A 72,089-nucleotide genomic window follows, 5' to 3' on the forward strand; every position below is an offset into this window, starting at 1 on the left:
GATAAGTCCATCATCCTGTACTTTAAGAGTAATATCGAGAAATGAAATTTCCTTATGATGGTACACATACGTAAGGTGGATGTTGGAGTCGTTGCGGTTCAGTCCCGACAAAATCATGCAGTTCAGTAACGGGACCTTGCCAAAGGAAGAGCACATCATCGATGTACCTGAACCATCCTATGATGTGGGGAGCGGCAGGTGCGCCATCCAGCAAAATATCCCACTCCCAATATCCCAAAAACAAGTTAGCATAGGATGGTGCACATGCCGCTCCCATGGTGGTCCCCCGCTTCTGCAGAAAAAAAAATCTATCCTTAAAAGTGAAAAAATTATGTGTCAGGACGAACCACAACAACTCCAACACCAGCTCACGGATGTCAGAATCAAGGTTACTACTTTCCAGGAAAAATCTGGATGCCCTCACGCCATCCTCATGGCGGATGTTCGCATACAAGGACTCTACGTCCGCAGTAACAATAACCACATCCACATGTAAACCATCAAGTCTCCTCAACATATCATTTGTGTCCCGGACATAAGAGGGAAGTGTTTCGACCTGCGGATGTAGATAATATTCAATGAATTTACAGGTCGAGTCACACAACCCCCCTATGCTGGACACAATGGGATGACTTGGAGGAGAGACAGGATCCTTGTGGATCTTGGGGAGAAGATAAAAAGTAGGAATCACAGGGTTTTGAACCACCAGCCCCCCCAATACTTTTTTTTATATAATCCCCCTCTCACATGCCAAATCTAGAATTGTACCCAATTTTTTCTGAAACTCAGAGAGGGGACTCTGGGGTAATTGGACATACGTGTCTATCTCGCAGATGTCTCATAGCCTCCCTCTCATATTTGTCAATGGGCCAAAGCACCACGTTGCTGCCCTTGTCGGACAGTTTCACCACAATATCGTCCCAGGTTTTGATCTCACTCAAAGCCCGTTTCTGCTGAAAAGTTAAATTATTCTTTTTGTGGTTATTAATGGACTTAAAATCCTGTGTAACCAGGTGAGTGAAAATCTCAACCTGAGGACAAATCGACAATGGCGGGAACGTGGTGCACTTGGCCGAGATGGGGGCGGTGGAACCCTACCTGAATCAGATTCATCTTCCAATTCTTCAAGGATGTGTAGAGTCTCGATCTCAATATTTGAGAGTTCCTCATTGTCAGGACAGCGAGAGTGTAGTCTCCTAAGGATGATCTTGGGGGCAAACAGGTGGAGATCTTTTAATGCTGTGAAAAAAATCAAAGTTATTAACCGGAGAGAAGGATAATCCTAACTCAAGGACCTGTCTCTGGGGTTCAGAGAGAACATGCGAAGAGAGGTTTATTACCTTGAGGGCATTAGTACGAGCTTTTTTGTAGTTTCTTGGTGGAGTGGCATTTTTCCTTTTATAGTGCATACGTCCACTTCTCCAGCGACCCTCCCTTCCATAGTCCCTCATCTCCCAGAGTGTTTTAGCAGTCTCAGGTCCAGGAGCTGGATCTTCAAATGAAGAGACTGATTTAGATCTATCCCTGGCAGGAGTCCTATTGATGTTATTTTGACGTCCCCGCCACTTATAAACACGATCCTGTTGTCGATCAGCAACATCGCGCTGATATTTCTTAGTCTTCCTTTGTACAATTTCAGTTTCCCACTTAAGAGAAATGTTCAATTCAATTTTAAACTTGGATACCTGATCCATGGTGAGAAGTTTATTAATTTCATCCTGTATTGTGCCAATTTCAATATCTAGGTCAATGAGTAGTTTTTCTCATTAGACCTAGATAATAGCTCCATGAACTTTGTGGAATATTGTGGCTGCATCTTCCCATTGGCTGACAAAATCCTTATCATTAATAGTAAAAGAGGGAAAAACTTGAACCGGTAGCCCTCTGGGTATGAGACGACAGGCCAAGTATCTCTCTAAAAAAGCCTTGTTCCACCACAGGCGCGTGCGCTTATTGAGTAAAGGTACCGTCACACATAACGATATCGCGCGCCGCTCACAGTCAGTGCGGGAAGCTGAAGGCGAGGGACGTGACCAGACACCAGAATGTAAGTATGTAGTGGTTTTTTTTTTTTACATTTACAATGGTAACCAGGGTAAACATCGGATTACTAAGTGCGACCCTGCGCTTAGTAACCCGATGTTTACCCTGGTTACCCGGGGACTTCGGCATCGTTAGTCGCTGGAGAGCTGTCTGTGTGACAGCTCTCCAGCGACCAAACAGCGACGCTGCAGCGATCGGCATCGTTGTCTATATCGCTGCAGCGTCGCTTAATGTGACGGTACCTTTAGGCTATGTGCACACGTTCAGGATTTCTCGCAGAAAATTCCTGAGAAAAACCAGACATTTTCTGCAAGAAATCCGCAAAAAAACCGCATGCGTTTTTGCTGCGGTTTTTCCAAACATTTCCCAATGCATTTTGTAGTGGAAAATCCGCAAAAAAAAAAACCGCAAAATTAATGAACATGCTGCGTTTTTTACCGCGATGCGTTTTTTTTGCGGAAAAAAACGCATCATGTGCACAAAACATGCGGAATTCATTCTAAATGATGGGATGCTTATTGTATGCGTTTTTTTTGCGGTTTTATAGCGTTTTTATCGTGAAAAACCGCAAAAAAAACGCAACGTGTGCACACAGCCTTAGTCCTTATATTTGTTGGTCAACGTGCTAATATCCCCAGTTTTGCATTCCAAAATACTACCAGATCCTTCATTGAAAACTTTATCAAGCTCTGTGAGCAAAGTTTTTTCCCTTTCTCAAAAATCCATCTGTTCCTTAATGGTAACTGTGAAAACACAGAAAATATATACCGTATATACTCGAGTATAAGCCGAGATTTTCAGCCCAAATTTTAGGGCTGAAAGTGCCCCCCTCGGCTTATACTCGAGTCACGGTAGCGGTGGGGTCGGCAGGTGAGGGGCTGAGGGCGCTGGGGTATACTTACCTAGTCCCAGCGATCCTCGCGCTGTCCCTGCCGTCCCACGGGCTTCGGCGCTGCAGCTTCTTCCTCTCTTCAGCGGTCACGTGGGACCGCTCATTACAGAAATGAATAAGCGGCTCCACCTCCCATAGGGGCGGAGCCGCTTATTCATTTCTCTAATCAGCGGTGCCGGTGACCGCTGATAGAGAAAGAAGCTGCGGCACCGAAGACAGGAGGGGACAGCGCGAGGATCGCCAGGACTAGGTGAGTATGTTATATTCACCTGTCCTCGTTCCAGCCGCCGCTCCATCTTCCCGGCCGGCGCCTCCATCTTCCCGGCGTCTGCGCTCTGACTGATCAGGCAGAGGGCGCGATGACGCATATAGTGTGCGCGGCGCCCTCTGCCTGATCAGTCAGAGCAGAGACGCCGGGAAGATGGAGGCGCCGGAACGAGACGCCGGGAGCTGCAATCAAGGGAGGTGAGTATGTGGTTTTTTTTTTTTATTGCAGCAGTAGCAGCGGCAGCACAGATTAATGTGGAGCATCTATGGGGCACAGTGAACGGTGCAGAGCACCGTATAAGGCACAGCTAGGGGGCACAATGAACGGTGCAGAGCACCGTATAAGGCACAGCTAGGGGGCACAATGAACGGTGCAGAGCACCGTATAAGGCACAGCTAGGGGGCACAATGAACGGTGCAGAGCACCGTATAAGGCACAGCTAGGGGGCACAATGAACGGTGCAGAGCACCGTATAAGGCACAGCTAGGGGGCACAATGAACGGTGCAGAGCACCGTATAAGGCACAGCTAGGGGGCACAATGAACGGTGCAGAGCACCGTATAAGGCACAGCTAGGGGGCACAGTGAACGGTGCAGAGCACCGTATATGGCACAGCTATGGGGCACAATGAACGGTGCAGAGCACCGTATATGGCACATCTATGGGGCACAGTGAACGGTGCAGAGCACTGTATATGGCACAGCAATGGGGCACAGTGAACGATGCAGAGCACTGTATATGGCACAGCTAGGGGGCACAGTGAACGGTGCAGAGCACTATACGGGGCACAGCTATGGGGAAATATGAATGGTGTAGAGCACTATATGGCACAGCTATGGGGAAATAATGATCTATTTTTATTTTTGAAATTCACCGGTAGTTGCTGCATTTCCACCCTAGGCTTATACTCGAGTCAATAAGTTTTCCCAGTTTTTTGTGGCAAAATTAGGGGGGTCGGCTTATACTCGGGTCGGCTTATACTCGAGTATATACGGTAATTAAACATATACCATACGGGACAACATATATGAAGGGGTCCACAGAGACCAAAACCCATGTGGATGTCTCAAAGATACACCACGCGGACACTCCCAAACATGATATAAAACATGAAAAAAAAGGGAGTAAAAAAGTCCAAAAGTAATCCAAATATCAATTACAAAAATAATAATATACAACATGTAAACCAGACTAGGATCAGGTAATAAGGACACATATCCTGACCAAAGATATTAAATATAAAGCATGGGTAAAAATGCTCAAGTGCCACAAAGAGAGAGACCAAGAAGTCCAAAATAACCAGATGACCAAGTAAGGCTACTTTCACACTAGCGTTGTTTTCAATGCGTCGCAATGCGTCGTTTAAAGGAAAAAACGCATCCTGCAAAGTTGTTTGCAGGATGCGTTTTTGCCCCATAGAGTAACATTACCGACGCATTGCGACGTATTGACACATTGCAAACCGTCGTGCGACGGTTGCGCCGTGTTTTGGCGGACCGCCGGGAGCAAAAAATGTTAAATGTAACGTTTTTCGCTGCCGACGGACCGCTTTTTCCGACCGCGCATGCGCGGCCGGAACTCCGCCCCCACCTCACCGCACCTCACAATGGGGCAGCGGATGCGCCGGAGAAATGCATCCGCTGCCTCCGTTGTGCAGCGCATCAAACGCTAGCGTCGGAATCTCGGCCCGACGCATTGCGACGGGCCCAATCCGACGCTAGTGTGAAAGTAGCCTAAGTCTGCACGCTATACCATTCCCAGGACTGGGTCCCAAACTAAATTAGTTGCTTACCCATGAGTCAGTGTGTCAGGATCAGTTTCCACGCTGCCACCGACGTGCGTTTCGCCTCTTTCTCAAGGTGCGGTGGTGTGCAGTGTGCCAAGCCGCCGTTAACCCCTTTCTGACCTCGGACGGGATAGTATGTCCAAGGTCAGAAGCCCCGCTTTGATGAGGGCTCCGGCGGTGAGCCCGCATCAAAGCCGGGACATGTTAGCTGTTTTGAACAACTGACATGTGCCCGCAATAGGCGCGGGCAGAATCGCGATCTGCCCGCGCCTATTAACTAGTTAAATGCCGCTGTCAAACGCAGACAGCGGCATTTAACTACCGCTTCCGGCCGGGCGGCCGGAAATGACGGCATCGCCGACCCCGTCACATGATCAGAGGTCGGCGCTGCTTCAGAATGGTAACCATAGAGGTCCTCGAGACCTCTATGGTTACTGATCCCCGGCAGCTTTGAGCGCCACCCTGTGGTCGGCGCTCACAGCACACCTGATTTTCTGCTACGTAGCAGCGAACAGCAGCTCGCTGCTATGTAGCAGAGCCAATCGTGCTGTGCCTGCTTCTAGCCTCCCATGGAGGCTATTGAAGCATGGCAAAAGGAAAAAAAAAAGTAAAAAAAGTGAAAAAAATATAAAAGTTTAAATCACCCCCCTTTCGCCCTCAAAATAAATAAAAAAAAAAAAAATCAAATCTACACATATTTGGTATCACCGCTTTCAGAATCGCCCGATCAATTAAAAAAAAAAAAAAGCATTAACCTGATCGCTAAACGGCGTAGCGAGAAAAAAATTCGAAATGCCAGAATTACGTTTTTTTGGTCGCCACGACATTGCATTACAATGCAATAACGGGCGATCAAAAGAACGTATCTGCACCAAAATGCTATTAAAAACGTCATCTAGGCTCGCAAAAAAAATAAGCCCTCGACCGACCCAAGATCATGAAAAATGGAGACACTACGAGTATCGGAAAATGGCGCAAAATTTTTTTTTTTTTTTTAGCAAAGTTTGGAATTTTTTTTTCACTACTTAGGTAAAAATATAACCTGGTCATGTTAGGCATCTATGAACTCGCAATGACCTGGAGAATCATAATGTCAGGTCAGTTTTAGCATTTAGTGAACCTAGCAAAAAAGCCAAACAAAAAACAAGTGTGGGACTGCACTTTTTTTGCAATTTCACCGCACTTGGAAATATTTTCCTGTTTTCTAGTAAACGACATGCTAAAACCAATGATGTCGTTCAAAAGTACAACTCGTCCCGCAAAAAATAAGCCCTCACATGGCCAAATTGACGGAAAAGTAAAAAAGTTATGGCTCTGGGAAGTAGGGGAGTGAAAAACGAACACGGAAAAACGAAAAATCCCAAGGTCAAGAAGGGGTTAAATACCCTCACCTCCATGTGTTCATAATCATGGCACATGTCACTTGAGCATTTTTACCCATGCTTTATATTTAACCCCTTTCTGCCATCGGACGTACTATTCCGTTCATGTGGGGTGGGCCTTAATTCCCACAGACGGAATAGTACGTCCAGCGCGATCGGCCGCGCTCACGGGGATAGCGCGGCCGGGTGTCAGCTGCCTATCGCAGCTGACATCCGGCGCTATGTGCCAGGAGCGGTCACGGACCTCCCCTGGCACAGTAACCTCCGGCACACCACGATCAAACATGATCGCGGTGTGCCGGCGGTATAGGGAAGCATCGCGCAGGGAGGGGGCTCCCTGCGTGCTTCCCTGAGCCCCCCGCAGCAACGCGATGTGATCGCGTTGCTGCGAGGGTCTCCTTACCTCCCTCCCTGTAGAAGGCCCAGATCCAAGATGGCTGCAGCATCCGGGTCCTGCAGGGAGGGAGGTGGCTTACCAAGTGCCTGCTCAGAGCAGGCGCTTGGTAAGCCTGCAGTGCTCTCAGACAGATCGGTGATCTGACAGAGTGCTGTGCAAACTGTCAGATCAACGATCTGTGATGTCCCCCCCCTGGGGCAAAGTAAAAAAATATATATATATTAATTTCCATAAATACATTTCTTTATCTAAATAAATTAAAAAAAAAAAAAAAAAAAAAAAAAAAAAGTACACATATTTAGTATCGCCGCGTCCGTAACGACCCAACCTATAAAACTGTCCCACTAGTTAACCCCTTCAGTAAACACCGTAAAAAAAAAAAAAAAAGGCACAAAAACCAAGGCTTTATTATCATACTGCTGAACAAAAAGTGGAATAACACGCGATCAAAAAGACAGATATAAATAACCATGGTACCTCTGAAAGCGTTAAACAAAAAAAAACAAAAAAAAAAAAAAAAAATGAGCCACCATACAGCATCATCAGCAAAAAAATAAAAAAGTTATAGTCCTCAGAATAAAGCGATGCAAAAGTAATTATTTTTTCTATAAAATAGTTTTTATCGTATAACAGTGCCAAAACAAAAAAAAAAAAAATGATAAATGAGGTATCGCTGTAATCGTACTGACCCAAAGAATTAAACTGCTTTATCCATTTTACTAAACACGGAACGGTATAAACGCCTCCCCCAAAAGAAATTCATGAATAGCTGTTTTTTGGTCATTCTGCCTCACAAAAATCGGAATAAAAAGCGATCAAAAAATGTCACGTGCCCAAAAAGGTTACCAATAAAAACATCAACTCGTCCCGCAAAAAACAAGACCTCACATGACTGGACCAAAATACGGAAAAATTATAGCCCTCAAAATGTGGCAACGCAAAAAATATTTTTTGCAATAAAAAGCGTCTTTCAGTGTGTGACGGCTGCCAATCAAAAATACGCTAAAAACCCGCTATAAAAGTAAATCAAACCCCCCCTTCATAACCCCATTAGTTACGGAAAAATTAAAAAAGTGTAGTTACTCACCGATAACGGTGTTTCTCAGAGCCCATGACAGCACTACCAGAGAGAGGGGATCCGCCCTTCAGGTTAGTCACAACAACATAAAAAATATGCAATTTAAGCATAATGCTTAACAAGTGAACACCGTGTCTACATGGAAAACCACTTCACACAAAATAATGTGCTCACCGCACACGTGATGAGGGGGGGAATAAGCAGGTGCTGTCATGGGCTCTGAGAAACACCATTATCGGTGAGTAACTACACTTTTCTCAGTCGCCCATGACAGCACTACCAGAGAGAATTACAGAGATCATTGCTTAGGGAGGGACCACAGAACCCTTCTTCCGAAGGTTAGGTCAGATGAAGAGGCTAGGTCTAAGCGGTAGTGTCTGAAGAAGGTTGAAGGTGATGACCAGGTGGCCGCCTTACAAATTTGATCTAATGGTACCTCTGACCTTTCGGCCCAGGAGGTCGCCATAGCCCTTGTAGAGTGGGCCTTCAGTCCCTGCGGAACGGCGTTCCCGGTGGATGAGTACGCCAAGGCTATTGCGTCTGTGACCCATCGAGATATAGTGCCCTAGGAAGCTTTGAGTCCTTTCCTGGGCCCCTGGAAGCAGATAAAAAGAGACCCTTCCTTCCTATACTGCTGGGTGATTTTAATGTATTGGACTAGACACCTTTTTACATCTAGTGTATGGAATCTTTCTTTCTTATTTTTAGGGTCTGGACAGAAGAAAGGATTATTTCCTGAGATCTATGGAATGTGGACGCAACTTTCGGTAGAAAGGCAGGGTCCAGGATTTGCGTAAAGGGAGGGTTTGCAGACAGGACTTGGAGGTCACTTATCCTACGGGCCGATGTCAGGGCTATTAGGAGGGCCGTTTTAAGAGAAAGAATCCTAAGGGGTACTGATTCTATAGGCTCAAACGGGGATTCTGTTAGGGCTGACAATACTAAATTCAAATCCCAGGTTGGTAATCTATGTATAGTTACAGGTTTAGACCTTGCAGCTGCTCTGACAAACCGTATTACCCAGGGGTTGGCCGCTATGTTTTCACAGTATAATGCTCCTAGAGCTGCTATCTGTACCTTTAAGGTACTTAACTGAAAGGCCTAGGTCTAACCCCCTTTGTAGAAATTCTAATATTTCAGCCACTGGAACCATGTCTTGCAACCTTACCCCGGAGGACAAAAATTTTTCCCAGGTTTTGCCGTATATTTTTGTGGTCACAGGTTTTCTACTTTTCATTAGTGTGGATACTAGTTTGTCAGAAAAACCTCTTTCCCTCAATAGTGACCTCTCAAATTCCACGCTGTCAGATGGAGATTCGCCGACTGAGGGTGGAACACCGGTCCCTGAGACAGGAGGTCCGGAAGATCCGGAATAACCCAGGGATCAGGGTGGATAAAAATCTTGATTTTTTAAAAAAAAAAATAAAAAAAAAAAAAATCAGATTTTTTTGATTTAAATCATTTGATTTAAATCAGATTTTTTAATCAAGTTGTACACAAGCAAAACTTTGTCTTTTTGCAAATCTAATTGTTTTACACAAATAAAAATATTAAAACAGTTGATTATGAAACCTAATAATTTTTATTTGCACTATTAAACACTCAGAATTGAACTACAGAGAGTAAGTACTTTTTAAACAATAGCCTATCTCTAACGTTTGAAGTAAGCAAACATCTTCAGTGAATACATCAGTCCTTTAAGGGTACCGTCACACTATAACATTTCGATCGCTACGACGGTACGATTCGTGACGTTCCAGCGATATCATTACGATATCGCTGTGTCTGACACGCAGCAGCGATCAGGGATCCTGCTGAGAATCGTACGTCGTAGCAGATCGTATGGAACTTTCTTTCATCGCTGGATCTCCCGCTGTCATTGCTAGATCGGTGTGTGTGACACCGATCTAGCGAAGCGATGCGTTCGCTTGTAACCAGGGTAAACATCGGGTAACTAAGCGCAGGACCGCGCTTAGTTACCCGATGTTTACCCTGGTTACAAGCGTTAAACTAAAAAAAACAAACAGCACATACTTACATTCTGGTGTCCGTCAGGTCCCTTGCAGTCTGCTTCCCGCACTCAGTGACTGCCGGCCGTAAAGTGAAAGCAGAGCACAGCGGCTGTGCTTTCACTTTCACTTTACGGCCGGCAGTCACTGAGTGCGGGAAGCAGACTGCAAGGGACCTGACGGACACCAGAATGTAAGTATGTGCTGTTTGTTTTTTTTAGTTTAACGCTTGTAACCAGGGTAAACATCGGGTAACTAAGCGCGGTCCTGCGCTTAGTTACCCGATGTTTACCCTGGTTACCCAGGGACCTCGGCATCGTTGGTCGCTGGAGAGCTGTCTGTGTGACAGCTCCCCAGCGACCACACTACGATTTACCTACGATCACGGCCAGGTCATATCGCTGATCGTGATCGTAGGTAAATCGTATAGTGTGACGGTACCCTAAGCCTACTGTTTATTTAGGACTTTTAATAGGAAAACCAGTTGTCCTGCTTTAGCAGTTCCTAAGCGGTTTCGGACTGTTGTGTGCACAAAACCAAATGAAGAAAACAATCTCTCTACTCCTGCGGATGAAGCCGATGCAGTCAGTAGCTGAGTAGCTAATTTATTATCTTTGCTGGAAGAACAAGTGATTGCGACTTCCACCAGTCCAGTGGTTTTAGTTCATTAACGACGTTATCTGCAAACATGTATTTTTGAAATGGTGCCGATTCACACTTCAATTTCAGCACAGTTGCCACAATGTCATGGTTAGTATTGGCGAGCCACTCCATTGCAGAGTTGATTTCCGCCTCAGATAATTTTTTCCCTCTGTAGATGGGATGCAAGATATTGGCTAAATAGTGTTCTTCTTTTAATGCTTGGTCCTTGCGGTGCTGTATTGCAACCTTTACATTGTTTGAGAGGTTCAAGCGATCTAGAGAACCTTCTAAATCTTTCCAAACTTCTGTGGCATCAGCTATGGTTGCAGTATCTTTCTGCATTTTATCCAACGCAATCGATATTGGCTTTAACCTTTCCAAAAGGTCCTCGGCATTTCTCTTCACACCAAGATTTAATACTTTGCTTCGTATATTAGCATCAATTTTATCCCGATGTGTTTCGCAAATGGACAGTAATTTTGACCAGTTGTTAATAAACATTTCCAAGCAGTCAGCCAAGGTATTCCATCTAACATCTTGTGGTAGAACCAACTTCAGTCCTCCCATTTCCTTGTAGGTTGCATGTGCAAAATTATTATTGCGGAAATATTTAACAATTTCTACAACATGTTCCTTGACACCCGAAATATGCAGGTCTTTTGCCAAAAGATGCAACAAATGGGCAGAACAACCGTATGTAATGACATTTGTGTCATCCTCATGTGCCAGTTCCGCTCGCATTTTTGCCACATTGCTTGCGTTATCAGTAACTAAGCTCCTTACTTTACATCCAAACTGTTCTTGGCATTGGTGAATTGAGTTCTTAGCAATTTCAAGTAAATATTCAGCAGTATGTGAATTTCCAGATGTGTCGATTGTGTCTGTAAGGTAAGTTTCACCATCTTCTGTTGTGACACAAGTGCAAATTATGGGGTCGTTGTGGATGTTGCTCCAACCATCCAAGCTCATGTTAACAACCTTGTCTTTCAAATATTTTGTACAAGCCGCTCTTTCTATGTCGTATACAGCCTGAAGATGTTTTCCTGAGATATCAAATCTACTTGGTGGTTTGTAGCCTGGTCTAATTCCTTCGATCAGTTGTACAAACAATGGGTGCTCAACTAGTCGGAAAGAAGAATTGGTTGCAAATATGAATTTAGCAATTAATTCATCAAAATGTTCTTTCTGGCTCGTCGTAGTCTTTAAAGGGAACCTGTCACCCCGTTTTTTGAGATTGAGCTATAAATACTGTTAAATAGGGCCTGCGCTGTGTGTTCCTATAGTGTATGTAGTGTACCCCGATTCCCCATGTATGCTGAGAAATAACTTACCAAAGTCGCCGTTTTCGCCTGTCAATCAGGCTGGTCAGGTCGGGAGGGCGTGGTGACATCGGTGGTTCTTCCTCAGCTTTACGTTGGTGGCGTAGTGGCGTAGTGGTGAAGACACAGCGCGCGATCTGCGCTGTAATCCCTTGCATCGGTGGGGGCGGCCATCTTCCTGGGGCCGCGCGTGCGCAGATCGAGTGCTCTGCTGCACGGGGCTTCAGGAAAATGGCCGCGGGATGCCGCGCGTGCGCATTAGAGATCGCGGCGGCCATTTTCCCAAAGCCGAGTTTGCATCTCGGCTTTGGGAAAATGGCCGCCGCGATCTCTAATGCGCACGCGCGGCATCCCGCGGCCATTTTCCTGAAGCCCCGTGCAGCAGAGCACTCGATCTGCGCACGCGCGGCCCCAGGAAGATGGCCGCCCCCACCTATGCAAGGGATTACAGCGCAGATCGCGCGCTGTGTCTTCACCACTACGCCACTACGCCACCAACGTAAAGCTGAGGAAGAACCACCGATGTCACCACGCCCTCCCGACCTGACCAGCCTGATTGACAGGCGAAAACGGCGACTTTGGTAAGTTATTTCTCAGCATACATGGGGAATCGGGGTACACTACATACACTATAGGAACACACAGCGCAGGCCCTATTTAACAGTATTTATAGCTCAATCTCAAAAAACGGGGTGACAGGTTCCCTTTAAGATGAATTTTTCTACACTTTGCACGCAAAGTTTTTTTTTGGGCTGCTTTGTTGAAGTTGTACCCAGATATTGATTGTCACGTGCAGCACAAGCCATATTTGACCCTGAAAGCACAGAAATTAAAAATATAAATCGACTGCGTATTTGAAGAAATATAACGAAAATATTTTGAAACAAACTTTTTGAACAATGTAATGGTCCTCGTCCTATAAGGGCTGTCTCAAAAGTTATGCTACTCAAGTTTTCCGGTGAAGTTGCTGTAATACTGGTAACTAATATCAGAGCAACTGAAAAAAATTATGTCACAAAAGTTTTAAAAATGTTTTTTTTTTTTTAAAATGGTCAATTTGGTAGACTTCAAAAGTGAATTGCAGCCTACAATAAAAAAAAAAAAAAAAAAGCGTATACACACTTTATTTTTACTTAAAGGACATGTGCACCTTTATTTTTTAAGGTGCAGTGTGCACATGTCCTCCCCCCGCAGCTCTCTTACCTCCGATGTCAGCGCTGCGGGGATCCGTGGCTTCGTTCTGCCCGTCCGCGAGCGCGCCTCCATTCATTTCAATGGAACGTGTGGCCCGCTGACGTCACGCCGCTGGATCACTGCGAGTAGGCCGCAACCGGAGGACAGGAGGCGGACGGTCAAAACAAAGCCACGGATCTCAGCGCTGCGGGGGGGGGGAGGACATGTGCACCTTAAAAAAAAATAAAGGTGCACATGTCCTTTAGCGTTAATTTTCTGTGAAATATTGCCTTAACATAAATTTAAATTCTATACTCCAGAACTACTAGTGCTAGAAATTTCTCTTTTCATAGACTTTAACCATCCCAGTAAAATGTCTGTTAAAAAAATAGGTTGTAATTGCCAGACTTACTAGTACTAGGCTCCTGGTGCATAAGAAGCTGTGGGGGTTCATTGACATTAGTTGTATCACTATCAACATCTTCATTTCCCTTCTGGTTGCAGTTTTCATAATGTGATTTCAAACAAGTCCTTGGATATCCTTTTGACAGTATTTGCACTTTGCTCTTGCACCTTTCTTTCCAAGATCTGCTGCTGGCATCTCAACAAAATGAACCCAAATAGGGTCTCTCTTACGACCTGCCATGGCTCACACAGATCACTTATGAAGTTTGATTGTTACTACAGCCAAGTACTGCTGACTATCCAACAAGTTTGGGCATGTCAACTGAATGGAAAAAGAAACTAAACCAAAAGTGAAACCAAGCTAGAAGTGTGGAATTAAAGGGGCAGTATGAACAAAGTGTGGAGGCTATTAATAGTTTATACAATTAAGACATGCTGCTTTTAAACACCTACCTATTGCCATATAGTAAAACAAAAAAGATTTTTACTTACTTTGGGGTCCCCCCCCCCTCACCCTGGCGTTAGATCGTTGCCCCTAGTTTCGTCCGTGTAACTATGGGCGCACATGCGCACTGCTCTCACTTCTCATTTTAATCGTGATTTATATTAAAAAAAAACCTTTTGATTTAAATCGTGATTTAAATCAATCCACCCTGCCAGGGATCGGTGATCGATAGCATCCTCAGCCATGAGAACCAGGCTCTTTGGGCCAGAAGGGGGCTATTAGGAGGAGTCTGGATTTGTCCTGTCTGATTTTCCGCAGGACTGCTGGAATGAGAATAGTAGGGGGAAATGCATACGCCAGGGACTGAGTCCAGGGAATTGTGAACGCATCCACAGCCTGAGGGTTCCCCCTGGAATCTAGGGAGCAGAAAGTTCCCACTTTCCTGTTGTGCACGTTTGCAAAGAGGTCTATTACAGGGATTAACCACAGATCTGTAATTTTGTTGAAGATGCCCTGATTCAGAGTCCACTCCCCCTGCTTTAGTTGGGTACAACTTAGGAAGTCCGCTTTCTGGTTTTCTACACCCTTTATATGTAGGGCCGATAGGGACAGGAAGTTGTTTTGAACCAAGCTGAAAACTTCGGAGGTGGTTTTCATTAATGATTGAGACCTGGTTCCCCCCTGGTGGTTTAATTAAGCTACTACTACTTTGTTGTCCGAGAATACTCGGACATGATGGCCTTGTAGCTGGTCTAGGAAGTACAGTAGTGCATGATTTACGGCCCTCAGCTCTTTTTGATTTGAGGAAGACCTGAGCTCTTGAATTGTCCATATCCCTTGAGAGACTTTGTTGTCCAGGTGAGCCCCCCCACCCTGTGGGACTTGCGTCTGTGGTGACTATCTGAGACGCCTTTATCACCCAGGGAATCCCTTTTGATAAGTTGCTGGGATTTAACCACCAGACTAGGGAATGAATAGTAGGTAAACTTAGAGTCATTCGACTTTCTAACCGCCCTCCCAGTAGTTTTTGGTTTCTTAAAATATCCCACTGGAGAGTTCATGTGTGGAGCTGCACCCACTGAACTGCTGGGAGACAGGCAGAGAGGGTCCCCAGTAATGACATTGCCTTCCTTAGAGTCATGGTAGGGTTTGCACGTGCTTCTGATACTAGGTGGATTATCTTTTGTTTTTTCTTGTCTGGAAGGTGACACACCTGAGAACTTGAGTCCAGGGTGAGACCCAAGAATTCTTGAACCCTGGTTGTTTCCAGTTTTGATTTTTGGAGGTTCACCAGCCAGCCCAATTTTTAAAAAAAAAATTTTTTTCACAAATAAACGCAGGTAATATCAAAGAAATTTCACCATTATCATGAAGTACAATATGTCACGAGAAAAAAATGTCATAATCACCGGGATCCATTGAAGCGTTCCAGAGTTATAACCTCATAAAGGGACAGTGGTCAGAATTGTAAAAATTGGCCTGGTCCATAATGTGCAAACCACCCTTGGGAGGGGGGGGGGGGGGGTAAAGGGGTTAATATCTTTGGTCAGGATATGTGTGTGTTATTACCTCATCCTAGTCTGGTTTACATGTTGTATATTATTTTTGTAATAAATTAATATTTGGATTACTTTTGGGACTTTTTTTTACTCTTTTTTCCATATGTTTTACATCTCTTCATTACAGCGCTCCCAGAAGTATACCCATCTACTTACGGGGTGCACTCCATACTACACGTGCATGCGCGACCCTGCTGGATTTTGGCACTATGCAGTGGCCCTCTTACCGGACTTCTGCACTCCATAGCCAGGTACCTCACGTGCTGATCCACCACATCGCTTTGTGAGAGAGGCAGCTTCTGGCCATAAGCTTGTGGTGCTCACTCACCGCCGGCCTCCCAAACAGGCGCAACATCCTCTGTCACATACCAGCACTGCAATTATATATTGCGTTGACACTAGAGTCCCAGCAGGGGAGACTGTTGAAAGCACAAGGGAAAGCCTGCTCCTCATGCGTCACAGAAGGGGAGGGGGTAGCCCGCAGGAACATTCCCCCAACCCCGTTACCTACACTGGAGCCCCTGCCGCTCAACCATAACTGCACAGGTGGCAATCCAGGCGGCTTTTCATCTTCAATCTTCTCTATAGGTTCCCTTCTAGGAACAGGAAACCAACTGAAGAGCAAGGGTGGGCTGCCTTTTTTTTTTTTTAATCTCTGTAGGTTTCCTGTTCCTAGGGGGCAGAACCCCTCTCCGTGGGTGCTGTCATGGCAAATAGAAAAAAAAGTTATTATACTCATCCTGGGGCGGTCCGATGGGCATTGCAATCCAGTGCCTCCCATCTTCAAGAGATGACTTTGTCTTCCTGCTGCAGCTCTGGTGCAGGCGTACTTTGTCTGCTCTGTTGAGGGCAGAGCAAAGTACTGCAGTGTGCAGGAAAGGTCAAAGAGGCCCAGTGCTTTGCCCTTCACTGGGCAGACAGTACTGCTGTGCCAGAGCAAGAAGACAAGAAGAGGATGTCATCGCATGAAGATAGGAGGCGCTGGACTTGGATTGCGATGCCCGCAGGACTGCCCCGGGGTGAGTATAATTTATTTTTTTTACCTTTCAGGTTACATCAGAGGCATATCTACAGTATTACATAATGCTGTAGATCATGCCCTGATACTGGTGGCCTTAGCTCATGATTTTTTGGGTGACATTCTCTTTAAGAAGTTGTTGCCCTAGTAGTGGGCAACCCATTTTTAGAACATTTAGGTGTGCACTGATATCAAAAGCCAAGATCACACCCACCCCCAGGGTGGTGCCACCCAAGTACTGGCTGCACTAATGGGGCAGTGTGAGACATTACATCTCTGTACACTGTGAGCAAGCTGTGGCTAAGGCCGGCTTCACACTTGCGAGTTTTACGGACGTAAGAGCGCAGAAACTACGTCCGTAAAACTTGCAAAAAATACGGCACAATTATTCTCTATGCCCCTGCTCCTATCTGCTGTATTTTACGGCCGTACAAAATCGCAGCATGCTGCGTTTGTCACCGTACTGCGCAAGAAATACGCCAATGAAAGTCTATGGAAGCGTGAAAAATACGGATTTCACACGGACAAGCAGTGTGACTTGCGAGAAATACGCAGCGCTGTTAGAGAGAAAAGCCGGTAATTCAGTGCGGTGTACAGTAAAATCACACTGACAGCTTACAGTAGAATAAATGTGTATACATAGAATAGGTATATATGTCAGTGAGACACGTATGTGTATATATATATATATACAATTTTTTTTTTCCAGCGCTATACAGCTTGAAAGCCGGTAATTCAATTACCGGCTTTTTCTTTCTCCTTCCTAAAACCCGACATGATTTGAGACATGGTTTACATACAGTAAACCATGTCTTCTCTCCATTTTTTTTTTTTGCAGATTCCACACTACTAATGTCAGTAGTGTGTATCTGCAAAATTTGGCCGTTCTAGCTCTTAAAATAAAGGGTTAAATGGCGGAAAAAATTGGCGTGGGCTCCCGCGCAATTTTCTCCGCCAGTGTAGTAAAGCCAGTGACCGAGGGCAGATATTAATAGCCTGGAGAGAGTCCATGCTTATTGGCCCCCCCTGGCTAAAAATATCTGCCCCCAGCCACCCCAGAACAGGCACATCTGGAAGATGCGCTTATTCTGGCACTTGGCCACTCTCTTCCCATTCCCGTGTAGCGGTGGGATATGGGGTAATGAAGGGTTAATGCCACCTTGCTATTGTAAGGTGACATTAAGCCTAATTAATAATGGAGAGGCGTCAGTTGACACCTATCCATTATTAATCCAATTGTAGTAAAGGGTTAAATAAAACACAAACACATTATTTAAAATTATTTTAATGAAATAAAAACAATGGTTGTTGAGTATTTTATTCTATGCCCAATCCAGTCACTGAAGACCCTCGTTCTGTGAAAGAAAAAAACATGGTTTATTATGTTTTTTTCTTTCACAGAACGAGGGTCTTCAGTGACTGGATTGGGCGTAGAATAAAATACTCCAACAACCATTGTTTTTATTTCATTAAAATAATTTTAAATAATGTGTTTGTGTTTTATTTAACCCTTTCATTCAATTGGATTAATAATGGATAGGTGTCAACTGACGCCTCTCCATTATTAATTAGGCTTAATGTCACCTTACAATAGCAAGGTGGCATTAACCCTTCATTACCCCATATCCCACCGCTACACGGGAATGGGAAGAGAGTGGCCAAGTGCCAGAATAGGCGCATCTTCCAGATGTGCCTGTTCTGGGGTGGCTGGGGGCAGATATTTTTAGCCAGGGGGGAGGCCAATAACCATGGACACTCTCCAGGCTATTAATATCTGCCCTCAGTCACTGGCTTTACTACTCTGGCGGAGAAAATTGCGCGGGAGCCCACGCCAATTTTTTCCGCCATTTAACCCTTTATTTTAAGAGCTAGAACGGCCAAATTTTGCAGATACACTACTGACATTAGTAGTGTGGAATCTGCAAAAAAAAAAAAAAAAAAAAAAAAAAAATGGAGAGAAGACATGGTTTACTGTATGTAAACCATGTCTCAAATCATGTCGGGTTTTAGGAAGGAGAAAGAAAAAGCCGGTAATTGAATTACCGGCTTTCAAGCTGTATAGCGCTGGAAAAAATATTAATATATACATATATGTGTCTAATGAGATATATATAGATATATATATATATATATATATATATTTTTTTTTTTTTTTCTATTTGGGACACATGGATCATTTCTATAGCGGTATGTTGGTTTTGCAAGCCTGCGAGAAAACCACGCAGTACAGATGCCATACGGATTACATACGGAAGATGCCATGCGCAAAAAACGCTGACACCCTGCCTACGGAGGAGCTACGGACCACTATTTTCGGGACATTTCAGCGTATTACGGCGGTAATATACGGACCGTATTTTCATACGCTGAGTGTGAAGCCGGCCTTAGACTTACAGCTTTCAATGGACGCTAGTGTATTTATGACCACTTTCTATGGATGCCACTTATGGTCTCCTCTTTCCAGATCAGTGAAGGCACATTACATCGATAAAGCCAGTGTATATCAGAGCCAGCACAAAGAACTTGTGCCATATTTGATAAGTAGACCTAGTCAGCCAGCACTGACCCAAAAGGAGGGAGGTAGTGGCAGAAGGGAGCAGGTGACATCTTTTAATCAGAACAGATGCAGCCAGTATTCAGCATAGGGAACAGCCGATCTTGGACTATTCATCTCTGGCACAGCGCTCATCCCCTACAACTGAACGCTTAGAGCCAGTCATGCATTGCATAGATGTCTGAATGAGACATCACAGGGCTGCTTATAACTGTAAAGGCAAACCTGCTGATGTGGCCCTCTGACAAGGAGTGACACCCCTACTTCAGAACATCAGTTCAGACACCCAAGTGTTGCATTTAGGCACTCCAGCAACATAATGTTGTATTACAGATTAAATGAAAGTGTAAATATCCAAGGACAAAGCCTTCATAAGTGAATTAAGCCCAAACGAGCTCAACCATCAAGATATCTTTTTTTCTCTTCCCTCTCTCCCCCCCACTTATAGCCACTAAACTTTCCAGAGGCCCTTGGATCATACAAAGCTACTACTGGCCACAGACTAAAGGTACCTTCACACACACACACACAGCAACGCTGCAGCGATACCGACAACGATGTCGATCGCTGCAGCGTTGCTGTTTGGTATCTGGAGAGCTGTCACACAGACTGCTCTCTAGTGACCAACAATGCCGGTAACCAGGGTAAACATCGGGTTACTAAGCGCAGGGCCGCGCTTAGTAACCCGATGTTTACCATTGTAAAGTTAAAAAAACAAACACTACATACCGCCGTCTGTCCCCGGCGCTCTGCTTCTCTACACTGGCTGTGAGCGCTGGGCAGCCGGAAAGCAGAGAGGTGATGTCACCGCTCTGCTTTCCGGCCGCTGTGCTCACAGCCAGAGCAGAGAAGCAGAGCGCCGGGAACAGACAGCGGTAGGTAAGTATGTAGTGTTTGTTTTTTTAACTTTTACAATGGTAACCATCGGATAACTAAGCGCAGCCCTGCACTTAGTAACCCGATTGTCTTCGCTGGTAACCAGGGTAAACATTGCTGAATCGGCGTCACACACGCCGATTCAGCGGGAGAGCCAGCGACCAAATAAAGTTCTGGCCTTCTAGCTCCGACCAACGACATCACAGCAGGATCCTGATCGCTGCTGCGTGTCACACTGAACGATATCGCTAGCCAGGACGCTGCAATGTCACGGATCGCTAGCGATATCATTTAGTGTGAAGGTACCTTAAGGCCAGCCATCTCCTTATATGAGTACAGAGGAAATCCTGAAGTCACAACACAATGACTACAAGTCAAAACCAGATAATACATGTCTCAGCATTTTATTATTACTAAAGTGCCCAAAATAGTGGACAGTGTGGGGAAGGGGGCCCATACATTAGTGATACCAGATTTGTGAATAGCAGCAGAGATATCCAGGCGTTAGACCAAGTCCAATGTTAAAGAGATCTGCCACATGGTCTAATGCCAGTTACTGGCCCTCAGATCAAGATTGCGTTTATCCATTAAAGTGATCATGCATCTCATCAGAAGCTTGGATTTTACTCCTCTTTAATGGAATCTCCACATCTGCTTCTTGCTCCTCATGGTGGCTACTAGCCAGTTGGGGATAAAAAGCACCAGCCAATTTAGTGTTTAGGACGTAGTTCAGCATATCATCCATACTAGCCTTTATTCTTGTGAACTTGTCATTTGTTGCGATTAAAAGGCTTGCAGACATTTCTCTGAAGGAAGAGGCAGAGTGGAAGTTTTGGTAAACATCTGCACCCATGGCACCAACACTATGAACCTTGGTTTGAATGTTCTGTGGAAGACCTCGTACGCTGGAGACCAGAGACAAACATGTAGTCTGCAGGTGCTGAGTGAGATTTCGGGCAATAGTCAGTATGTGGGATTCAATTTGCTGTAATTGGAAATTGACAGGTTATATTTTAATATACAAGTGATGTCGAGGATAAGCCTTCTGGAGGAATATCATTACCTCTGCACCCTCAGTGTTTCCACCAGCATCTGCTCCTGTGCCTTTTCTCCACTCCACCCATTTGTTGTATATGTTCTCCTGGGCATCATGGATCTTCAGACTTACATCATTCAGGTTTTTTCTTGCGTAATCAAGCTTAAAGAAAGGAATACATTTACTTGGGTTTGTAGAAGACTGGTTGGATGGGGAAGGTGCAAGTATATGCAATACATCTGTGTTATTAATCCCCCTATAACCGTTACTACCTAAAACAGTCATGTTTGAATGGTACTCCCACATGTCAAACATTAAAGAGAAGCTGCATTCATGAGACTCATGAAGGTTATGACAGATGTTTAAGGTTACAAGTACATTTACTAACCAGGCTGACAGTGCTCTTGAGATGAGCAATGGCCTTTTGACTCCTGCATTTTGCATCCTTGATCCTGGTCAAAGCCTGTTGATAAGAACGCTTGCGGACCTTAGTAGAGAGCAACCCCAGGCGCACATAGTAACCAGGCTCATCTTGGGACACCTCAAAGCCTTCTGTCTTAGTTGCTTCTTTAGCTATAAAAGAGAAGTTATGCCCATATAGTCAACATAAGGAGCAACAGGGAAGGTTCTTAAAGAAGCACTCCCAGCAAGGTTCAGCTTTACTATATTGCAATCCTACTTTACCGTGCGCTAACAATTGCTCATTTTGCCATCTACCCAGCTAATTCTTCCATTAGGACATAGTCTATATAAAAAAAAAAAAAAAAAAAACAAAGTAGAAGGCTTCAGCTAGTCTGTAGAAACAGGAAGTCACTTCCCTGTTACCGAGTCCCTGGTGGGAGAAGGAGTGAAGCAGCTGGGTCAGGAGTTACAGGGAGGACTGTGCAGGGAAAGAAAGACTGGTGTTACTACAAAGAAAAAGGAGAATTAGCTGGGTAGAAAGTCAAGATGAGCAATTCATTACACAGTGCTATATAAAATATGATGACCAATATATGATGGATAAAACCTTGGATGGGAGAGCTTCTGTAGAGAAACCAGACAAGCTAGTATTTGGACTGCCTCAGCAAGTCAATATCCCTTGTGCACACAAGTTGGCAGGCCTGGTAGGTTTTGGCTTACCCAGCTCCTCATGTGTTGCTGGCAGGTAGTGTTCCATTAGAGATTCAGACCTGGTTAGTGCAGAATCCACATGGTTGCTCAGGATCTTCACAACACGGCTTCCCAGGACAGTGTTAATGCTGCCATGTACAACAGCCCTAGTCATCTCCACACCATCCTGCACAGCTCCCTTTGTTTTATCCACTACTCCTGTGATACTATGGACTACAGCATCTCTGGCACCAACAACGGCTTCTGAGGCATTAGCCACAACCTAAGAAATACAAGATGGCACTTGTGTAATGTAACCTGAAGTGAAATGTAAGGGCCGCCATCATTTTAGCAGCTTACCTTCCCAGGAGGCTGATGCAGAATAGGCAACTTCTCCTCAATCTTGTCCAGCCCAACACAGGCCATATTGTTTGCCACAGAAACTGAGGGGAAGAAGGGGACATTGATGCAATAGTCATCTGTGTACAGAAGGCAGCAGAGACCTGAGTAATACTAGGACTGGTGATATAGGAAGTAGGCAATTACCTAAAAGCCTGGGTGTCATGGCCATTGTGGAGAAGTTATATTTAAGAGGTCTTGGATTTTTGGTTAGAAAGGAAAGCCATTTAAAGCTTATTTTCTACACTATTGAGGGCATTTGATAGCCTTCTTTAGCTTGGGTTGCACTATACATCAGGCTGCAGAATGAAAGGAATGGAATTGTCAGCAGGCTTTTAATGTGCAATTTGAGGGCAGCATGAGGTAGTGGCAGACACAGATTTCATCAGTGTGTCACAACAGGTATGTTATCAGCAGATCACTACAGACATAGCAGCCTGGATGTCTTCTGGTCCAACCTCACCCCCAGCACAGATTAGTAGCTACTGGCAATATATACTGAGAGGTAAACTAGCAAACACTGATCACAACTGCTGCACCCAGAAAACGAGCGATACATTGCTAGAATTAGGTTGCTTGCCCACAATCAGGATTAGCAGCGTTTGGATGAAGGGCCCTTGAGCTGCATTCAAAAATGCTGTGTTTTACAGTAAGAGCAGTTGATAGAAATTCCTTGCCCAGTGTTGCCATTTGATGCGGTAGAAACTGACATGCAGTGCGGGTTTACGAGACACAGCATATCAATTTCTGTTGGAGACACTATAGATATTGGATGTGGTAAATCTGCATTGTTCAGTGGACACATGAGGATTTACCGGCGTGATTAGAACACAACAGAAATACACTACTTCTGGTTCATGGGAATCTAGCCTTAGGGTGGTACCTCAGAGGAGGTAACAAAAAGCTGGTGACAGATTCACTATTCTGAGGAGTCAGTTAGCCCCCTGTGCATATAAGACATCATTTACATAAACGGAATGAGTACTACTGGTGTCAGCTTTGCATCAGGTTTTTTTTCTTCTTACAGGTCCGCCATCATGGCATTACTGCCCTTACTGGCATATGGGGCCCAGAGTGGGCCCCCTCTGCTCACCAAGCCCCTGAGGATCCTGCTGGCTCAGTAACTGAATGTGTTCTCAGACACGTTCAGTTAAGATCTATTGCCGTACGGGACAAACCTTATGCAACGCAACAGTTGACAGCCGCCAGCCAGTCAGAGGCCGGCAGCTGACCGCACGCATGTCACCATACGTCAGAACGATGGTCCACGTCTCAGTGGTATCAAGCAGAGGACACCGCTGGACCTCGACCAGGTAAGGAGAAACTGTCGAGCTGCACCATGGGTTCCAGAATGGGGATATTTGAGGATTACAGTTCAGTCTGGGGAGGAGAGGCCCAGTTACTGTGCAGGGCGACACGGTTGGTTTAACCCCCCTTCATCTGACAGTTTAGACAAATCCACAGAACACAAAGGGTACTATTTGTATATCCACAATGCCACCATGGGCAATAATCTATATAGTATTCTATACAAGTAACCAGTGCGCTGTGGAAAGCCCACTAACCAGGGATAGGGACAACCATAGCCAGAATGTGGATAAAAGCAAGATAAAACACCAAGCAAAAATAAAAGCAATTCATATAAATATATTAAAAGAGTTTTATATATAAAAGGTCGGCCTGTACTAAACTTTCCTTTTATATATAAAACTCTTTTAATATATTTATATGAATTGCTTTTATTTTTGGTACACATACTCTTTGTCCTTGTGTGTATAAATCATGAGTTAGTAGAATATACATTTTTTGTTGCCACTTGTATCTAAATAAAGGCGTTATTTATATATCTTTGCTTGGTGTTTCATCTTGCTTTTATCCACATACTGGCTATGGTTGTCCCCTTCATCTGACAGTGTAGAGGTTAGGGAAAAATTGGGGAATGTGTCCCAGATAACTTGTTTTCTGTAGAGACTAGTCCTGACTGGAAGAAGTAATCGCCGTGTGCACTGGAGGAAGATGAAGGACTTCAACTAGAGAAGTCACTGGCAAGTCAGTTACTTATACACTATATACAGAGCTCCTATGTATAATGACACTAGTGATTACCATTACCTCTACACTGACACTAAACACAAAGCTCGTGTATAATCACATTTATGGTAAAGCTAGGATTTTTTTTTCCTATTTTAATTGCGTTCAATGTGGTCCCTGTCATGGTGACAGCTTTAATTAAAAAAAAACACACCTTTTAGCAAAGACAAGAACTGCTGGTTATGTCGGCAATCTGTTAGATGGGAACTGATTATGTGAGATAGGCAAGGACATGGTACAGATGGAGTTTGTTTTTTTCTTTTTGAGTGGGCAGTGGAAGTGTGGAAAGTTTGAGGGTTGGAGGTGGAGTCTCAAGGAGGCCCAAAAAAATGGCCAGTATGGTGCACTGAAACACCTGGTGGCAGCCCTGCATCTTTAAATCACAAGTAAGCCCTTTATATCCGTGCCAAAAAACACCACACATGTTATGTTTTGCATGGACGTGTGAACTTCAGAGTAAAATTGATACAAGTTTTGATTTCTACATTGAGTATGGTTAACAGTTTTGTAACCATCTGTCCTTTCCTGATCTCTGCCGATTTAGGACAGACATCATTAATGTTCAATGTGCAGGAAATCAGCCTAGAGAACTAGACAAGAAACTAATCAGCAGAGATTTAGCCCAATACAGTAAGATCCCCACAAATACAGACGAGAGTGTTCCACACAAGAAGATAAACCTACTTTGAGGCTCTAGTTTCTGCAGGATTGGCATGGCCCCGGTGATGGCCACAGACGTGATGCTCCTCACACTCTTCTCTGCAGCGTCACATACAGACTTCAGGTAGGGATGGTGGTCTTTAGTGGTCACGTAGGCAGAGGACACCAGGTCATAGGTGGAGCTCACCAGTGGGAGGTTTATCAGCCTTACCACCACATTCTAAGGAAGAGACAGACATGGAAGAGTTGGACAAACAGCAATGTACTAATTATGTGAGAAATAGACCTCCATAAAGAGCATACAAGGACCACCAGCTACATACAGAGATAGTGGACGGCTCACTTACCCCTATAGAGCCCCATTACAGATCCAACACTGAGCTACAGATCAGTCATGGGCAGAATCCGCACTGAGGACACAGGAAAGTGCTGAGAACTGGACCAGGCCCAGCCTGAAGCCACAGCAGATCCTGGGACCATGCACCCTCATATGGGAGAGCACCACCCCTGGGTGCCAGTATCCTGCATGAGTGGGCATCTCCCACAGGACAAGGGGGCACACGGGTCATGTACACAATGGGGGCTCATGGTGATACCATAGTAGTGACCCTACAGCACAACCCTGGAATTAGACATCTAACTGCAGGACTAATAGTGATGGGATCAGAAAATACAGAGATCTCACTAGGAAGTCAGGGGTCTCCCTCCATGACCAGTAACACCCACATGGCAGCAGGGGAGGGTGCATTCCCACCACACTCACACAGGTAGCAGCAGGGGAGGATTGCATCTCCCTCCACACCTATATACACCGTAATGACAGCGGCTCCCCAGCATCACTGCACATTACTATCCCCCACTACATAACACAAGGAGTTGTTACCTGTTGCTGCTGCACCGTCTCAGACATGTTGCTAAGTGGAACCCTACAAAAACCAAAGCACAGTCACCACCAAAGGGAAGACCCCGCCCCCTGCTGCCAAAATGTGCGCTCTGCACGGAGGAGAAAGGGAGGACTGTCTGCTGCTCGGGCGCCTCCGCTCTTATAGGCGGTAACCACGCCCACCTGTCTCCGGGGAGGCTCCTGCTCTCAGCTGACTGGTGACGTCACGCAGTGTGCTCTCCTGACTGGTCGCGCCGTGCAGCGGTCACACGCGGTATTGCAGCTGTGTGATGAGAGCGGTGAGCAGGGCCGTGTATGGGCTGAGGTCACGTGTACATATGGCGGTTATTGCTCCGCACAGTGGCTGCCGGTGTAATCTCTCCCTTCTCCCCACACAGGGTCCATGGCTGTCGGCCGCACTGGGGTGGTCGCTCCTTTCTCTCCTGACACACACAGGAGTGCGCACTGTGCCGAGCTCCTGGCTTCTCTAGGAAAGCAGATGTGCCTGAGGCGTCTTAAGAGAGCGTGTCCATGGTCCGGATTGCCGGCGCTTTTGACGGAGCGGAAAACCTGCTGCGCCCAAAGCTCCGCCCCCTTCTGTACTTGCGGTGATTCCGGATGTGTTCATTGCACACATCCGGAATCACCGCACCCCATACATAGGGCTGTGTTATTTACCAAGGTAAACAGACATGCTGCGTTCTAGAAAGATGCGCCGCATGTCCGGAAACGCAGGGCCGCCGGATGCAGGTTCGCACGCATAGTGGAGACTTGATTTTATAAAATCTCTATGCCATAACATCAGGATGCTGCGAGTTGAACGCTGTGGCTGTACGCAGTGTTCAATCCGCAGCTAATCCGGATGTAATCCAGCCCGTAGACACATACCCTTAGGGTCTGTGCACACGTTGCGGATTTGGCTGCAGCAAATATGACGCTGCGGATCCGCAGCAGTTTGCCATGCGTTGTACAATACCATGTAAACGTATGTAAAACAAAAACCGCAGTGCACACGCTGTGGAAAAACACACGTGGAAACGCAGCAGTTTATTTTCCTCAGCATGTCAATTCTTTGTGCGGATTCCGCAGCGTTTTACACCTGCTCCATAATTGGAATCCATAGGTGTAAAAACCGCACAAAAACCGCAGTAAATCCGCAGGTAAAACGCAGGGCGTTTTACCTGCGGATTTTTCAGAATCTGAGCGGAAAAATCTGCACATGAATCCGCAACGTGTGTACATACCCTTATGTGCCGGAGTCCAGAGGCATCTGCAGGCCCAAAGCAGATGTGCACTGTCCTTAAAGGGAAACCTGTCGCCCCCCAAAATCGAAGATGAGCTAAGCCCACTGGCATCAGGGGCTTATCTACAGCATTCTGTAATGCTGTAGATAAGCCCCCGATGTATCCTGAAAGATGAGAAAAAGAGGTTAGATTATACTCACCCAGGGGCGGTCTGGGTCCGATGGGCGTCGTGGTCTGGTCTGGGGCCTCCCATCTTCATAGGATGACATCCTCATCTTGTATTCACGCTGCGGCTCCAGCGCAGGTGTACTTTGTCTGCCCTGTTGAGGGCAGAGCAAAGTACTGCAATGCGCAGGCGCTGGGCCTCTCTGACCTTTCCAGGCACCTGCGCACTGCAGTACTTTGCTCTGCCCTCAACAGGGCAGACAAAGTACGCCTGCGCTGGAGCCGCAGCGTGAATACAAGAGGACGTTATCTTTTTTTTTTAATCAATTAGTGTTTATTGAAGATTTCCAAAACAATACAGTGCAGTTAAACAGTAATAACAGTAACAGAGGTCAACTAAAAATGACCAGAAATAAGTAAGGAGAAAAACCAAACCAATCAGAAAGGAAGAAGTAGGGGAGAGCGGCGGGGGGAGGGATAGGTACATTTGGGGGAATGGGGGGGGAGGGGAGGAAAGGAGTATAGGCATTCACAAGACATCTAGCAATTCAGTTATAGATAAGGGGTCCTGGCAAACTATGGTAGAATAAGAATATTACAAACACAAAAACAGACATGTCAATTATGCTTACTTATTCCCACTCAAGTAAACGATCAAGGTGGTGCGGGTCAATAGAGGAATGACCACTATGTAACCAAGGGTGCCAAATATTTTGTCTTTTGGTTTTGGCAGTCATGGAGTGAGCCAAAGCGAGTTCATATTGGCAGTGGACATTAAGTTTATTAATTAATTCACTAATATTGGGAGGATTAGTGTCTTTCCATCTTGAGGCGACTAATAACCTGGCAGCTATTAGAATATGTGATAGTGTACCTCGAAGTATGTGTGGAATGTCCTCCAGGCCGATGTGAAGAATGGCCTGCCTAGGTGACAGAGTCAGCTGGATCCCCAAGACCTGTGCAATTAAAAGGTCCATATCTCTCCACCAGGGCTGAAGAATTGGACACGACCACCAGGTGTGTTCCAGAGTTCCCCTGTGACCGCACCCCCTCCAGCATTTGTCCGACCCGGCAGGGTCATAGTGAGCCACCTGAACCGGATATTGATACCATCTAAGGTGTACTTTTTTCAATTGTTCGAGATGATTGACGCAGGCAGATACCCGTAATACTTCACCCAGTCCCTCCTCCCAATCTATCGGGTCCGATAGGAAGTCCAGATCCTGTTCCCACTTGATCATATATGGCAGTTTAACATCTGCTGGGTCGTTTAAGGCTTTATATAATATTGAAATTCCCTTCGGGCCAGAGTCAGGCAACAAGAAATAACCATTAACCCTGTTATTTAAATGGGAGTTGAAGAAAGGCGAGTTTGGGGAATTATGAAGTAGATGACGTATCTGCAAATATTGATAGAAATATCTCCGGACATTCGGGAAGTTGGAGGCCAAGCGGTCAAAGGGGACAAGGCCAGCAGCATCCAATATCTGCCGTAATGTTACGATTCCAGCATCAACCCAAGGCTGGAGATTAATAAATGGGATGTGTGTCTCAAGGGCTTTTAAGGATAGGGAGTCATGAGATAATTTAATCAAGGAAGGGACCAGTGTCCTCCAATAGTGGAGCGCGATTTTCATGGTTGGTAAGGGAGGGGAATAATCAGTGATTGCAGTAGATTCAGCCTCAAGAATTGTACAGGTAGATCTAGTTTTGGCATAATAGTTTTCTATTTGGAGCCATCTATGGTCTTTGTCCGCCTGCCATCAGTCTCTAAGTCCAGTTAGTATGGCCGCTCTATGGTACAGCATGAGGTTCGGCATTCCCAGCCCTCCCAGTTTGTACGGATAGTACATCAAGGTCCTAGAGATTCTAGATTTTTTGTGTGACCAAATATAATCGTATGTCATAGTTTGTAATTTCAAAATCAAACGTTTGGGGATTTTTAATGGGATACACCTAAGGAGATACAGTATTTTAGGCAGGATCATCATTTTGAAAACATTAATCCTGGCAATCCAGGATGTCATAACTTTGTGAAAATGGTCAAGTTGTGCCCTAACCTGTGTGATCAATTTAGAGAAATTCTTCTCGACAATCTGTTCAGAGCCCGTCAATATAACTCCCAAGTACGGGATACCCTCTGTCATCCATTTAAATGGAAACTCAGCCTCCATTTTCGACTTGGCCGCGCACGGAACCGCCACCGGAAACAACAAGGACTTCGTGGGATTCAACCTGTAGTATGACACATTACTGAATTCCCTGAGTTCCAAGGTAATAGCTGTCAAGGATGTCTCCAAGTTGACACAGGATAGAATAACATCATCAGCATACAAGCCAATTCTGTGCTCCATCTGTCCAACCCTGATGCCAGTGATATTAATAGAGGTTCTTATGCGTTCAGCGAGCGGCTCAATGCACAGTGCGAAAATAATAGGAGAGAGTGGGCAACCCTGACGAGTGCCATTCGTGATCTGAAACGGACCAGATAAAAAACCGGACGTCAAGACCCTGGCACAAGGAGTCGAGTACATAGCACAGATTGCTGAGAATATTGGGCCCGACAGTCCAAACCTTTCCAATACTGCCCGAAGATACCTCCAGTGCACCCTGTCAAAAGCCTTCTCAGCATCAAGCGACAGGAATGCACTGGGTAGACCAGACAGCTCGGCTATTTTAATCAGATTCAGCATGCGCCGCACCCCATCTTTCGTCTCACGTCCGGCCACAAAACCCACTTGGTCCGGTGAAATTATAGTTGGGATACTAAGCTTTAGTCTGGACGCTATAATTTTAGTGAATATTTTGACATCCGAATTGAGCAGAGCAATGGGTCTAAAGTCACCAGGGTGTGTGAGGGGTTTCCCAGGCTTGGGTATGGTAGATATGGTAGCTTCCAAACCAGGAGCCGTCACAGTACCCGAGTCTCTCCACACCGAGAATAATCTCTGCAAATATGGAGTCAGCAACAGATAAAAGGATTTATAATAGTCATTCGTCAACCCTTCTGGGCCTGGGGCCTTATGAGATTTAGTTTGTTTAATCGTCGAGTTAATTTTTACATCTGTGAAGGGAGAATTAAGGTAGTTTAGCTGCTCAGATGTAATACGGGGTAATTTTATAGAGTCTAGATATTTATAAATAGATTGGGGATCCGGCTGGGCAGTAGAAGGGTCATATTTTAAATTATACAAGCCGGTATAATATTCTGCAAAAGCTTGGACTATGTCCTGAGCGTTCATGAGGACCTTCCCATTTTTATCTAAGATATGGTCCACTCTTGATTTAGCTTCCCTCTTACGTACTCTGCGCGCCAGGAGTGCACCTGCCCTATCACCTGCGGCATATAGATTAGTCTTGAATTTCTTCATGTTATGTGCATATCTGGCCAAGAGATTTTCTCTCAATTTAAACCTAATCTGATAGATCTCCTCAGAGATAGAAGGCATGGGAGCAGACTTGTTGATATTGTCTAAATATTGCAGGTGGAAAAATAAAGCCTTTCTGCCACTCTCCCTCTTCCTTTTCAGGTAGGAAGCTTGTTGGAGAAGCACACCTCTAATCACTACTTTATGCGCCAACCATAAGGACTCATCAGAAACCTCTCCATTATCATTTATCTGAAAGTAGTGTTCCAACTCCGAAGAGATTCTATCTAACACCTCCCCATTCAACAGCAATGCGTCGTTTAATCGCCACCTAAAGGCTGGGTTAGCTTGGTGTGCTAAAATAAGAGTTAGAGTGATGGGAGCGTGATCAGACCACGTTATTAAGCCTATAGTTGCGGATCTACATCTGGACAAGGTTGCACTGTCTGTTAGAAAATAATCAATACGGGAGTATGTGGAATGCCTGGAAGAGTAAAAGGTATAATCCCTCTCAGATGCATGCGAATATCTCCAATAATTATGCAGGTGAAAGTCGCCTGTGAGGAGAGTCAAGTCCCCTCTAGGTCGTCTGCTACCAGAAGAGCAATCAAGGTCCACATGCATGGGGAGATTAAAGTCACCACATATTATATTGCTGCCCTTCACATTGTCAGAGACCTCATGAAGGGTTGTTCTCAGGAATTTATGTTGTCCCTCATTGGGAGCATAAAGATTTGTCAACGTGTGTAACTCACCATTCAATAAGCACGTGATAGTTAAGCACCTACCCGTGGGGTCATTACTTTGCGCTATCAATTTAAAAGCGATTGTATTTTTCACCATGATGCACACACCAGCCTTTTTGGTTGGGCCATTAGCAAATAGAATGTGTGGGAAGAGGGGATGACGAAGCCTAAAATTATCCTCGACCAACAAATGGGTCTCCTGCAAGCAGATAATATCTGCCCTCGACCGCTTCACCTCCCTCCACATCATAGATCTCTTCTCAGGGGAGTTTAAACCCCTGAGATTCAAAGAAAGAATTTGTAAAGTCATGGTACCATTATACTAAAGTCTATACTGCTGGTATTACCCAGTGACCCCACTGGCGGTGTACCAAAGCTTATATACAAATAACTGCCAGTTCCATAATAACAATCAAAAATCAATATAGACAGAGAATGCCCGGGGATTTGGAGAGAAAAAACCTGGAGGGAAGAAAGGGGAAGGGCAAGTATGTAGTAAAAAGAACCAGCAAATAAAAAGAAGTAAAAAAAAAGGCAAAAAGAAAACAAAACAAAACATAGGTCAATGTAACGAGGAATCCTCGTAGGAACGTCTGGAACAGTCCAGACAGTCCGCAGAACAGAATCTGCGTGGAGGGGTGGAAGTGAGAGGTTCACAATCCAAAGGCCCACTGAGGGGTGCAGTAGGAGAGCTCAGCAATCCAGACACCGTCCGTGTGGCACTGTCAAACCGTAGACCTGTCTGAGGCTATTTTCTTTCCTGTATCCGCAGGTCTGGGAGCAAAGGGTATTTTCCAGGCCGTAAGCCTCTCCTCTGCCTGTTTAGGCGAGGGGCAGGCGACCGTGCGTCCTTCATAAGTGATAATCAAATGAACAGGATTAAACCCCCATCGGTAACGTATGTTGATGTCCCTCAATGCTTTACAGACATGGGCGTATTCTCTCCTTTTGGCCAGGGTAGCAGCTGACAAATCCGGGAAGACCTGGAGATCCCGGAATTCAGGGGGAAGGTCAGGGGGGCTCCTTATCTGCCGCAGGAATGTCTCTTTAGTAGTGTACAAATGAATCCGTGCAAGGATGTCTCTAGGAAGAGATGGGTCTAGATGCTTGGGCTTGGGTGTTCGATGTACCCTGTCCGCCAGGAGATCTCTCGAGGAAAGTGAGGGCAGGGCAGCCTGCATAAAATTCTGGAGGAAAGCAGCTAAATCTTTATCTGCAACATTCTCAGGGATTCCTCTCACACGAATATTGTTCCTCCTGGATCTGTCCTCTAAGTCGTGCAATTTATTAAATGCCCCTGCTAACTTGCCTTTTATAACTTGGTTTTCATCCACCAGAGCGTTAATTACAGAGACATATTCGGACATTTTGTTTTCCAAATGATCCATGCGGGCCCGTAAGGAGTTAATGTCTCCTCTTATCTCCTTCAACATGTCCTGCATATCCTCTTTTAATGAGGCGCGTATAGATGTGAGGAATTCTTTCATATCCCCCCTGGTCATAGGTGCAGAGCTGCTATATTGTGCTCCCGCTGAGGTCTCACCTCTTTCTGAATCCTGGGAGCCGCGGGAGGAGTGTGATGATCTGGAGGGAGAAGCCCGCGCCATTTTCCCTGCGGCATGTGCGGTTTGAGACCGCGGAAAGAAATCTGGCAGGCGAGGAGAGGCCTTCTTATTAGATCTGCCTCGGGTCATCATGTGCCCAGTCGTGCTGCGGTTCTAGTGGTAAGCACCTCAGCGGTCAGGAGAGTCAGTGAAAGCCGGTATGAGCCGCGTTATGTCTGGTGATGCCAAAGCTCGTCACCTCATTTTAGGTCCAGCATGACAAGGTTAGGTGTGGGACAGGCCCAGGACAGTGTACTTGAGGGTACAACTCAGTGATGATGTTGTAGAAGCAGAGAAAACACATACAGGAAGCCCACTGTCTCTGATATATGTCTTATTTTTCTCCTGGGTGCTGCTGCAGGAAAAGGGATGGGATTCCAAAGAAATAGTTTATCTTCTCTTATGTAATAGAGTGACAGTGGTAGACGATCAGCTTCTGTTGACTAGAAGGGATATTGTCAGCCTCCCTTATCTCTCACACTGGAGTCGTGTTTGCTCAGCAGAGGAGGATCTGTCCTGGCCCCCCCACTATGAGAACAGGGCTATTGCAAGCGTGTGCAGGCTGTAATCACCTCTCTGCTCAGGGGGAATCTCCTAATAGATCTGACTGTGGGCAGAGAAGGATTAAGGAAACCTCTGGAAGATGATAAAAGTGCTGGTGTTTCTGCTGTTAGATGTTTGGGAAGCGAGAGGTGCAGAGAGCAAATCACAAGCCCTCCCCCACAGGAGAAGCACTGGCCTGTTACACTCACCAGGCCTCGAGGCTCAAAGTACCGTCACACTAAGCGACGCTGCAGCGATACCGACAACGATCCGGATCGCTGCAGCGTCGCTGTTTGGTCGCTGGAGAGCTGTCACACAGACAGCTCTCCAGCGACCAACGATGCCGGTAAGCAGGGTAAACATCGGGTTACTAAGCGCAGGGCCGCGCTTAGTAACCCGATGTTTACCCTGGTTACCAGCGTAAAAGTAAAAAAACCAAACACTACATACTTACCTACCGCTGTCTGTCCTCGGCGCTCTGCTTCTCTGTACTGGCTGTGAGCACAGCGGTGACGTCACCGCTCTGGTTTCCGGCTGCCCGACGCTCACAGCCAGAGCAGAGAAGCACAGCGCCGGGGACAGACAGCGGTAGGTAAGTATGTAGTGTTTGTTTTTTTTACTTTTACGCTGGTAACCAGGGTAAACATCGGGTTACTAAGCGCGGCGCTGCGCTTAGTAACCTGATGTTTACCCTGGTTACCAGCGAAGACATTGCTGAATCGGTGTCACACACACCGATTCAGCGATGTCAGCGGGAGTCCAGCGACGAAATAAAGTTCTGGACTTTCTTCCCCGACCAACGACATCACAGCAGGGGCCTGATCGCTGCTGCCTGTCACACTGGACGATATCGCTAGCCAGGACGCTGCAACGTCACGGATCGCTAGCGATATCGTCTAGTGTGACGGTACCTTTAGGCTCCAGAGATCCCTTCACACTCTGTAAAAGCTATTTTCTTGTGGTCAACCAGATGCAGCACACTCTCATGCAGGCTTAGATGGTAAGACAAGATGATTTACAGCAGCAATGTGGCCGATGGATGTTGATTTCCAGGCTGAAGATCAGGAGCTCCTGGAAGAAGCTTCCTCTCTTGATGGTGCCTAAGCCACACCCCCAAGAGGACGTTATCTTAAGATGGGAGGCCCCGGACCGCAGCGCCCATCGAACGGGACCGCCCCTGGGTGAGTATAATCTAACCTCTTTTTCTCATCTTTCAGGATACATCGGGGGCTTATCTACAGCATTACAGAATACTGTAGATAAGCCCCTGATGCCAGTGGGCTTAGCTCTTCTTTGATTTTGGGGGTGACAGGTTCCCTTTAACCCCTTAGGGTATGTTTCCATGGTCAGGATTGCTTCAGGATTTGACACAGGTCAGATCTGCACCAAATCTGCACCTGAGGTCACTGTCAGGTCACCTGCATTTTTCATGCGTTTTTTAATGCGGATTTATGTGTGTTTTTTAAGCTAAATAAAGATATACAAAAAAAAAGAGTTGTGATGTAATTTCTTGTCCAACCTCTTCTTTTACATACTCTATTTATTATTATTATTATTATTTATTTATAGAGCACCATTGATTCCATGGTGCTGTACATGAGAAGGGGTTACATACAAGTTACAGATATCACTTACAGTAAGCAAACTAACAATTACAGACTGATACAGAGGGGCGAGGACCCTGCCCTTGCGGGCTTACATTCTACATGATTATGGGGAAGGAGACAGTAGGTTGAGGGTTGCAGGAGCTCTGGTGTTGGTGAGGCGGTAGCTTTGGTAGTGATGAGGCGGCAGCGGGGTCAGTGCAGGCTGTAGGCTTTCCTGAAGAGATGGGTTTTCAGGTTCCGTCTGAAGGATCCGAATGTGGTTGATAGTCGGACGTGTTGGGGCAAAGAATTCCAGAGGATTGGGGATATTCGGGAGAAGTCTTGGAGGCGGTTGGATGAGGAGCGAATAAGTGTCACTTTTCAACTGGCATTGAATGAGGGATAAGGCCAGACTAATATAGCCGAGCCAGAAAGACGATCAGTGAAAACAGCTGCTGAAGCTAAATCCAAGAAGCAGCCATACCACTCAAAACCACAGGAGGGAGCCAAAGAGCAGAACTCACAAAAATGCTACTTACAACCACCGGAGGGAGCCCAAGAGCGGAATTCACAACAGTGGCCACTTTAAGTAGCTTTTCTCATGATTGCATACACCTGGCTATGAAGTTCAAAGCTCAATGAGGTTAGAAAACCAAAAAAGTGCTTTAGTAAGTCAGTAAAAAGTAGGTAGGAGTATTTAAAACAAGAAAATGATAAGGGTGCCCTTACTTATGCACCTGTCAAATTTTGTTTGAATGCAGATTACACATTTTCTGTTAGTACAATAAACCTCATTTCAAGGCAGAAACATTACTGTGTCCAACAGTTATTAGATATATGAAACTGAAATAGCTGTTGCAAAAAAAAATATTTTTATAAAACATTAAGCTTAAGATTTATAGGGGTGCCCAAACTTTTTCATATAACTGTATATACAAAAAAAAAAAAAGAATTGTGATGTAATTTCCTTGTCCTGCCTCTTCTTTAGCTAATGCAAGTAGGGATCTACTACGTTACTGTGCGCAAGGGGAAGGCTACTGATTTCCACCTGGACAAGGAGACTCTGGAATTGCCATCAGACCGGCCAGACGCTACCTACCCTGTCATCCAGCACTCTGGACTGTGGAAGCCTTCAGTAAAGAGACTGCACCCATTGTGTCCTCGTTATTCACCGCGCCTTGCACCATCCAACATCACCATCTACACTTCTGGGAAGCCCTGGGGATATACTTCACCTGTGGGAAGGTATACCATCTAGCTGCCATTCCATCACCCCAGCGGAACCCTAAGCAGCGTCGGTCACCCTGACCGAATACCACAGGTGGCGTCACGAACACTACCGTTATCTACGAACTCTGCCTTTTAATGGGCGCCCCTCATAGGGCCACGGTCCGGGTTGGGCCACCGTGACATCCTCGCTGAGGGAACTGAAGGACCCGGTACCGAGTACCCCATTGCCCTTACATGGGGGCGATGCAAATCTTGGCATCACGAACAGGATCTACTTATGCCTGAAAAATCGGGTCATGTGTGCCTTAGGATTGTGCCAGAATCGTATTTGTACTGTTTGCGATTTAAGACTGTGTATCGCCATTTACCACCAAAAATTCCCGCCAAAATTGCCGCCATTACAGCGCCACGAGGAGCGCTGGAGAAGAAGAAGGGCGTGGAGTTGAGGGTGTTAAGGGGAGAATGTATGGCATATGAAGATATACTTAAATCAAACCAATATGGACGCTTTGCTTAACATTAGACTCGTGTAGCTTTAAGGTTTTCTGATTCACGGTCACAAGACTAAATTCTGTTGATTACTCTGTACCAGGATGTACCAAGATCCGTGTAAATCCCCTAGTATTATCGAGAGTAAATGTATCTGCACGAAGGTGAATCGATCGCCAATAAACCAAAGATAAGTAGAATACGTGCAGAGACAGATGTCAACTTGACCCAAGAGGCGCCATTAGGGCGATAATGGTACAGGAATAGATTAAAAGTAATAATCATTAGACTAATGGTACTATAGTAATAAAGATAATAACATAGAACATGTAAGATCAAAAGAGTTTTCTGATAAGTGTTAAGTTGGAAAAACCCATGATGTAATGTGCTGAGACTGCCCAATTTTTCCATAAAAAGAGCGGCCAACGAATAAAGAACCAGAAGTCTTTGAGAGACAATTGCTTGCATTTGTGTCCTGATTTTTCCGGCCGTAATACCTCACATCCAATTTGGCAGCAGACAACTAAGATGAGAACACACGCATCCCGTGTGCCCTAACATTTTGGCGCCCAATGTGGGGCTAGGATGAGAGTTCGAACCTGACCAGCCGCGAAGAAGACCTCCAATCTTGGACCGGACCACTCGAGGGTGGAGAAGTGCATCTCCTACTAGGTAATAAAATCATTCATCTTACCTATAACCCTCCAGTGTTTCCGTGCCGAGATAAAGGTCAGTCGGCTGTCAGACTCGGACATAGTGACCGTTCTGACAAGTCCTAGCACCAAAAACCCACCCTGGTCACGATTTCCTTAATTGTCTGCCTTATCTGTTTTGCCTCTCTGCTTTGCAGTTTTGTTTGTTTGCATATGTGGTACTACCTCAGCCAGCAGAAAAAGGGAGAAGTACTGAGCAATTTCACTGTCACTCTGGTTCCGGTCCTGCTCTCAGCTTGACCGATGGTCGCAGAAGTCTGAACTGTGTCTCTCCCAGTGGGCAAGTGGGAGTAGCGGATTGATTACTCTGAGTGATTTTACAACCTCTAAGTGGTTGGTGACTTCTTGCGGATGCCCACCGGAGATCACCTGGCTATGGTGATGATGTTTTGGCTGCAGCGTAAGTTCATAGGTTTTATTCTATAAGGGTGGAAGGGTAATTACAATTACCGTATTGATGTGACTGAGTGATTGCTCTCTCCCTGTCTACCTAAAGTGTGTTCTGCCCAGGTATAGACTTTTTTATCTCTACAGATCAGGCTGGCATATAGATTGATAAATTGTGAAGTGTTTTGTTGTCAGGGATTCACAGTATCTGACATCAGTGTTAGTTTTGGCTGTCTTTTGTCTGTTTGTATGGTATATGGTTTGCCGGCAGGAGGCGTACTAACATATGGTTAAAGTTTTGAATTCATTCTGTATATGTATATGTTGTGAGATTAGAGAATTAGTTAACCGGTTTTGTTTTGCATACTTTAGAATTGTAAAGCTAGTTGTTAAATGTGTTCATGAAGGAAGAGAATTCCTTGAATGGTAATTGCTTTTACTTGTACAGATATCTCTGGTAGTGTGAGATCCAAAGTCCATTGTTACTCTTTAGTTAATGTTTGACTAACGTCACTGCATTTTTCTGTGAGATGGTTTTTGAAATGATTTTTGTTAAAGTGAAAGTGTTGTGGAAGCGGATATTCTAGCAATTTATCTGGCATTTTTAGACTACGCATTTTCTAGGTATAGAAGAATTGTTAAATACCCTGGTGGTAATTGTTAGCTAACTTCCTATATCACTGTGTTCAAAATACTAGACATCACAATATCACTGAAGACTCCTCTCCTTTGACATAAGGAGTACATACAGCTTTCACAGTCACATAGCCAACTGTTCAAAACCCCGTGGGAACTTGTCTCAAGAGATAGACACACATGTCCCTCAGACGCACTAAAAATTCAGATGATAGAATGGGTGGGAGTAGTCAGTCAATACTCATAAGACAGACTCGACCCATAGGGGAGCAAGGAAAGAAAACGCATGTTAAGAAGAACCCTCCGACCCCAAAGGGGGGAGGATTAGATAAGAAGGTATGGAAGAATGTGTTAATGAGTAGAGAGCAGGGTCCTAGGCTTAGATATTATGAAATCCTACAGGGCCCTGAAGAATTTTATAAGATGGTAAAGAAAGTCAGAAGACAGGCATGGAGAGGGGAATATGACAAGGATACTGAATTTTATGCCAAACAGGCGCCTACAGAAAATGTGTCAGTTGCAACATCTGCATTGCAGTCACTGATACCGCCCATATACATTCCCGACGACTGGACATGTACCAGCTGTCAAACGCAGAATGCAGAATATCGTGAGACTTGTTCTGACTTGTCAGATGACCAACCCAAATAGCCCTACTTTCTATCCAACTATATATGTAGACGGAATCCCTTATGCTACATCCTGTCCAGCATCCACTATAGCTCCATTAATTAATGCAGTCTATAAAAAGAATAATGAAGGAGAAGATGAACATGACATGGAGGTACATGATCAAGCAGAAGAGGGAAGACAGGAATCAACAGCTCAGACTGATAATCCACAGCATCCACCACTATATGGTGGGAGTACATCATCATCATCATCTTCTAAACCTCAAAGCTTACACTCTCGCACACAACCTACTCCACACAAGGACCCCTGGAAATACCAGGATACAGACACCCTAGTGAGCAGCTTGCCAGACCCAGTGCAACATCCCATGCCATTTTATAAAAGGATGCATCAAATACAAAAGGCTCACTCTGCCTCATGGACATATTTAGAAAGGCTCACTCAAATTGCAGCAGGATATTCCCTTTAGTCAAGGATGTTACTAGCCCTTGAGCCTGACAACCTCCATGTAAAATGGCTTGAGTCACCTATATCTGGAGAATATTTTCTCCATAAGCTTTACGTCTGGGCTAAGAACCGCCTGCCAGCCCAGACCCCCACTCTCCAGGATGTCATGCAGGGGAAAGGAGAGCCTGTGGATAGTTTCTTCCATCGATGTAATCAAAAGTTGCAGGATCTCAGATTTGAAATGCAAGTTAATCAATTAGAAGGAACTGTGATACCCACCACTACCAAGCTCCAGACCCTGATAGGGCATTGGCATACTGAATCCGCAATCTATGAAAGTACGTATACCCTTACAGTCCACAAAAATACCCGAGAAAAGCATAATCAACATTGACTTACCAGACCCAGACTTTCTCACAAATGCAGTAGTGCCTTTTGTGGGGGGGTGGATGGTAACACACGGTACACTCCAAGGATCAGACCCCTACACAAAGGCCTACAACCTGCAGAGTATGCTGTCTCAATTGGTTGTCTCATCCACCTACCCTGTCAGTTTTACTAGGATCAGATCTACTACCAAAAATCCAAGCCAGCATTCTGTTTCATAAGGACGAACTGTCACTTTCACAGGAGCAGTCTGCAGAAGTGTATGGTCTCTTCTCTTTACAGGACACACCTGTAGATCATGTGGACATTGAACTGATGGCATTGATCCCAGACTCACTGCGGACACGAGGCCTGGAAGAAATTGGCAGGCTCAAAGTCCAGCCTATGAAGATGGAACTGGAGTCAGGAGCCTTGCTGCCATGGAAACTGCAATGGCCACCTTCCATTTCGTAATCTGCCTCCATTACAACAACAACTGGGAATATACCTGGAGCCCTGGAAGATGACACATCCCACTGAAGACAGGAAAGGAGCTGTCCAGCACATACCTCTGGCAGCCAAGCCAACACAGCTACAGTCCTTCATTGAACTAGTTTCCTGCCATCCCTGGAGCCTTGATGCCTCAAGGACACTCTTCAGTTCAACCAAGGAAGCCATCGATGGGGTTGACATGCTAATCTGCACTCACATCCTCTCTTGCTCTAGGACTGCCAGACTATAACAAATTGTTCTGCCTGTTTTGTCATGGAGAAGCAAGCCATGCAACTGGAGTCCTGACACAGCTTCACAGAAGGAGACAATGCCCTCCTGGGTACTACTCTTAACCCAGTGGCCCGTGGAGTCCCAACCTGCATGAGAACCACGTTGCAACCCACCTGTACTGGACAAGGCTTCTGACATCATTATGGGTCACCAGGGGAAGATCCTGGCCCATAGCACCTGTCTGCCATAGCAACTGCTACGTCTGCAATGCCCTATTCTGCTCAACGTTACTGTCTCCAGATGTGCTGTTCATAACCCAGCTACTCTCCTACTTCTGCCAAGGGGGGAGAGGGTGAAGATCACATCTCTGACACATCAGTGGAAGAGGTAGTCGACTCTGAAATGGCTCAACACGATTGTCTCACTGTCACGAGACAAGAAGACCTCTGGAAGATCCTGACCTGAAGCTCTTTGTGGTTTGACCAAGGTATGCAGACCAAGAAGGCCGTTCGCACACTGGTATAGCAGTAGTTACAGAAGATACCTGCTGCCAGCAAAACCGCTGCCTCCACCCAAAGGCAGGACTGCGGGCCTTAATAGAAGCATGCAACAGGTCGATTCAACACACAGCCACGACCAATCTGGAGGGAAAGAGATTTCATCATGGCTAAGGGAACACCAGTCAGAGACAGCCTAAGCCATACAAGAACGAATGGAGTCCTTGTTGATGCCTGGAAGAGTTGCAGTGGTAAAAGGTGAAGACGCACACACACTGGAGACACCTCAAGGGAAGCAGTGGGCAGCAGACTAACTGAAGCAACAGCAATAGAAGCAGCAATGATACTACTTGACACAGAAACATCTCATCTGTACTCTAATATAGATCCAGAAATGGAGGAAAAAGGGCTATCCCTGGAAAAAGATGTCCTAACATCCCAGAAGCAAGCATCCAAAGAAGAGAAGAAGAAGAAGAAGAAAAGGGACCAAGATGGAGCCACACCGATGAAACACGCCTAAGGATGAACAAGGGAAATTGAAGGCCTCGAACAAATGACCCTACATACTTAAATGCTAGACAGGAAACAGTGGAGCTATAGCATAGGGAGTTTTAGTTTTTCCCTTAGGTCTCACATACGCATGTGCACACTCACACACACACACACACACACTAGCAGGTCCTACAAACTCAGCACTATAGGACCCTACTAATATTCCCAGTTTAGGATTATACCTTTTCTAACTACAGTTGTCTATATGCAGACTAAGTTTATTGTAAAATAAGGCATGTGACTAAATTTGTTCTCAAGTTCCATCCATCCCAGATCCTGAGGACCTAGAAGGTGCCCACCAGAACCTGCCCGATGACTGATTCCTCATCACCAAGAGGTTCAACAGACGTACCCTCAAACCTAGAGATGACAGCCCGCTCCAAGTCCTGTCTACTACCACAGCAATCCATGGGTCCACGCTTCCCACTGCAAGGAGATGCCAGATCCAGAATCCAGTGGCGGCTGCCACTCTTTATCCGTCTGACACTTATCCTTCACCTAGTCCAAGGGGTAGCCAGTCACCAAGGGGTAGTCACTCATGAGGAGGGTATAGTGACATTTTGGTATAATATCTCCACCCCAAGAGTAACATATCAATTTGACTATTGCCTCATAGTAGAATGCCCAGGCCCCATGGCACAGTTTGACATCTGGCTAAACACACAATGCACAAAAGGTAAATTTTGGCTAAGAAGCAAAGATACCAGTGGGGGCACACAGGGGGTACCTGATAGATTCAAAGCCAGGAACAAGACAGCAGTTGGGCTTAAACCCACCATTCCCATAAATAAGAACATACAGTGGATAAACTACCTATACTATAACCAACAACGGTTCATAAAATACACTGGGGATACCATAAAGGCACATATTGACCCATTAAGTTTACAATAACTATTCTATCTGTTTTAACTATATTAAGCCTTAATTCTCTACCTGCATAGCTACATGTCTTAAGAAAATGATGATGAGGACCATGGAAACCAAAGTGATGATGACCATACATGCTGATTTCAAAGATCCCCTAGATGAAAGAAGCTGCTGTGAAAACCATGAGAGGATCCACATCCCCCGGAATACATCTGCCTGAAGCACACCGATGAGGGAGGGACTAGGATCTGATTCCTCCTGTGCAAAGTCCGTTAGGAGGGGGTCCATCTACTAGAGATGAACCATCTCGTTTATACGGTGAAAATTAGTTAGTTAGATAGGCTTCAGATTAGGCGCAGAGGAGCAGATCGATAGGCTCGACGAGATCAGAGTTTTGATTTTGCATATCTCCAAAGGGGGGACTGTTAAAGGGAGAATGTATGGCATATGAAGATATACTTAAATCAAACCAATATGGACGCTTTGCTTAACATTAGACTCGTGTAGCTTTAAGGTTTTCTGATTCACGGTCACAAGACTAAATTCTGTTGATTACTCTGTACCAGGATGTACCAAGATCCGTGTAAATCCCCTAGTCTTATCGAGAGTAAATGTATCTGCACGAAGGTGAATCGATCGCCAATAAACCAAAGATAAGTAGAATACGTGCAGAGACAGATGTCAACTTGACCCAAGAGGCGCCATTAGGGCGATAATGGTACAGGAATAGATTAAAAGTAATAATCATTAGACTAATGGTACTATAGTAATAAAGATAATAACATAGAACATGTAAGATCAAAAGAGTTTTCTGATAAGTGTTAAGTTGGAAAAACCCATGATGTAATGTGCTGAGACTGCCCAATTTTTCCATAAAAAGAGAGGCCGACGAATAAAGGACCAGAAGTCTTTGAGAGACAATTGCTTGCATTTGTGTCCTGATTTCTCCGGCCGTAATACCTCACATCCAATTTGGCAGCAGACAACTAAGATGAGAACACACGCATCCCGTGTGCCCTAACAAGGGTGTGAACGAACTGAGAAGAGTGAAAAACAATGGCCGCCCAGTCTAAATATTATTGTGTCTTGAGGACGTGTCCGTCAGCAGTCGAGATCCGCCTCCTGATTCTCTATGGAGGGCGGGGGCCAAGGGGATGGGGCCGCCCCCGAAAAGGGAGCATGAGAGAAGAATGAAGAAGAGGAAGGGACAGACATGGCGACCCCCAGGTGTCCACGTGGGAACATTCCGGCCCAGCATGAGTCCTCGGCAGAGGAAGAGGACTCAGGCCCACCATCGCGTGAGGGGCCCGATGGCCAGCCCCTGGGCAGCTGGTTGGACATGGCCGAGTCCCGACGGCTGGTCTCCTGCTGGAGAAACACTCAGAGGGGAGTGCGACCCGCGTCGCTGCTGGCTATGGTCTTCCCCTCTGCAGAGGAGATCGACTGCGGCGCAGTTTACCCCTGCGCGGATACCAGACCTGGCCGTACCTCGGGGATTCGCCTGTCCCCTGCATCCGCTCCTTTGTCTGCTGTGGCTGCGGGAGATTCAACTGCACTGCTATTTGGTCAGGAGTCGCGAGGGCCGGGCCTTAGGGTCCTTCCTTGGATGGAGTACCGGCGGCACTGGACGGCAGAATGGAGGGAGGAAGCTGGAAACGAGATCCGGATCGCTCCGCCAGACGATCCCCCACCGAAATGGGGTGTTGTCATGACCTTTAGTCCCCAGGAGGGAAGGGGGTCCATCCAGGAGATTGGACTGCCACTGCAGGTGCATGTCACCCGGGGCGAGGTGGAGCCCTGCTGGGGAGAGGAAGATGCTGACCGTGATTTGCGGCCCGGGGATGCCGTAACCTATACCCGGTGGCAACGAGGATATGCTTGGTGGGCTCAGGACGTCCAGTGGTGCGCAGCTCTCCTGGCCATGCCTACGGAACAGAAAACCAAACCCGTTGTGGAAGCAACGTCTGCGACCTCCTCTGCTCGTGATCACGCGGTTCGGACCCTGGGTTCTACCATTTCTCGGCCGAAAGGGGTAGTGTGCAAGGTAAAGCCGCTACAGTCGTTCAAGTAAACCTCAAAACCATGAAGCCGTACATAGTTAACTGTTTTCCTGCCTTTTGCTGCTTTAAACCCGTCCAGGGTTAATTTCTTAAAGGGATCCCTTCATTTACCCGGGATCCCTATTTGTCTCAGTTTGCACAAGTTTATCATGTTTTTAAAGAACATTGGAATCATGGATGGTGAATGGTTCCCGAACTGTCCGCTGTAAATAGTTTGCACCTTCTTAAACGTGCTCTCTACTGGTTTTACAAGAAGGAAGACTTTGCGAAGAAACTGTTCCTGATGACGACGTGAAAGTTTCTATTGTCTTAAAGTTGATTACTGACTTGTTGATTGTTTGCACTACCTCAGAAAAGACTAGTTTTCCTCTTAAAGGGAATGTTTACTTGTTGCACCTTATTAATGTTTACATAGCTGATAATATGGATCTAGATAGTGATGGACAGCTTGAAGAAAGATGCAGTAGGCCTGTGGGGGTAGACAGATAGTCCTGCATATGAAAAAGAAGAATAAAGAAAATGTTAAATTGCACATTAAGGGTTAATGATAGTATACCCTTAGAGGGTAATTGCACTTAGTAGATAGAATACCTATATGGGTAATTGTATTTCATAGTAAGATAGTAATTGTTCTTTTTTTCTACTTTTGCCTTAAAGGGTAAAATGCACAATGTAAATATGTTCTTGTTTGCAACGTTCAAGTGTTCTCACCTCCCATAAAGGGAAGCACTGTTAAATGTATTTGTTTAAAAGCATTTCAAAATTTTGCATGTCTTTTGCTAACCTGTAATTGTTGTGTTCTGTTCCCAGCACGGGAGTGCTGGATTTAATGGGGGGGGGGGGGAGGGGGGCGTGCAGCGCCCCAGAGTCCTGGTCATTGCAGTAATGTCGTTCTTCCATCAGGGGGAGCGATGTTACGTCTGATGGCACCAAAGGTGTTTACCCTGCCAGGTATCACAGCCACACACACACTTCACACGCCGGCCACCAGGGGGAGCAAAAGGTTCTATCTATTAGGCCACTCCTCACATTTGAGTAAAACTGGGGGTTGGTTAGGAAGTGTGGGAGAAGCTGACTGGAGGGAGAAGGAGATAGTCAGTCGGAGTTGGAGCCAGGAGAGGGAGAGAAGCAGAATGGGCTCGTCCCAGGGAATTCCTGTCAGGCAGACAGGAACAAGAAGGAACATCAGCGGCTCAGTAGGCAGGACACGGAGCTACGCCTGCAACCCATGTGGCAGCCTCCTAAGAACGGACAAGAAAGGAAGTGTGCCGTAGTGAGTGAGCACAGAATTCATAGCAACAGGAGTAAAACAACAGCGGGAGACCAGCTAGAAGCAGGCTGCCTCCATCTGAGCGCAGATCCGGTGGCCGGAACACCGAGGGAGTAATAGACTCTACGCTTTACTTCAGAGACCATAGTAATGAACAAGACGTGCACTCTCGCAAATGGTGGTGCAGACTGAACATGGAGGGATACTCCAGAATATAGTCCAATACAACAACAGTCGCACTCAAAGAAGAGGTTTTGAGAATTTTGGTTAAGCTGAAAAGCGTGGTTTTCTTTATTACAAACACCAAAATAAAGGCATCACCGCAGTGTTTCAAGGTAGGTAACTGTTGTGAATTATGTGGTCAAGCTCCCTCCTGTGGTCATGAGTGGTACTTCGGCTGGTTCTGTCTATGAGCTTCCTCTGGTGGATGTGAGTGGGGCTGCGGCTTCTGAGTTTCCTTCCTTAGGTGACGAGGTTAAGTCGTTAGGTGCTGCTCTATTTAACTCCACCTAGTTCTTTGTTCCTGGCCTCCAGTCAATGTTCCAGTATTGGGCTTGCTTTCTCCTGGATCGTTCTTGTGGCCTGTCTGCCCTGCATAAGCTAAGTTTTGCTTGTGTTACTTTAGTTTGCTATATTTTCTGTCCAGCTTGCTATATTGGTTTTTCTTGCTTGCTGGAAGCTCTGAGACGCAGAGGGAGCACCTCCGTACCGTTAGTCGGTGCGGAGGGTCTTTTTGCCCCTCTGCGTGGTTGTTTGTAGGTTTTTGTGCTGACCGCAAATCTATCTTTCCTATCCTCGGTCTGTTCAGTAAGTCGGGCCTCACTTTGCTAAAATCTATTTCATCTCTGTGTTTGTATTTTCATCTTAACTCACAGTCATTATATGTGGGGGGCTGCCTTTTCCTTTGGGGAATTTCTCTGAGGCAAGGTAGGCTTATTTTTCTATCTTCAGGGCTAGCTAGTTTCTCAGGCTGTGCCGAGTTGCATAGGGAGCGTTAGGCGCAATCCACGGCTACCTCTAGTGTGGTATGATAGGATTAGGGATTGCGGTCAGCAGAGTTCCCACGTCTCAGAGCTCGTCCTATGTTAGTAACTATCAGGTCACTTTGTGTGCTCTTAACCACTAGTTCCATTGTGGTTCTGAATCACCTGTTCATAACAGTACTGGAGGCCAAAAGTACTAATGCTTCTCAATAGAGGGAAAAGAGAAGTTCTGAGACCATTTTTTTTCTCTCTGTACTGTGTTTTGTCTTTCTTTTCCCCTAGACATTTGGGTGGTTCAGGACACAGGTGTAGTGATGGACATTAGAGTACAAAATATTCAAGACTTTTTGGTTCAGAATTCTATGTTAGAGCCAAGAATTCCTATTCCTGATTTGTTTTCTGGAGATAGAGCTAAGTTTCTGAGTTTTAAGAATAATTGTAAACTGTTTCTGGCTTTGAAACCCCGCTCCTCTGGTGTCCCAGTTCAACAAGTTAAGATCATTATTTCTTTATTACGTGGCGACCCTCAAGACTGGGCATTTTCCCTTGCGCCAGGAGATCCTGCATTATGTAATATTGATGCGTTTTTTCTGGCGCTGGGATTGCTGTATGATGAACCTAATTCAGTGGATCAGGCAGAGAAAAATTTGCTGGCTCTGTCTCAGGGTCAGGATGAGGTAGAGATATATTGTCAGAAGTTTAGGAAGTGGTCTGTGCTCACTCAATGGAATGAATGTGCGCTGGCAGCAGTTTTCAGAAAAGGTCTCTCTGAAGCCCTTAAGGATGTCATGGTGGGATTTCCTATGCCTGCTGGTCTGAATGAGTCTATGTCTTTGGCCATTCAGATCGGTCGACGCTTGCGTGAGCGTAAAACTGTGCACCATTTGGCGGTATTATCTGAGCATGGACCTGAGCCTATGCAGTGCGATAGGACTTTGACCAGTGCTGAACGGCAAGAACACAGACGTCGGAATGGGCTGTGTTTTTACTGTGGTGATTTCTGTTATGTTTGCTAATGACAGGTGTTATGAAGGCAATCCAGAAACACAGTGTGCTTAGCGATCAGAGCGCACACAGTGATCTGACAAATACCCAAAAATACAAGAACGAGCTCTGAGACGTGGAAACTCTGTAGACTGCACACCTGATCCTATCCTAAACACAACTAAAAGCGGCTGTGGATTGCGCCTAACAACTACCTAGGCAACTCGGCACAGCCTAAGAAACTAGCTAGCCTGAAGATAGAAAAATAGGCCTGACTTGCCCCAGAGAAATTCCCCAAAGGAAAAGGCAGCCCCCCACATATAATGACTGTGAGTAAGATGAAAAGACAAAACGTAGGGATGAAATAGATTCAGCAAAGTGGGGCCCGATATTCTAGGACAGAGCGAGGACAGTAAAGCGAACTTTGCAGTCTACAAAAAACCCTAAAGCAAAACCACGCAAAGGGGGCAAAAAAAACCCACCGTGCCGAACTAACGGCACGGCGGTACACCCTTTGCGTCTCAGAGCTTCCAGCAAAACAAAAGACAAGCTGGACAGAAAAAAAGCAACAAAAAGCACTTAGCTATACAGAGCAGCAGGTCACAGGAACAATCAGGAGAAGCTCAGATCCAACACTGAAACATTGACAAGGAGCAAGGATAGCAGCATCAGGCGGAGTTAAGTAATGAAGCAGTTAACGAGCTCACCAGAACACCTGAGGGAGGAAGCTCAGAAGCTGCAGTACCACTTGTGACCACAGGAGTGAATTCAGCCACAGAATTCACAACAGATTCCACTCATGCTATCTCCGATTGTCCTAAGCGCACTAAGCGGTTCGCTAGGTCTGCCACCATTGGTACGGTACAGTCGAAATTTCTTTTGTCCGTTACTTTGATCTGCTCTTTGTCATCCTACTCTGTCATGGCATTCGTGGATTCAGGCGCTGCCCTGAATTTGATGGACTTGGAGTATGCTAGGCGCTGTGGGTTTTTCTTGGAGCCCTTGCAGTATCCTATTCCATTGAGAGGAATTGATGCTACGCCTTTGGCCAAGAATAAGCCTCAGTACTGGACCCAGCTTACCATGTGCATGGCTCCTGCGCATCAGGAGGATATTCGCTTTTTGGTGTTGCATAATCTGCATGATGTGGTCGTGTTGGGGTTGCCATGGCTACAAGTCCATAACCCAGTATTGGATTGGAAATCAATGTCTGTGTCCAGCTGGGGTTGTCAGGGGGTACATGGTGATGTTCCTTTTCTGTCTATTTCATCATCCACCCCTTCTGAGGTCCCAGAGTTCTTGTCGGATTACCGGGATGTATTTGATGAGCCCAAGTCCAGTGCCCTACCTCCGCATAGGGATTGTGATTGTGCTATCGATTTGATTCCTGGTAGTAAGTTTCCTAAAGGTCGACTGTTTAATTTGTCTGTGCCTGAACACGCCGCTATGCGGAGTTACGTAAAGGAATCCTTGGAGAAGGGTCATATTCGCCCGTCGTCGTCGCCATTGGGAGCAGGGTTCTTTTTTGTGGCCAAGAAGGATGGTTCGCTGAGACCTTGTATTGATTACCGCCTTCTAAATAAAATCACGGTCAAATTTCAGTACCCCTTGCCGCTGCTGTCTGATTTGTTTGCTCGGATTAAGGGGGCTAGTTGGTTCACCAAGATAGATCTTCGTGGTGCGTATAATCTTGTGCGTATTAAACAGGGCGATGAATGGAAAACAGCATTTAATAGGCCCGAGGGCCATTTTGAGTACCTGGTTATGCCATTCGGGATTTCTAATGCTCCATCGGTGTTTCAGTCCTTTATGCATGACATCTTCCGAGAGTACCTGGATAAATTCCTGATTGTATACTTGGATGATATTTTGGTTTTCTCGGATGATTGGGAGTCTCACGTGAAGCAGGTCAGAATGGTGTTCCAGGTTCTGCGTGCGAATTCTTTGTTTGTGGAGGGGTCAAAGTGTCTCTTTGGTGTTCAGAAGGTTTCATTTTTGGGGTTCATTTTTTCCCCTTCTACTATCGAGATGGACCCTGTTAAAGTTCAGGCCATTTATGCTTGGACTCAGCTGACATCTCTGAAGAGTCTGCAAAAGTTCCTGGGCTTTGCTAATTTTTATCGTCGCTTCATCAGTAATTTTTCTAGTATTGCTAAACCGTTGACTGAGTTGACCAAGAAGGGTGCTGATGTGGTCAATTGGTCTTCTGCTGCTGTGGAAGCTTTTCAAGAGTTGAAGCGTCGTTTTTCTTCTGCCCCTGTGTTGTGCCAACCAGATGTTCCGCTCCCGTTCCAGGTCGAGGTTGATGCTTCTGAGATTGGAGCAGGGGCTGTTTTGTCGCAAAGAAGTTCTGATGGCTCGGTGATGAAACCATGCGCCTTCTTTTCCAGGAAGTTTTCGCCTGCTGAGCGTAATTATGATGTTGGCAATCGAGAGTTGCTGGCCATGAAGTGGGCATTCGAGGAGTGGCGTCATTGGCTTGAAGGAGCTAAGCATCGCGTGGTGGTCTTGACTGATCACAAGAACTTGACTTATCTCGAGTCTGCCAAACGGTTGAATCCTAGACAGGCTCGTTGGTCGCTGTTTTTCTCCCGTTTTGACTTTGTGGTTTCGTACCTTCCGGGCTCTAAAAATGTGAAGGCAGATGCCCTGTCTAGGAGTTTTGTGCCCGACTCTCCGGGTTTGTCTGAGCCGGCGGGTATTCTTATAGAGGGGGTAATTTTGTCTGCCATCTCCCCTGATTTGCGGCGGGTGCTGCAAAAATTTCAGGCTAATAGACCTGACCGTTGCCCAGCGGAGAAACTGTTTGTCCCTGATAAATGGGCGAGTAGAGTTATCTCTGAGGTTCATTGTTCGGTGTTGGCTGGTCATCCTGGAATCTTTGGTACCAGAGATTTGGTGGCTAGATCCTTTTGGTGGCAGTCTCTGTCGCGGGATTTGCGTTCGTTTGTGCAGTCCTGTGAGATTTGTGCTCGGGCTAAGCCCTGCTGTTCTCGTGCCAGTGGGTTGCTTTTGCCCTTGCCAGTCCCGAAGAGGCCCTGGACACATATCTCTATGGATTTTATTTGGGATCTCCCCGTCTCTCAAAAAATGTCGGTCATTTGGGTTGTTTGTGATCGCTTTTCTAAGATGGTCTATTTGGTACCCTTGTCTAAATTGCCTTCCTCCTCTGATTTGGTGCCATTGTTCTTCCAGCATGTGGTTCGTTTACATGGCATTCCGGAGAACATCGTTTCTGACAGAGGTTCCCAGTTTGTTTCGAGGTTTTGGCGGGCCTTTTGTGCTAGGATGGGCATTGATTTGTCTTTTTCCTCGGCTTTCCATCCTCAGACAAATGGCCAGACTGAACGAACCAATCAGACCTTGGAAACATATCTGAGATGTTTTGTTTCTGCCGATCAGGATGATTGGGTGTCCTTTTTGCCTTTGGCTGAGTTCGCCCTTAATAATCAGGCCAGCTCGGCTACTTTGGTTTCGCCGTTTTTCTGCAATTCTGGTTTCCATCCTCGTTTCTCTTCAGGGCAGGTTGAGTCTTCTGACTGTCCTGGTGTGGATACTGTGGTGGATAGGTTGCAGCAGATTTGGACTCATGTGGTGGACAATTTGACATTGTCTCAGGAGAAGGCTCAACGTTTCGCTAACCGCAGGCGCTGTGTGGGTCCCCGACTTCGTGTTGGGGATTTGGTTTGGTTGTCATCTCGTTATATTCCTATGAAAGTTTCCTCTCCTAAGTTTAAGCCTCGTTTCATTGGTCCGTATAGGATTTCTGAGGTTCTTAATCCTGTGTCTTTTCGTTTGACCCTTCCAGCTTCTTTTTCCATCCATAACGTATTCCATAGGTCATTGTTGCGGAGATACGTGGCACCTGTGGTTCCATCCGTTGATCCTCCTGCCCCGGTTTTGGTTGAGGGGGAGTTGGAGTATATAGTGGAGAAGATTTTGGATTCTCGTATTTCGAGACGGAAACTCCAGTACCTGGTTAAGTGGAACGGTTATGGTCAGGAAGATAATTCCTGGGTCTTTGCCTCTGATATTCATGCTGCCGATCTGGTTCGTGCCTTTCATTTGGCTCATCCTGGTCGGCCTGGAGGCTCTGGTGAGGGTTCGGTGACCCCTCCTCAAGGGGGAAGTACTGTTGTGAATTCTGTGGTCAAGCTCCCTCCTGTGGTCATGAGTGGTACTTCGGCTGGTTCTGTCTATGAGCTTCCTCTGGTGGATGTGAGTGGGGCTGCGGCTTCTGAGTTTCCTTCCTCAGGTGACGAGGTTAAGTCGTTAGGTGCTGCTCTATTTAACTCCACCTAGTTCTTTGTTCCTGGCCTCCAGTCAATGTTCCAGTATTGGGCTTGCTTTCTCCTGGATCGTTCTTGTGGCCTGCCTGCCCTGCATAAGCTAAGTTTTGCTTGTGTTACTTTAGTTTGCTATATTTTCTGTCCAGCTTGCTATATTGGTTTTTCTTGCTTGCTGGAAGCTCTGAGATGCAGAGGGAGCACCTCCGTACCGTTAGTCGGTGCGGAGGGTCTTTTTGCCCCTCTGCGTGGTTGTTTGTAGGATTTTGTGCTGACCGCAAAGCTATCTTTCCTATCCTCGGTCTGTTCAGTAAGTCGGGCCTCACTTTGCTAAAATCTATTTCATCTCTGTGTTTGTATTTTCATCTTAACTCACAGTCATTATATGTGGGGGGCTGCCTTTTCCTTTGGGGAATTTCTCTGAGGCAAGGTAGGCTTATTTTTCTATCTTCAGGGCTAGCTAGTTTCTCAGGCTGTGCCGAGTTGCATAGGGAGCGTTAGGCGCATCCCACGGCTACCTCTAGTGTGGTATGATAGGATTAGGGATTGCGGTCAGCAGAGTTCCCACGTCTCAGAGCTCGTCCTATGTTAGTAACTATCAGGTCACTTTGTGTGCTCTTAACCACTAGGTCCATTGTGGTTCTGAATCACCTGTTCATAACAGGTAACGTTTCGACCCACAGGGTCTTTCTCAAACCTTACCGAAACATAAACAAAAAATACAACGTATCACAAAACATGGACACAAAATATACACAAAAATTATATACAACAATAAACAAAAATAATAACAAAAGGTTCCCTAAATATGTGCTGTGTCGCCACAACTAGCGGATGACAGGGCGACAGTATCCGATAAGAGACTAGATGGATATAGTGGTGTACGACATCAGGGCTGCAATTGAACGCTGTCATAGCAGTGAAGCACTAAAGGAATATCCGTATAGCAGAAGGCAGCGAGAGCGGGATGCGTCGTGGAAGCACTAACGTAAGGACACAAAGACTCAAGATGAACCAGAAATATGAGCAAAAAGCGATAAACAATATGGAGCACCATAAAATATACACAATAAAATAATATAATAATACAGTACTGTAGAGGAGAGAATGGGACATCCAGGTGGTGGACACCACCTTTACTAAAAGGTAAAGAACTAACCTTAAAATTGTAGAAACAGAGCGAAGGGCACAAATCCCTGGAGGGGTGTAGGAGTCCCGTTAGGGGCTAAGAAGGAGAAGGGCACAGCGGTAAGTATACTGGTAGTATGATAGAGGCTACAAGTGTACAGCAAGGTAAAAGAGGAAAGCGGGCATAGTTACCTATAGCAAAGGAAATACTGGCATCTGCGGCGGTGGTGTGTGTGGAGGACCAGAGAACAAGCGCCCTTTTGTACTGGGCAGCAGTAAGTAAGGAGCGTGGGGTGCGCAGGCGCATTGAGAGATAAGCACACCAAGGTGTGGAACGCTAGAAACCAGGCGGCGCACTCGCAGTATGGGTACAGAGAAACTGAGGCTGAGGGGAGCAGGCGCACTGTGCGGAGAGCAGGACAGGAACGTTCAGGGAAGAAAAGCCGAGACGCGCATGTGCAGTGCTGGCGAAGCTGCGCTAGGGGAGTAGGGGCGGAGAAAACCGATGGAGCCATCTGCGCAAGAGCATACAGAGGCGGTGAAGCCTAGAAAGTACCGGGGAGAACGCTGATAATGGTAAATCCGCTGTGGAAGGATGCAGAATGAAGTGACCTCTAGAAGTGGCGGTCAAATAAAACGGGGGACCTCGCTGGGGGCTTGTAGTATGTGGCATGATGTGCGGGCAAAGATGATTGTAAGCGACATTGTGCAGAATGAAAAAAGTGGAAAAAATAATGGCCAAAAAAAATGAGTAAAATAGGTGAGAAATGGAGACGTGAAAATAATAAATAATGGCAGAGGCGTAGCTAGGGTTTCAACTTAGGGGGGGCGAAACATCTGAGTGGACCCCTAACCAGCTAACCCTGATTACAGTTACGGTTGCGCATTCTAATTGTGAATATAGTGGAACCTCAGAATATGACCGCTCTGTTATTGAAAATAAATCTATATACAAAAACGAACATTGACTTTACTGCCATATTGTGACATAATGCAACTTTGATGGTCACAATACTCTGAGTGCCCCTATAACAATGATGCTTAAGTGCCCACTTAACATTTAATAATGTCCCCTACGTTCCCTCATGTACTGCTGCATTATACACAGTATGGTGAGCTCAAAGCTTCCCTATACACAGTCTAAGGCCCCCACAGCTCCCCTATACACAGTATGATGATTCTATAACTCCCCAATACACCGTATGATGTTCCGACTGCTCCCCTTTACACAGTATGATCCCACTGCTCTCCTATAGATAGTATGAGCCCAATGCTCCCCTATACACAGTATAATGCTGACAGAACTCCACTATAGAAAGTATAATGCCCCCCAGAGCTCCCCTATATACAGTGTAATGGGCCAACAGCTCCCATATGCACAATATGCCTTCACAGTTCCCTATACACAGTATGATGGGCTTGCAGCTTCTGTCAAACAGTATGATGTCCCCCCCAGTTCCCTATACACAGTATGATGGGCCCACAGCTTCCTTATACACAGTATGATGAGCCCACAGCTCCCTTATGCACAGTATGATGGGCCTGCAGCTCCCATATACACAGTATGATGAGCCCACAGCTTCCTTATATACAGTATGATGGCCCCACAGCTCCTTTATACACAGTATGATGGGCCCACAGCTCCCTTATACACAGTATGATGGGCCCGCAGCTCCCTTATACACAGTATGATGGGCTTGCAGCTCCCTTATACACAGTGTGATGGGCCCGCAGCCTCCTTATACACAGTATGATGGGCCCGCAGCTCCCTTATACACAGTATGATGGGCCTGCAGCTCCCTTATACACAGTATGATGGGCCTGCAGTTCCCATATACACAGTGTGATGGGCACGCAGCCTCCTTATACACAGTATGATGGGCCCGCAGCTCCCTTATACACAGTATGATGGGCCCGCAGCTCCCTTATACACAGTATGATGGGCCCGCAGCTCCCTTATACACAGTATGATGGGCCTGCAGTTCCCATATACACAGTGTGATGGGCACGCAGCTCCCTTATACACAGTGTGATGGCCCCACAGCTCCTTTATACACAGTATTATGGGCCCACAGCTCCCTTATACACAGTATGATGGGCCCGCAGCTTCCTTATACATAGTGTGATGAGCCCGCAGCTTCCTTATACACAGTGTAATGGGCCCGCAGCCTCCTTATACACAGTGTGATGAGCCCGCAGCTCCCTTATACACAGTATGATGGGCCCGCAGCTCCCTTATACACAGTATGATGGGCCCGCAGCTCCCTTATACACAGTGTGATAGGCCTGCAGTTCCCATATACACAGTGTGATGGGCGCGCAGCTCCCTTATACACAGTGTGATGGACTCACAGCTCCCTTATACACAGTGTGATGGACTCACAGCTCCCTTATACACAGTGTGATGAGCCTGCAGCTTCCTTATACACAGTGTAATGGGCCCGCAGCCTCCTTATACACAGTATGATGGGCCTGCAGCTCCCTTATACACAGTATGATGGGTCCGCTGCTCCCTTATACACAGTATGATGGGTCCGCTGCTCCCTTATACACAGTAGGATGGATTCACAGCCTCCTGTCATGATTTGGATGTCCCGGTCATTTACTCATCCTCCGGCGTATTCACTATTTTGTGGCACTGCTGCAGTGCCGCTGCTCAAACTTGTGAGCGCAGCCTCTGACAGGCCAGAATTTAGAAGCTGTGTCACAAGCGCTCAATGTAAGACTATGAGGCTATGTGCACTTGTTGCGGATTCGTGTGCGGAATTACCGTGGATTTCCTGTGTTTTTTGTGCAGATTTCACATGCATTTTTACACCTGCGGATTCCTATACAGGAGCAGGTGTAAAATGCTGCGGAATCCGCAAAAAGAATTGACATGCTACGGAAAATACAACGCAGCATTTCCGTGCGGTATTTTCCGCACCATGTGCACTGCGGATTTGGTTTTCCATAGGATTACATGGTACTGTAAACCAGACGGAAAACGGCTGTGAATCCGCAGCGCCAATCCGCACCGTGTGCACATGGGGCGCTCTTGGATGCGATCTAGTGCCACTTCCCCCATCTATCCTTTGGTGAGTGTTGTTCCTGCTGCATATTTGCACATTTTTGACCACTTGGTCAGAACATAGATTTTTATTTTTTTTATTTGGAACATACTTTCCCCTTTACCTCTCACTATGTATTATGTACTATTGGGGCATAGGTGGCGCTATTGATCTGGCACATCATCCAGTTTTAGTATCACTTTTTGGAATATATTTATATGACTTAATATGTTTTTGTAATAAAGCTTACTATTTTTTAACCCTAAATACTCCTGTTTCCTCTGATCTTCCATGTTTATATGGAGTGGGGTAACTTTGTTCCCTATGGCGTAACTGTACGCAATATCTAAAGCATTATGTGGTTGTCTGGTACCCTGTTTATACCGTGTACACATAGCCTGAGCGTGAGAAAGAGGTCAGAACGAGGCTCCCATAGACTCACACTGATTAGTGACCTCTGCGCTGCTCCATGAAACACTGGAGCCGTGGACAGGCCACAAACTGCAGGAGACAGAGCTGAGCAGAGACAAAAACAGATGAAACCGCCAGAAGGTGAATATCAGACTGGGGGCAGCAGACGTGGCTTTTCAGCACCGCTCCAGCAACGAAATAAAAAATAATGCTGGAGTGGTGCTATAAATCTGATGCAGCTCTTGGTTACTGTATGGGGGCTCCTTATACTAATACTCATAAAAGACACAGGTGGTACGTATCAAAAGCCCCCTTATCCCCCCCCCCCCAATCTCTAGCCTCCCCAGACAGCAAATATTACATGTGATGGATCACATATAATACCATAACAAAACATTATAATATTCAGCCCCCAGTGACCTGTCCCCCTCCCCCACTTCAGCCCCAATACCCCCATCATCTCACATCCACCCCTCAGTGCCCTGTCCCACCTGACCCACCTTCTGCCCTCACAACCCCCAAATGGTCTCACATTCACCCCCCAGAACCCTGTCCCCCCTCACTCACTTTCAGCCCCCACAATACCCCAACGGTCTCACAGTGACGTAACTGAATTTAATAAATCTAATAAGTTCCATCCCCACTTACTGATGAAGTTTGCACTGCAGGCAGGACCAGGAAGTAAGTGAAATGCAGGTGGGCACTAGGACCCAGTGTGCCTGAGCCAATCCCAGCGTGCACAGTACAGACTGAAGAAGAAAAACTGCAGCCAGGGAAAACTTCAGGATCAAGTCAGACGGGTGAAACCATTCACTGCAGGAGGGAGACTGCAGCCGGCCACTGTGCTAGCAGCGTGCAGACATCAGAAGGGAGCAGACATTATACTCCTCTGCTCCTATGCGGTGTTCTGCCTTGTCACAGAAGTGGCTCCCAGTGGGCCCCTGCATGTGACAAGGCCCGGGGCGATGGCCCCCTCTGCCCCCCCAGTAGCTAAGCTACTGAATAATGGATGATGAAACATGATAGAAATAAAAATAAATAATAAATAATAAAAATAAAAATAAAAGTAAAAATGAATAAAAATAAAAATAAAGAATGAGGAGACTAATAGGGCTGGAATATGGGTTAAGAGGTGAACCCATAGGGGCAGAGAGGAAGACCCTGGAATGAAAATAAGGGAAACTGAAAGAGGATGCTACTCGAAAAATTGTAGGAATGAATTGAAAGAAATAAATAATGAATGAAAAAATAATAAATAAGAAAAAATAGTGAGTTAATGAAAATGGGAAAATAATGAAAAAAAATGATAAATAAATGCAATAAAAATTGAATGAGAACAAAATGTGCCTAAATAAAAAAAATGAAATATAATGATGAAATGATGAAAACTAAAAATATAAAAAGTAAATAATAAAAATAAAAATTAGAAAATGAGAAATAAAAATAAAATAAAATAAAAAAAACGAAAAAATAGCTGCACAATGTAACATACTCACCCTACGGGGAAGGCAGAAGGCTAGTGTGTCTGGAAAAAACAAGGTATAGGTTAGTTGAAAAGGAAGGAAGAAGAGGATCCACCTGTATGGGAATAAAAGTTACATACGTCAAAATATAATTTCAAAGATAGACAATTAGTTACTTGAATGTGAGATTCAGTTCTCTGTTAAAACCTCTTGGGGCCAATGTCTGCAGGGTGTAGATCCAATAGGCCTCCCTCTCCTTCAGTAGTTGGATGTTGTTTCCACCTCTTCGAGGCCTCTCAACTTGTTCAATTATTTGCACTCTCAGTTGCGAGACACTGTGGTTCGCACTGATAAAATGGTGTGGAACTGGTAGCCAAGTCTTCTTGCAGCGTATGGTGGATTTGTGACAAGCAATTCTGTCACGTAGATGTTGGGTGGTCTCACCCACATAAAGTAAGCCACACGGGCATTTCAAGAGGTACACTACATAGTTGGTGTCACATGTGTAGAAGCCTTTAATGTTGTAGTATTTGCCTGAGTGGGGGTGAGTGATTTTATCACCCTTGATGATGTTGGAGCAACATGCACAGCTGAGGCAAGGGAATGTGCCTCTACGTTCTGTGCCAAGGAAGGTCTGTTTAGGGACCCTAGAGAAACTCCCTATGTCTGCTCTGACGAGGCTATCCCTGATATTCTGTGGGCGTCGTTTACACATGAGTGCAGGAGTCTGGAAGGTTTCAACGTTAGGGTACGATTTGGCCAAGATGGACCAATGTTTCTGGATGATGGTGTAGATTTTAGGCATTATCGGATGGTGTGTGTGAACAAATGTAACCCTCTCTTTGGTAGGGGTAGTAGGTGATGTCAATTGGGGTTCAACAGCTCTAGCTTTCTCTTTGGTAAGGAGTTCCTGAGGATAGTGTCTGTTTCTGAATTTATTGGCCATCTCATCGAGACGACTAGGGTTGAGCGAAATGGATCGGTCATTTTCATAAGTTGCCGACTTTTGGCAAAGTCGGGTTTCATGAAACCCGACCCGATCCCTGTGTGGGGTCAGCCATGTGGTCGGCGACCTTCGCGCCAAAGTCGCGATTCGATGACGCGTTCAGCGCCATTTCTAAGCCAATGAAGGTGGACGCAGAGTGTGGGCAGCGTGATAACATAGTTCCTGGTCCCCACCATCTTAGAGAAGGGCATGGCAGTGATTGGCTTGATTTCTGTGGCGTCACAGGGGCTATAAAGGGGTGTTCCCGCCGACCGCCATCTTACTGCTGCTGATCTGAGCATAGGGAGAGGTTGCTGCCGCTTCGTCAGAAGCAGGGATAGCGTTAGGCAGGGTACATTAACCCCCAAACCGCTTGTGCTGTAGTGATTTCCACTGTCCAACACCACCTTTTGTTTGCAGGGACAGTGGAGGCTACATTTTTTTTCCTCAGCGCTGTAGCTCATTGGGCTGCCCTAGAAGGCTCCCTGATAGCTGCATTGCTATTTGTACGCCGCTGTGCAAACCAACTGCTTTTTTCAAAGCACAAATCCTGTTGCTTCTTCCTTTCTGCACAGCTATCTTGTTTGTTTGTCCACACTTTTGACTTTTTTGTGCAGCAGTCCACTCCTTTTTATTGCTGCCTGCCATACTTTGCTGAGATTACTGCAGGGAGATAGTAATTGTAGTACAGTCCCTTTTTTTTTTTCGTTATTCTCTTCAAGCCACTTTCTGCCACAGAAAATATACTCTAATACAGTGGCCCAGATTTATTCACTAGTCTCCCTGAAGAAAAAAAAAAAGGGTGCAGATTAAAATTGGCAAATCTGCATCAGTGGCAGTCCTGTGTGTGGCATCTGTGTCTCATTTTCTGGCACAGAAAACATACAGTCTCACAGTGGGCCTGATTTCTTGACAATTCTCCAACAATAAAGTAAAACAAGTGGGAGATTAAGATTGGCATTTCTGCCTCAGTGCCAGTCCTGTGTGTGGCATCTGTCTCTCATTTTGTGCCACAGAAAACCTAGTGTGTAACACTGGGCCAGATTTTTTGACAATTCTCCCAGGAAAAATAAAATAGTGGGAGATTAAGATTGGCCATTCTGCCTCTGTGCCAGTCCTGTGTGTGGCATCTGTCTCTCATTTTGTGTCACAGAAAACCTAGTGTGTAACACTGGGCCTGATTTCTTGACAATTCTCCAACAATAAAGTAAAACAAGTGGGAGATTAAGATTGGCATTTCTGCCTCAGTGCCAGTCCTGTGTGTGGCATCTGTCTATCATTTTGTGCCACAGAAAACCTAGTGTGTAACACTAGGCCAGATTTTTTGACAATTCTCCCAGGAAAAAAAAAAATAGTGGGAGATTAAGATTGGCATTTCTGCCTCAGTGCCTGTCCTGTCTGTGGCATCTGTCTTTCATTTTATGCCACAGAACATATACTGTATAAGAGTGGGCCACATTTCTTCAATATTCTCCCTGAAAAAATAAAAAGGGGGAGATTTTTATTGGTAGTGTGTGCATCTGCGTCAGTCCTGTTAGTGGCATATCTGTCTGCCACTGAAGCTGTGTACTGTTATACATTGGGCCTGATTTTCCCTGCAGTCTCACCCACCTATAAAGGGATATATAAATCCAACAGAAGTTTGAGTTCACCTTGTAACTGGTTTTACAGTAACAAATACCGTTAGTTTGGTTACGTTTTTCAAACAATGAGGAAGTCTGGTGGAAGAGGTCGTGGCCGTGGGCGGTCATTGCCAGCTGGTAATGATGGTAGTGGTGGTGGAGCATCAAGTGGTCGTGGGAAAAGCAATATAGCATCTAAGTCTCGAGTTGTTGAGCCAGCTTCGTCGTCTGGCTACACAAGGCCTCGAACGCTCCCTTTTCTGGGAGTAGGAAAACCGCTTTTAAAGCCAGAGCAGCAAGAACAAGTTTTGGCTTTCCTTGCTGACTCTGCCTCTAGCTCTTTTGCCTCCTCTTCTGAAACTGCTAAATGTAAAAGCAGCGCGTCGTTAGTGGATGTTCACGGTCAGCTTCCTTGTCTTCTTCACCAAGAACAACAGAGAAGGATGCGTCAGGCGACACAACGGGTTACTCCATGGAGCTCTTTACACATACCGTTCCTGGGTTAGAAAGTGAAATAGTTAACAGGCCATGCCCATTACAAGTTGAATCGGACATGGAGTGCACAGATGCACAGCCACAGCCAGATTACTATGCTGTTCCTTTGACTCAGACCAGAACATTGCCCTCGCAGTGTACTGATCCAGAATCTGACCCTGATGAGACTATGGTACCCCGTCACGAACGCTATACCACCGGCTTACACGGTGACACAGACGAAGTTACACACGAGATAGAAGAGGAGGTCATAGATGACCCAGTTGTTGACCCCGATTGGCAGCCATTGGGGGAACAGGGTGCAGGCGGCAGTAGCTCTGAAGCGGAGGAGGAGGAGCCGAAGCAGGCATCAACATCGCAACAGGTTCCATCTGCCAGGCCCGTATCTGGCCAAAAACACGTGGCAAAACCAAAACCAGTTGTAGGACAGCGTGGCCATCCGGTTAAAGAAGCTCAGTCTGCAATGCCTGAAAAGGTATCCGATAGTAGAAAGAGTGCAGTCTGGCATTTTTTTTAAACAACATCCAAATGATCAGCGCAAAGACATCTGTCAAAAATGTTTAACTACCTTAAGCAGAGGTCAGAATCTTAAAAGTCTAAATACAAGTTGCATGCGTAGACATTTAACCACCATGCATTTGCAAGCCTGGACTAACTACCAAACGTCCCGTGAGGTTGTAGCACCCTCGGCCAATGAAGCTAGTTAGCAACGCTACATCCCTTCCCTCACTGTAAGCCCACCGTTTACCGCACCACCTGCAGTAAATGTGCAGGTTTCGTCGCCAGGCCAAAGCAGTCAGGGAATCACCAGGTTCGTGGTAGGAAACACTGCATGTAGGGCACCAGCAAGAATACCATCTCCAACCCTCTCTCAGTCTGCCATGTCCACCGGCACCCCCACTAGTTCCACGATCTGCAGCTCTCCAGTCCAGCTCACCCTACATGAGACTCTCGTTAGGAAAAGGAAGTACTCATCCTCACATCCGTGTACACAGGGTTTGAACGCCCACATTGCTAGACTAATCTCGTTAGAGATGATGCCCTACCGGTTAGTTGAAAGCGAAGCTTTCAAAGCCCTGATGGACTACGCTGTACCATGCTACGAGCTACCCAGTCGACACTTCTTTTCGAGAAAAGCCATCCCAGCCCTCTACCAGCATTTAAAACACCGCATTGTCCATGCACTCAGGCAATCTGTGAGTACAAAGGTGCACCTGACAACAGATGCATGGACCAGTAGGCATGGCCAGGGACGTTACGTGTCCATCACGGCACACTGGGTTAATGTGGTGGATGCAGGGTCCACAGGGGACAGCAATATTGGGACAGTTCTGCCTAGCCCACGGTCTAGGAAACAGTTGGCTGTAGGCGTTCGCCCCCCCTCCTCCTCATCCTCCTGCAGAAGCGAGAACTCGTCCACAGCACGAGCACTCCATCCGCAGCTGACACTGTTGCACACCAGGTGTCCCATTATGGGACAGCTAGTGGCAAGCGTCAGCAGGCTGTATTGGCAATGAAGTGTTTGGGCAATAACAGACACACCGCGGAAGTTCTGTCCGAGTTCTTGCAGCAAGAAACTCAGTCATGGCTGGGCACTGTACATCTTGAGGCAGTCAAGGTAGTGAGTGATAACGGAAGGAATTTTATGGCTGCCATAGCCCTTTCACAACTGAAACACATTCTTTGCCTGGCTCACACCCTAAACCTGGTGGTGCAGTGCTTCCTGAAAAGTTATCCGGGGTTACCTGACCTGCTCCTCAAAGTGCGCAGACTTTGCTCGCATATCCGCCGTTCGCCCATGCACTCCAGCCGTATGCAGAACCATCAGCGGTCTTTGAACCTTCCACAGCATCGCCTAATCATCGACGTTGCAACAAGGTGGAACTCCACACTGCACATGCTTCAGAGACTGTGCGAACAGAGGCGTGCTGTTATGTATTTGTGGGAGGATACACATACACGGACAGGCAGTTGGATGGCAGACATGGAGTTGTCAGGTGTGCAGTGGTTGAAGGTACAAGACCTGTCAAGTCCTTCAGTGTTTTGAGGAATGCACACGGCTGGTTAGTGCAGACAACGCCATAATAAGCATAAGCATCCCCCTAATGCGTCTGCTGATGCAAAGTTTGATGCACATAAAGGAGCAGGCGTCTGCAGCCGAGGAAGAGGGAAGCCTTGATGACAGTCAGCCATTGTCTGGTCAGGGCAGTCTACAGGACGAGGGAGCGGGCGAAGAGGAGGAGGACGAGGAGGATGATGGGGATGAGTATTTTTTGAATGAGGAAGCTTCTCCGGGGCCAATAGAAACTGGTGGCGTTGCAACGCCGGGTTCAGGCTTTTTGAGGGAGACAAGTGACGTAGATTTGCCAGAAACTGCCCCTCAACCCAGCACAAGCGCAGATTTGACAACTGGAACTTTGGCCCACCTGGCGGATTATGCCTTACGTATCCTCAAAAAGGACCCACGCATTATTAAAATGATGACCGATAACGATTACTGGTTGGCCTGCCTCCTTCATCCTCGCTATAAAGGCAAATTGCAAAATATCATGCCACATGAGAACCTCAAACAAATATTAGCAACCAAACAAGCAACTCTTGTAGACCGCTTGATTCAGGCATTCCCAGCACACAGCGCCGGTGATGGTTCTCACACGAGCTGCAGGGGGCAACAGGGCAGAGGTGTTAGAGGTGCACAAATCAGAAGTGGCATTGGACAGAGGGGTTTTCTGACCAGGTTGTGGAGTGATTTCGCAATGACCGCAGACAGGACAGGTACTGCAGCATCAATTCAAAGTGACAGGAGACAACATTTGTCCAGTATGGTTACTAACTATTTTTCATCCCTTATCGATGTTCTCCCTCAACCGTCATTCCCATTTGATTACTGGGCATCCAAAATAGACACCTGGCCTGAATTGTCAGAATATGCATTGCAGGAGCTTGCTTGCCCAGCAGCTAGTGTGCTATCAGAAAGACTATTCAGTACTACTGGTTCAATATTGACCGAAAAATGGACTCGTCTGGCTACCCAAAATGTTGATGATCTAACCTTCATTAAAATGAACCACTCATTGATTTCGAATTATTTTGCCCCACCTTTCCCGGCTGACACCTAGCTTTCCTATGAAAAGGTCTTGCTTGTGGACTGGTCTTACTGACTGTTCCAATCTCTTAATTTGCAGCAGCTGTTTGTCCAGCATACAACATGTTTACACGTCCCTAAATGGGCTAACTCCCCCCACGGAGCCGTGGTCTCGCCACTTGGCGCAAGCACCCGTGAGAGTGCCGTTTGTCTGAAGAGGTGGGTGTGCCCGTTTTTGGTCGACGGCACTGCCACTGGGTCCCTCATAGTACAATAAAGTGTCTCTGGCGGTGGTGGCGCGCACCCAATGTCAGACACACCGTTGTAACATGAGGGGCCCTGTTGTGAATTCTGTTGTCAAGCTCCCTCCTGTGGTCATGAATGGTACTTCGGCTGGTTCTGTCCATGGGCTTCCTCTGGTGGTTGTGAGTGGGGCTGCGGCTTCTGAGTTTCCTTCCACAGGTGACGAGGTTAATTCGTTAGCTGGCTGCTCTATTTCACTCCACTTAGATCATTGCTCCATGCCACCTGTCAATGTTCCAGTATTGGTCTGTTCGCTCCTGGATCGTTCTTGTGACCTGTCTTCTCCAACAGAAGCTAAGTTCCTGCTTGTTTTTCTCTTGTTTGCTATTTTTCTGTCCAGCTTGCTATTTTGATTTTTGTCTTGCTTGCTGGAAGCTCTGGGACGCAAAGGGAGTGCCTCCGCACCGTGAGTCGGTGCGGAGGGTCTTTTGCGCCCTCTGCGTGGTTTTTTTGTAGTTTTTGTGCTGACCGCAAAGTCACCTTTCCTATCCTCTGTCTGTTCAGTAAGTCGGGCCTCTCTTTGCTAAATCTATTTCATCTCTGTGTTTGTGATTTTCATCTTAACTCACAGTCATTATATGTGGGGGGCTGCCTTTTCCTTTGGGGAATTTCTCTGAGGCAAGGTAGGCTTTATTTTTCTATCTCTAGGGCTAGCTAGTTTCTTAGGCTGTGTCGAGTTGCATAGGGAGCGTTAGGAGCAATCCACGGCTATTTCTAGTGTGTGTGATAGGATTAGGGATTGCGGTCAGCAGAGTTCCGACGTCCCAGAGCTTGTCCTGTATTATTATTATTATTATTATTAACTATCAGGTCTTTCCGTGTGCTCTTTACCACCTGGTCCATTATTGTCCTAACCACCAGGTCAAAACAGTACAGGTGGCCCAAAGTATTAATGCATCTCAATAGAGGGATAAGAGAAGTTCTGAGACCATTTTTTTTCTTTGCACCGTGTTTTGCCTTTCTTTTCCCCTAGACCTCTGGGTGGTTCAGGATACAGGTGTGGATATGGACATTCAAGGTCTGTCCTCTTGGATGGATAATCTCACTGCAAGGGTACAAAACATTCAAGATTTTGTGGTTCAGAATCCGATGTCAGAGCCTAGGATTCCAATTCCTGATTTGTTTTTTGGGGATAGATCTAAGTTTCTGAATTTCAAAAATAATTGTAAATTGTTTCTTGCTTTGAAACCTCGCTCCTCAGGTGACCCTGTTCAACAGGTGAAAATCATTATTTCTTTGTTACGTGGCGACCCTCAAGACTGGGCATTTTCCCTTGCGCCAGGAGATCCGGCATTGCGTGATGTTGATGCGTTTTTTCTGGCGCTTGGATTGCTTTATGATGAACCAAATTCAGTGGATCAGGCAGAGAAAATCTTGCTGGCTTTGTGTCAGGGTCAGGATGAGGTAGAGATATATTGTCAGAAGTTTAGGAAGTGGTCTGTACTCACTCAGTGGAATGAATGTGCCCTGGCAGCAATTTTCAGAAAGGGTCTCTCTGAAGCCCTTAAGGATGTCATGGTGGGATTTCCCATGCCTGCTGGTCTGAATGAGTCTATGTCTTTGGCCATTCAGATCGATCGACGCTTGCGTGAGCGTAAAGCTGTGCACCATTTGGCGGTATTATCTGAGCATAGACCTGAGCCTATGCAATGTGATAGGACTTTGGCCAAAGCTGAACGGCAAGAACACAGACGTCGGAATGGGCTGTGTTTTTACTGTGGTGATTCCACTCATGCTATCTCCGATTATCCTAAGCGCACTAAGCAGTTCGCTAGGTCTGCCACCATTGGTACGGTACAGTCGAAATTTCTTTTGTCCGTTACTCTGATTTGCTCTTTGTCATCCTATTCTGTTATGGCATTTGTGGATTCAGGCGCTGCTCTGAATTTGATGGACTTGGAGTTTGCCAGGCGCTGTGGTTTTTTCTTGGAGCCCTTGCAGTATCCTATTCCATTGAGAGGAATTGATGCTACGCCTTTGGCCAAGAAACAGGAAACAGGAACAGGAAACAGGAACAGGAAACAGGCCTTTGGCCAAGAATAAGCCTCAGTACTGGACTCAATTGACCATGTGCATGGCTCCTGCACATCAGGAGGATATTCGCTTTTTGCTTTTGGTGTTGCATAATCTGCATGATGTGGTCGTTTTGGGGTTGCCATGGCTACAGGTCCATAATCCAGTATTGGATTGGAAATCTATGTCTGTGTCCAGCTGGGGTTGTCAGGGGGTATATGGTGATGTTCCATTTTTGTCTATTTTGTCATCCACCCCTTATGAAGTCCCGGAGTTTTTGTCGGATTACCGGGATGTATTTGATAAGCCCAAATCCAGTGCCCTACCTCCTCATAGGGATTGCGATTGTGCTATTAATTTGATTCCTGGTAGTAAGTTTCCTAAGGGCCGACTGTTCAATTTGTCTGTGCCAAAACACGCCGCTATGCGGAGTTATATAAAGGAATCCTTGGAGAAAGGTCATATTCTCCCGTCGTCATCACCGTTAGGAGCAGGGTTCTTTTTTGTGGCCAAGAAGGATGGTTCTTTGAGACCTTGTGTTGATTACCGCCTTCTTAATAAAATTACAGTCAGGTTTCAGTATCCTTTGCCGCTGCTGTCTGATTTGTTTGCTCGTATTAAAGGGGCTAGTTGGTTCACCAAGATAGATCTTCGGGGGGCGTATAATCTTGTGCGTATTAAACAGGGCGATGAATGGAAAACAGCATTTAATACGCCCGAGGGCCATTTTGAGTACCTGGTTATGCCATTCGGGCTTTCCAATGCTCCATCAGTATTTCAGTCCTTTATGCATGACATCTTCCGAGAGTACCTGGATAAATTCCTGATTGTATATTTGGATGATATTTTGGTCTTCTCGGATGATTGGGAGTCTCACGTGAAGCAGGTCAGAATGGTGTTCCAGGTCCTTCGTGCTAATTCTTTGTTTGTGAAGGGGTCAAAGTGTCTCTTTGGAGTTCAGAAGGTTTCATTTTTGGGTTTCATTTTTTCCCCTTCTACTATCGAGATGGACCCTGTTAAAGTCCAGGCCATTTATGATTGGACTCAGCCGACATCTGTGAAGAGTCTGCAAAAGTTCCTGGGCTTTGCTAATTTTTATCGTCGCTTCATCAGTAATTTTTCTAGTGTTGCTAAACCGTTGACTGATTTGACCAAGAAGGGTGCTGATGTGGTCAATTGGTCTTCTGCGGCTGTGGAAGCTTTTCAGGAGTTGAAGCATCGTTTTTCCTCTGCCCCTGTGATGTGCCAGCCAGATGTTTCGCTCCCGTTTCAGGTCGAGGTTGATGCTTCTGAGATTGGAGCAGGGGCTGTATTGTCGCAAAGAAGTTCTGATGGCTCGGTGATGAAACCATGTGCCTTCTTTTCTAGAAAGTTTTCGCCTGCTGAGCGCAATTATGATGTTGGCAATTGAGAGTTGTTGGCCATGAAGTGGGCATTCGAGGAGTGGCGTCATTGGCTTGAAGGAGCCAAGCATCGCGTGGTTTTCTTGACGGATCACAAGAATTTGACTTATCTCGAGTCTGCCAAACGGTTGAATCCTAGACAGGCTCGTTGGTCGCTATTTTTCTCCCGTTTTGATTTTGTGGTTTCGTACCTTCTGGGCTCTAAGAATGTGAAGGCTGATGCCCTGTCAAGGAGTTTTGTGCCCGACTCTCCGGGTGTTCCTGAGCCGGTGGGTATTCTCAGAGAAGGGGTAATTTTGTCTGCCATCTCCCCTGATTTGCGGCGGGTGCTGCAAAAATTTCAGGCTGATAGACCTGACCGTTGCCCAGCGGAGAAACTGTTTAAATTGTCACTGATAAATGGACTAGTAGAGTTATCTATGAGGATCATTGTTCGGTGTTGGCTGGTCATCCTGGAATCTTTGGTACCAGAGATTTGGTGGCTAGATCCTTTTGGTGGCCGTCTTTGTCACGGGATGTGCGTTCTTTTGTGCAGTCCTGTGGGACTTGTGCTCGGGCTAAGCCCTGCTGTTCTCGTGCCAGTGGGTTGCTTTTGCCCTTGCCGGTCCCGAAGAGGCCCTGGACGCATATTTCTATGGATTTTATTGCGGATCTCCCTGTCTCTCAAAAGATGTCGGTCATTTGGGTGGTTTGTGATCGCTTTTCTAAGATGGTCCATTTGGTACCCATGTCTAAATTGCCTTCCTCCTCTGATTTGGTGCCGTTGTTTTTCCAGCATGTGGTTCGTTTGCATGGCATTCCGGAGAACATCGTTTCGGACAGAGGTTCCCAGTTTGTTTCGAGGTTTTGGCGATCCTTTTGTGCTAGGATGGGCATTGATTTGCCTTTTTCCTCGGCTTTCCATTCTCAGACAAATGGCCAAACCGAACGAACTAATCAGACTTTGGAAACATATCTGAGATGCTTTGTTTCTGCTGATCAGGATGATTGGGTGTCCTTTTTGCCTTTGGCTGAGTCCGCCCTTAATAATCGGGCCAGCTCGGCTACTTTGGTTTCGCCGTTTTTCTGCAATTCTGGTTTCCATCCTCGTTTCTCTTCAGGGCAGGTTGAGTCTTCGGACTGTCCTGGTGTGGATACTGTGGTGGATAGGTTGCAGCAGATTTGGACTCATGTGGTGGACAATTTGACATTGTCCCAGGAGAAGGCTCAACGTTTCGCTAACCGCCGGCGCTGTGTGGGTCCCCGACTTCGTGTTGGGGATTTGGTTTGGTTGTCGTCTCGTTATGTTCCTATGAAGGTTTCCTCTCCTAAGTTTAAGCCTCGTTTCATTGGTCCGTATAAGATTTCTGAGGTTCTCAATCCTGTGTCATTTCGTTTGACCCTTCCAGCTTCTTTTGCCATCCATAATGTATTCCATAGGTCGTTGTTGCGGAGATACGTGGCGCCTGTGGTTCCATCCGTTGATCCTCCTGCCCCGGTGTTGGTTGAGGGGGAGTTGGAGTATGTGGTGGAGAAGATTTTGGATTCTCGTATTTCGAGACGGAAACTCCAGTACCTGGTCAAGTGGAAGGGTTATGGTCAGGAAGATAATTCCTGGGTCTTTGCCTCTGATGTTCATGCTGCCGATTTGGTTCGTGCCTTTCATTTGGCTCGTCCTGGTCGGCCTGGGGGCTCTGGTGAGGGTTCGGTGACCCCTCCTCAAGGGGGGGGTACTGTTGTGAATTCCGTTGTCAAGCTCCCTCCTGTGGTCATGAATGGTACTTCGGCTGGTTCTGTCCATGGGCTTCCTCTGGTGGTTGTGAGTGGGGCTGCGGCTTCTGAGTTTCCTTCCACAGGTGACGAGGTTAATTCGTTAGCTGGCTGCTCTATTTAACTCCACTTAGATCATTGCTCCATGCCACCTGTCAATGTTCCAGTATTGGTCTGTTCACTCCTGGATCGTTCTTGTGACCTGTCTTCTCCAACAGAAGCTAAGTTCCTGCTTGTTTTTCTCTTGTTTGCTATTTTTCTGTCCAGCTTGCTATTTTGATTTTTGTCTTGCTTGCTGGAAGCTCTGGGACGCAGAAGGAGCGCCTCCGCACTGTGAGTCGGTGCGGAGGGTCTTTTGCGCCCTCTGCGTGGTTTTTTTTGTAGTTTTTGTGCTGACCGCAAAGTCACCTTTCCTATCCTATGTCTGTTCAGTAAGTCGGGCCTCTCTTTGCTAAATCTATTTCATCTCTGTGTTTGTGATTTTCATCTTAACTCACAGTCATTATATGTGGGGGGCTGCCTTTTCCTTTGGGGAATTTCTCTGAGGCAAGGTAGGCTTTATTTTTCTATCTCTAGGGCTAGCTAGTTTCTTCGGCTGTGTCGAGTTGCATAGGGAGCGTTAGGAGCAATCCACGGCTATTTCTAGTGTGTGTGATAGGATTAGGGATTGCAGTCAGCAGAGTTCCCACGTCCCAGAGCTTGTCCTGTATTATTATTATTAACTATCAGGTCTTTCCGTGTGCTCTTTACCACCTGGTCCATTATTGTCCTAACCACCAGGTCATAACAGTGCCATGGGCCTGTACCGCCGGCCACAAGAGAGTTTCCCCCCCAGCTCAAACAGTGCTCTACCACTTGCAAAATGATCTCTCACAGCTCCACCAATGTTTAGTCTATGTGCTGACATCCTTCAATGCCTGGCACTGACAATACCAATTTGTTCACATGTATGATGCTAGTTAAAATAGTCAGGGTCAGTGTCCTATATTGACACCAGTAAATACTTAGCGCCAAATTACTATGTCTGAAACTCAGCAGAGGAGCCCACCCCTGTACCTAAGTATGACACCCTTTTTTTTTTTGGTTTTGTTGTTTTGCGAGACATTAACATCTATTTGTTTTTTGGGAGTACTAACTGTGTCAGACACTCCTTTCAATCGTCCTCCGCTGACCACACCAATGCTGCCTGTGTACCCCTGCCACATAATCGAAGCTGCTTTGAGCCTATTTTTTTTAATGTTAGGCCTACTAAGTCTGTCTGCGGTCCCTCCTTCAAGTTGTCCTCTGCTGACCACACCAATGCTGCCTGTGTACCCCTGCAAGATAATTCAAACTGCATTGAGCCTAATTTTTTTTATTTTAGGCCTACTAAGTCTGTCTGCGGTCCCTTGACCACACCAATGCTGCCTGTGTACCCCTACAAGATAATTCAAACTGCATTGAGCCTAATTTTTTTATTTTAGGCCTACTAAGTCTGCCTGCGGTCCATCCTTCCAATTGTCCTCCGCTGTCCACACCAATGCTGCCTGTGTACCCCTGCAAGATAATTCAAACTGCATTGAGCCTATTTTTTTAAATTTTAGGCCTACTAAGTCTGTCTGCGGTCCCTCCTTCCAATTGGGTTGTAGAGACGGTGTCTGCCGCTCCAAGGTGTTCTCCTGGTTGCCTCTCCCTAGCTTCTATCTTGAAGCTCTTGTTAAGTAGTTGTTGAAATAACACTGCATTTGGCTTACAAGTTGGGTCTGGGTTATAGAGACGGTGTCTGTCGCTCCAAGGTGTTCTCCAGGTTGACTCTCGATAGCTTCTATCTTGTAGCTCTTGTTAAGTAGGTGTTGAAACAACACTGCATTTGGCCCACAAGTTGGGTCTGGGTTCTAGAGACGATGTCTCCCACTCCAAGGTGTTCTCCAGGTTCCCTCTCCCTGGCTTCTATCTTGAAGCTCTTGTTAAGTAGTTGTTGTAACAATACTGCATTAGGCCCACAAGTTGGGTC

At 46.1% G+C, this 72,089-nt stretch overlaps 1 protein-coding gene across 3 annotated transcripts; it reads right to left on the reverse strand.

Annotated features, from left to right (window-relative positions):
• Positions 1 to 20,235: 20,235 nt before the first annotated feature.
• On the reverse strand, positions 20,236 to 40,583 carry LOC138676376 (perilipin-2-like). 3 transcript variants are annotated; one of them, XM_069765597.1, is made up of 7 exons: positions 40,344 to 40,583; positions 25,149 to 25,344; positions 22,335 to 22,417; positions 22,005 to 22,257; positions 21,271 to 21,455; positions 20,910 to 21,044; positions 20,236 to 20,831 (listed from the first exon to the last, which is right to left on the reverse strand). In XM_069765597.1, the coding sequence occupies exons 1-7, from the start codon at positions 40,392 to 40,394 to the stop codon at positions 20,427 to 20,429; spliced, it is 1,308 nt and encodes a 435-aa protein (XP_069621698.1). In that variant the 5' UTR covers positions 40,395 to 40,583; the 3' UTR covers positions 20,236 to 20,426. The 3 variants fall into 3 exon arrangements, with proteins under 3 accessions (XP_069621698.1, XP_069621717.1, XP_069621707.1); XM_069765616.1 differs by lacking the exon at positions 40,344 to 40,583 and adding an exon at positions 25,472 to 26,184; XM_069765606.1 differs by lacking the exon at positions 40,344 to 40,583 and adding an exon at positions 26,008 to 26,164.
• Positions 40,584 to 72,089: the final 31,506 nt, after the last annotated feature.

The sequence above is a fragment of the Ranitomeya imitator genome, chromosome 1 (assembly GCF_032444005.1).
Source record: "Ranitomeya imitator isolate aRanImi1 chromosome 1, aRanImi1.pri, whole genome shotgun sequence".
NCBI classification, from domain to species: Eukaryota; Metazoa; Chordata; class Amphibia; order Anura; family Dendrobatidae; genus Ranitomeya; species Ranitomeya imitator.

Excerpts from the sequence above, each read along its gene's own strand:
- LOC138676376 (XM_069765597.1), bottom strand. The coding sequence starts at position 40,394 with ATGCTGGCTTGGATTTTTGGTAGTAGATCTGATCCTAGTAAAACTGAC. Across the intron at positions 22,258-22,334 it reads TGCATCAGCCTCCTGGGAAG|GTTGTGGCTAATGCCTCAGA; the intron begins GTAAGCTGCTAA and ends TGTATTTCTTAG. Across the intron at positions 21,456-22,004 it reads AGCAACACATGAGGAGCTGG|CTAAAGAAGCAACTAAGACA; the intron begins GTAAGCCAAAAC and ends TCTCTTTTATAG.